The 64,584-nt window shown below is 37.5% G+C and overlaps 1 pseudogene; it reads left to right on the top strand.

Moving 5' to 3' along the window:
• Positions 1–7,011: 7,011 nt before the first annotated feature.
• On the top strand, positions 7,012–32,609 carry LOC145095951 (very-long-chain 3-oxoacyl-CoA reductase 1 pseudogene; annotated as a pseudogene).
• The last annotated feature ends 31,975 nt before the right edge of the window (positions 32,610–64,584 follow it).

Below are 64,584 nucleotides of genomic sequence, written 5' to 3' on the forward strand. Positions count from 1 at the left end.
CCAATGGGCTAACAACATGCCATGGATCTATCAGCAACTTAATAACACATAATAATAATCAACAAATAAGACCCAACTGGTCAGCTTGCACACACACTATGGCATAAGTAATAAAGTAAGAAAACTCCCCTCGCAGATAGCAGCTAAACAGCACTCACACAGTGCAGATCGGTACTACAAGACACCTAACAAAAATAAGGAAGTACCATGTTAGCCTACACCCTAAAACCCTTAAATTGACCAAAAGCCCTCCCTGGTCAAAGTCAACATCAGATGATCGTCACATCGCGGCCACCCATTGATCATGTTGATATAATGTTAAGACAAAACAGTTGCAAAGATATCCATCACCCCGTCGTGACAATCAACCCGTCACGACATGGGAATCGCTCTTGACAACTTAATGCTTTAAGCTCTTAATCCTTCAATCCAGTCACTTAAACTTTCCAGAAGTCTTTCTTCATCCCAAATCACCATAAAAATTATTGTTTTTTGGACATGCATTTCCTGAACACAAGCTAAGTCAAAATGAAGGAAAATTGAGATCAAATCTCATGCATGGAACTCACAACTCACTAACTTTCAAGCTTCGGGACAAGGGACTACAAATGAGTGACAAGAACTCAGAAGGTTGCTAACTTTATGATTTTCCAACATTCAAAATCTCCTTAGACATTGCGAAAAATGAGCAAAATGTAGATCTAGCATGCTTGAACTACAAAGGAAACAGTCCTAAAACAGCTCAAGATGATGATGGAGAGGCTTGCTAAATGCGATAATGCACCAAAACACATTTTCTTCTTCTTCAAGGCTAAAAATGGATATGGTTCCTTGGAGAGCAATAGGGAGGTGATGGAGGCTAAAAGTGTGCAAAACCATAGCTCTCACTTCCCAAAAATAGGGCACAAGTAGGGATGAACATATGAACCGGGGAACCGGCCGGAACCGGAACCGGTACCGGAACTGGCACCCGATGGAACCGGTCGGGCCGGGACCGATACTAAAATTTCATCAATTTTTGGAACCGGGACACTGTAAGAACCGGTCGTTGGAACCGGCCCAAAACTGGGAACCGGACCGGATAGACTTTAAAAAAAAACCCGTTGCTTTTTGTGGTTTGGACTTTGGAGTTCTAATTTGGACGTAAAAAAAGTGATTGTAAAACAAAAAACCCAATTTACATCTATTTTAATTGACAGATGAATAAAAAGTCTCAATCCTTGAATATTTCTTCTCTTTCGGACCATGCAAATATTGGACCATGCAAATATTGTTTGCAGGACGAGAAACAATAGTGTGTTTTTCCATAAAAGGAATAACACATACACTAAGAATCATAAAATAACCCATACTAACTTTATCTCAATAATACATTCGTTAAAGTAATACCAATATCACGTTTGGATGATTAGATCATTTAGAATCAAGAAAATAAAAACTAACCAATACATTCGAACACGTTTAGATCGTTAAAAAGTAAACTTTTGCTCGAATGCACTGCTTATAAATATCATATCCTAAATACACCAATATCATCGATAACACAATTTTCGAGGTTTCAAATTTGCAAGATTTTAATCCACATATTAGAACAGTTAATCTTCTTATGTACGTATGATTCGGATACTTAACAAAAACAAACAAAATACAATAATATGTATGTGTATATAATCAATGTATATGTATATAAAAAACCTAACAGTTTTGCATTCATGTTATTGATCTTCAAGATTATAATCACATTCACTAACCAGGCATAAAGCGAAACCGTAACCCCAAAATACGTTGCTATTTCTTGAAGATCGGTTCCAAAATCGAAAACCCGGCAAAAACCGGACCCGGAACCGGAACCAGTAGAACCGCCGGGCCGGTTCGATTCTTGATTTTGACCGAAGCCGGTTCTCGAGTCGGGCCGATTCCGGCCAGTTCGGTTCTTTTGCTCATGCCTAGGCACAAGTCTCGAAATAAGGGTTAAACACCCAGGTGGCCATCACATTGTGACACACAAAATGGATGCGTGTTTCACTCATCGATGGCCACGTAATAACCATCTCAAGATCCATATTTTTACGTCTTTAATAGCCCATGACATAAATGAACCATTTACCGAGAATAGATGTGAAAATTTTTACCTTATTTGAATGGTTAACTTATCAAAAAGAATACCTGTGCAAATTGGATGTTACAAATTAATTACGCAGGTGATTTACTAACGGATTTGCCATGGATTATGGTTTTTATTAAATAAATTAATTTTGTGGGTATTACATGAGTGATTTACCCACGAATTTTCAACATATTATATTTTTATATAAATTCTTTTTGTATGTGAAAGAAACATAAAATCAATATCTACGATAACCTTTTTTCAAAAAATAAATAAATAAATAAATAAATAAAATCCCGATACGGTCTTAAACCGGCTCATTGCACTTGGTATCCCTGTGTAATCTTTGTTTTTCTTTGTGTGTTAGACACAACAGCTTATCTAATAAGAAATCCTTGGAATGCCTCACATTGTTGGATATTTAACAAGAAATCATCTATATATGAAGAAACCCACAAGGAGGTTAGAGATTTAACCAAGATTAAACAAAAAAAAAAAAAAGAAAAAAAAAACTTGAAAAGCCTGTCAGTGTTGAGTTCTTAATTTCTAGAAATAATTTCTCGAATACACATAAACGATCTTGAGTTCTTGATTTAAGTAAAGGATCTCCCGAACCTACATGAACCTACATAAACGTTATTGACTTCTTGATTTATGAATACAATTTCTCGAACACGCATTAACATTATTGATTTCTTGATTTCTGGAAACATTATGCCGAAGATGTTGGCTGAAAAAGATGATTGAAGATGTCGTCAGAGGTGGAAAAGTCGCTAAAGGTGACAACATAGCCGATCCTAAGGATTCAAATGTCCGAGACAAGGTGAAAAAAAAGGCCCTTAGGCATTAACGTGTAACTAATTAATTACATAGATTAATAATTTTTTTTAAATGACGATAAACTTTTTAGCAATAAACATAGCAAAATCATAGTATTTTATTGAGTAATTACATATGGCAACGCTAACCAACTACGCGTGAACAAGTATTCAAGAATCATTCAACATGACAACATCCATTCATGATTCAACATTCAAGATTTCAAGTATTCAGGAATCATTGAGTGATTGAATCAATAATACGACCCGGGGTATTTTTTGGAAGAACATTCCAATTTTTAGTTTTTGAGTTAGTTTAGGATTCCAACAATGACAACATTCATTAATGATTTAACATTCAATATTTCAAGTATTCAAGAATCAAGAATCAAGAATCAGGATTTCAAGGAAAACTGATAATGATAATTGATAAAACATCAAAAGTGATAAAAACTAAATCTATCAATATAATGTAATTGATAATTATAATTGTCTTATTATCTAATTGATAAACTGTAAAGTTATATTTGATATAACCGTTTACTTGATTGAGTAATTGTCGACCTGATTAGACAATTAGTGATTACAGAATATAGATTAAAACCGACTGATGCCCTTGAATGTTGTTGTCGTTGTTGTTTAGCTATCTCGCTGAGGTTGAGTTGTCGATCTCCTTTGATGCTGCTATCATTGCTGACCTGTTGTGTCGCTTAGAGGAATAGAGGCTTAGAGCAAAAGGAGAATTAGTGAATAACGATTTACGAAATGGTTGTATCACATTGCCCATGCCGCCTTCTGCCTTAGGTGACCCATTAATGGACAATTTGTCTATTTTGCATTGACTTTACTTTGAGCCAAAACTGATATCGTATATTAGTATTAAAAAAAATTGAGCCCCAAAAGATGAAGGCCCTGTGCATGTGCACAGGTTGCACACCTCAACACCGGCACTGGGTGGTTGCCAAAGATGTTGTTAGAGGTGAACTTAGACATAAAAAATGATTTTATCTACAATAGTTGGTATCAATCATGCGTATTCAACAAAAAAAAGTTCTACAGGATAACAAATGCCCCAGAAAAGTTCTAAGGGCTAACAAATGCGCCAAATATGTACACATGGATTTTAAAATAATGGGAAGATGGAATACTCATAATCAAACCTATTCAAACATATAAACATCATTTTTCAGGAAAAACTTTTATTTGTAATGTGAAGTATAAACAAGGATGCAAAAGTATCTCTTCATAAGTTAAAAAGGATGAAAATGAAAATCATGAATTTTGAAGTCTTCTTAGCAATTAGACTTTGTTTGCAAAAATAAATTAGTTTATTGTAATTTATTGTTTGATAAAAGCATAAAGAATAAGTTATTTTAGTTTACCAACTAGCTTATAAAACTATAAAGTATCTTTTGAGAAGCTACTTTTAAAAAGCTTGATTTTTTTCAAAAATATTGCAAATTTGTAATTAATTGTGTGTATTATCTTCTATTTTAGTTATATCTAATTGTTCATTTATGTCATTTGATATTGCAATTTAGATTATAAGATAATTTTACCAAACACTACTAATTCATAAAATAAATTATTAGCTAACAACTAATTTTAAAATTAAATTCTAGCTTTTCATCTAATATTTCAATTACCTCTATCCAACATATTGATATGTACCAAAGCATTAGACAAGTGAGAGGGGCTAACCACCCTTCCCCCACACCTCTACTAATCCCATACAAGGATATTTTGTTAGAGGTTTTATATAAGTAACTTTTTTTTTTCTAATTGACTTTTTATCTTTTGTTGTTTTTTTTACTTTTGTTTTTTCTCTTATTTTGTTTTTTTTGTTGTTTTTAATTCTTGTTTAACTTATTTATTTATTTTCTTATTTATTTATTTATTTATTATTATTATTATTATTATTATTATTATTATTATAAATTCCATACAAAATTTTAACATTCGGACGATATTATAAATTCGAACGGGTATATAAAATCGGTTTTTTTTAATGTTAATATTATTATTGTTATTAATTATAAAAATTATTATTATTATTATTTTGTTCAAAATTTATAATAATAATAACAATAATAATATTAATATTAAAATATTAAAAATAGATTTTATATAGCCGTTAGAATTTATAATGTCATCCGAATGTAAAAATTTTATGCGAAATTTATAATAATAATAATAATAATAATAATAATAATAATAAAGAATTAAAAATAGCAAAAAAAACAAGATGGTAAAAGCAAAAAAAGAAAATAAAACAAAAGAGAAAAAGAATAATATCAAATCAAATGTTAAAATTTTGATTTGATTGATTTAAAGGGGTAAATATGGTTAAGAGGTATATTTAGACTAGAGAGAGTGGCCTGCGACCCATACTCGCCTCAGCTCGTTAAGGGTGTTAAGCCCACTCCTTACAAAAGTGTCAAGCTTCTTGCCACAAGAAAGTCGCCAACTTGCTAGCGATAGGAAAGAAAAAAAGGTTGGAATATGAAGGCCTCTCGTTGGTTTCTTTTTTTTTGTTTTTCTTCTTTTCTTTTCTTTTTCAATATAAAATTAATATAAGATTAGGGTGTTACCGTTCCCTACATTTTGTCTACCACTCTCTTCATCTTATATGGCTCAAAAAAATCTTATATGGCCTTTAAAACTCCTATGTGGCAACATGCTAAAGATGTTAGGCTAGAGGGAGTGGTAACACTCCTACCACCTTGCCGTGTCATTTTTTGAATGTCACCTCATTTTTTTTGTCTTAACATCTCTTTCTTGCCATTTCAAAGGAAATGGTAACACTCTAACACTCCAAAAAAAAATTTCCAAATTTAATTAAGTTATATTATTTTAATATCCAAAATATTACGTCAGTTCGTAGAGAGAGGAAGAAACGAGGCAAATCACACTTGTATAATGAAAACCGAAACATTAATTTATAGACGTAAATATTAAATAATATACGTTAGTAGACCTTATTGATTAAACCTTCAAATTTTAAACTTCAAACGTTACCTTCATAAAGAATATAAATTTTTTTGGTCCACTGTATTCATTCAAAAGAAGAACGTGACCCCACGCGCCACACAACAAAACAAAGTGCTCTCTCTCTCTCTCTCTCTCTCTCTCTCTCTCTCTCTCTCTCTCTTCTACTGGTCTGCTACAATAAATTCAATCAATTGCGCATCCGTTAAACGCCGGTGTAGTTTTTCGCGCCTCCATTAAACGTCTGTGGAGTTTTTAGTAGTAATCGAAGAAGAAGAATGAGTGCATCAGCAATGATTTCCAGGGGGGAGGGGGCTGTTTGGTTGCCTTGTTTGACAGGAAGGGAAAAGTAGAAAATGAGAAGCTGTACCAATCAGATTACAGCTCCATCCCCTCTCTCCTCTCGCTATGTATGTAGTGATTCCTCTTTGGCGACTTCCCTAATGAATGCTAAGGTGTGGTGTTTTGTGTCCACAGCGAGGCTAAGGAGCGATGGTAGCGACGGTCCCTCCGTTTAGTCTTATAGCACAACCCATTTTGTTACCTATAAAGTCATTAACATTCTTTTTACTATTCTTTTAAATGTTTACAACATCACCATCACTACACTCGGGTAGGCCATATTTCTTTTCCACACGACTTAAAAAACATGCCATAATTAATACAATCTTGACCATAAGTAGCTTACATATGTAGATAGCTGACATGATATAGTCTACTAATTTTTTGTCATTCAACTTTCGGAATTCCATTATTTATGTATTTGAGAAGTCCATTATTTATTTAAGTTATACTGAGGCTTTTTATGAAAACGAATATTACGAAGCACCAATATTTTTACTATGATACAAATATGCAATCACCATTTATATAAAAAGAGAACGATACGTTACAACTACTATGAAATTTAGCAACTCTTTTGCTTTGATTAAAAATCCTTACCTAACAACACATGACCATGCATGAATATAAAGATACCTAGCGTAAACTCCACCAACTGTACTATGTACCAATGTGGACGATGAACTCAACTTTGTTTCTTGCTATTTAATCCACCGAACGACATATTGTGTTTCTTAAATCGAATCGATCTTTTTCATGGAGTTCTCTATGATGCAAAACCTAGAATCTCAACCTTTATGGCTCCTTCTTCTACTCACTATTGCTTTTCTTTCTCTAACAAAAACATCCCTCAAACTTTTGAATTGGGTGTTTGTTCATTTCCTCAGACCCGCAAAAGACCTCAAAAAATACGGGTCATGGGCATTGGTTACGGGTCCTACAGATGGTATTGGTAAAGCGTTTGCTTTCCAACTAGCTAGCACAGGACTAAATTTGGTTCTTGTGGGTCGAAACATTGATAAACTAAATGATGTTTCAAGTTCAATTCGAGATAAATTCAAACAAACCCAAATCAAGATTGCCGTGGTTGATTTTTGTGCTGATTTAGCTCATGGAATTGAGAAGATTAAGGAAACAATTGATGGTTTAGAAGTTGGAGTTTTGATCAATAATGTTGGGGTTTCTTATCCATATGCTAGATTTTTTCATGAAGTCGATGATAAATTGTTGTGTGATGTGATTAAGGTTAATGTTGAAGGGACCACAAAAGTTACGCGGGTTGTGTTGTCGGGAATGATCGAAAGAGAAAAAGGCGCTATTGTTAATATTGGGTCGGGTGTTGCGGTTGTTATACCTTCTGATCCTCTTTATACACTCTATGCCGCTACTAAAGCGTAAGATCTTCTCCAACTTTAGCTACATTTTTTAAATAAAGATGGTAGAGTATCTAGTATTTTAGTCGTACGAAAATCAAAACTGATATTATATGTGACATCTAAGTCTAACTTTCTTGCACTTGGAACATTAATTATGATTTATGTCACCATGTTGGTAGTCAGACCAGTTATAGGGGAAGGGGCAGAGGGTGTTGTGACACCAGATATGCACTTGCATAACCTAATTTTCACCTATATCCTAACTTACAAAAAATATATATATAATAATAACAAAATAAAAAAAAAAATAAAAAAATTTTTTTTATATATTAAATATTAATATTACGTACATTGATCCAAGTATTATCACTTAACTAAGCATTGAATAAAGAAATTTTTAGACGTTGAGTAATACTTGAAATAGAGGAAAAATATTTTTTCAATATGTTTTTCCTTTAAAGACGATAGAAAGCCAAACATGATTTTTAAAGGTTATATTTGGCATATCATAGTATTTTCTTTCTTAAGATTTTTTAGTTTTTATGTCTGACAAAACAAAAAAATAGTTTATAAATGTAAACAAACAAGTAAAAAACATATAACATCTAGGGTTTCATATTATTATCAAAGGGAAATACATATATACAATGAAAGAGAAAAACAGAATATATATATATATAGACTATCTAATTAAGGTTCCCTCGATAAAATATCCATATCATAAAACACAATACAAGATAAAGCCCAAAATCTTATTAGGCTAACATCCCCCCTCAAACTCACAATGCAACAACAATAGGCATTGAGAGTTTGTCAGACAGAAAATGGAATCGAGGAGCAGTCAACGAGTTCGTAAGAATATTAGCAATCTGCAAAGAGGAAGGAATATAAGGAAGGGAGATAGTGTCTTTCTGGAGATGAGGTCGTGCGAAATGACAATTAATCTCAATGTGCTTAGTGTGCTCATGAAACACTAAATTCTTGGCAATCATTATCGCACTCTTGTTGTCACAATACAAAGGGGTGGGCTGAGAGATGTAAACGCCCATATCTGCAAGAAGCCATCTTAACCAAACAATCTCACAATTGGCGATAGCTATGGCTCGATACTATGATTATGTAGAAGATCAAGACACTACATCTTTTTTTCCTTGCTTTTCCATGATATCAATGAATCTCCAAGAGAAACACAATACCCAATAGTAGACTTACGATCAGAAATATTATTATCCCAATTTGCATCACTATAGGTACGCAGCTCAAGAGAGCATGTAGATGGAAACACAAGAGTGCAGAATTAAGTACCACGTATATATCTCAAAATACGAAGAACAACTCCCCAATGAACAGTAGTAAGAGTAGTGACAAACTAGCTAACCACATGAACTGCATGAGCAATATCCAGTCTAGTGATAGTCAGGTAAACCAAACTCCCTACAATTGTATGATAAAGGCTTGGATATGATAATGGGACACCATCAGTTGGAGAGTACTTTGCATTACTCTCTATAGGCGTATCAATTGTCTGATTATCCGTGAGTCGTATGCGTTCAAACAAATCTGAAATATACTTCGTTTGAGATAAAAGATAACCCTTTGGAGACTGAGCAACTTCAATCCCCAAGAAATAACGTAGTAAACCCAAGTCTTTCATAGCAAAATGGTGAGTCAAATCATGCTAAAGACTCTATACCATCATGATCATCACCAGTAATAATCATGTCATTGACATATAAGAAAAGAATAATCCCACATACATTCATACATCGAACAAATAGAGTCGGGTCATGGTTACTTAGTTAAAAATCAAGCGAAGTAATCATTGTATAAATTTTCTCAAACCAAGCATGAGGGGCTTGTTTGAGGCCATATGGTGCCTTCCAAAGGCGACAAACTTCACCTGGTTGGTGAGCAATACCATAGGGAGGTGACATGTATACTTCCTCATGAAGATCACCATTCAAGAATGCATTCTTGACATCTATCTGTTTTAGAACCAACAATCTGATAAATCTTCCATTGGCGAATGCAAGAAACTGCAATCAAGGTACGAATAGTCGTCATTTTTGCAATAGGAGCAAATGTCTCCTTATAATCCATACCATACTTTTGCCCATACCCTTTTGCAACAAGTCTGGATTTATAATGCTCAATAGATCCATCAAGCTTTGTTTTGATTTTATATACCAAACGACAACCAATCGTGTGCTTTCCGAGCGGAAGCGGAACCAGATCCCATGTATGAGTTTGAGAAAGAGCTGCAAGTTCCTCAGCCAAAGGGGATCAGAAACGGCCTCGTTGTAGGATGTTGGCTCAGAGAGACGATGTACATTAGCAATAAAGGAGGCAACACACTGGTGAGTAAGAGGAATATACAAAGTCAGGAAACTTTATGGACTTCTTATTACGATAAGGACTTGATGGAGGGGGTCTTGATTATCTGCAGGTAGAGGATCAACGATAGGTGATGGATCAGCAACAGGTGATGGATCAGCAGCAGGTGGTGGATCAGTGACATGTGGTGAATCATCAATGTCAATGCTAAACGAATCAATTGTACAAAGCTCCTTTCAAGTTGCATCATCTGACGGATCAGGAATGCCAAAGAATGGAATATGCTCCAAAAAAGTGACATTATGAGAGACATAATTTCTGATTTGATGGATCATAGAACTGATAACCTTTCAGACCAATACCATATCCTAGAAAAATACAAAGAGCTGATTTTGAAGATAACTTATCTCTTTCTACACGAGGCTTCAAAACAAAACATGTACACCTAAACATTCGTAATGAAGAATAATCTGGAAGTTGTCCAAACAACATTTCATAATGAGACTTCCCCGAAGTGTACGCAGTAGGAATGCGATTAACAACATAAGTGGCGGTATGAACAGCTTCTCCCCAAAACATATTGGGAATTTGAGCAGAAAGTAGTAAGGATCTTACAGTTTCTAGGAGATGTCAATGCTTTCTTTCTGCAACATCATTTTGTTGAGGAGTGCCTATACAAGATGATTGATGTACTATGCCATCAGATGCCAATAACTTTTTGAAATCATTGGAGGTAAATTCTCCTCCCAAATCACACCAAAAAAAATTATGACATCAGAGTGTTGAGTCTTGATAAGAACTCTGAATTCATTATATATAGTGAAAAAATCAGACCTGCACTTCATAAAATACACCCACGTATAATGAGTGTAATCATCAATGAATGAAACATAATAGTTAGCTCCCGATTTAGTGGTCATCGGAGATGGACCACACACATCAGAATGCACGATATCCAAGGGAGCAACAGAACGAGTGACACTTTTATTAAACAGTAAAGCAGAAAATTTTCCTAGTTTACAACCATAACAATAAGAAATATCATCACTTTTCAAAGAACCTAACACACCAGTGGAAACCAAAAACTGTAAACGAGACGTTGAAACATATCCCAAACGAGAATGTTGAAGTTAAAACACAAACGACAAAGGGTTTAAATTAAAACACAACAAATCGACACTAGATCCAACAACATTAGCAACATATAGTTGCTGCAAAACATAGAGCTCCCCAAGTCTACGACCTATTCCAATCACCCTCCGAGACCGAATGTCCTGTACACAACATAATGAATCAGAAAAGAAGACCCAACAACTAGATTTACAAAATTGACTGACCGATGCAAGATTCAAAGAAAGTGTGGGAATGTAATAGACATCCGTTTAAAGATATGCAAAGGAGTGACAATAAAACGAACACCCTCTACTGACATGGGTGTAGCACTAGCAGACATAACAGAGACAGGTGTACGAGAAGATAATGATGCAAAAGATGAAAATTTGGTGACATGTGATGAGATGCACCAGAATCCAATATCCATAGTGATGAAGGAATACTTGACATATTGGATGAAGACAGACCTGAATGAGACATGGAAGCTGACATGGCAGTTGGATTGGCAACAATGAACTATTTGAACTGCTAAATAATATGCGGATCCAAGGTTGATGGTGGTGTACAATTTGTTTCATTCTCAACTGAATGTGTAGCAACAGCATACTGTGGTGGCCTAGAAGATGGAAACGATGGACGTGACTGTCCAGAAGACCTGTTCTATTGTGAAGGCTGAGACCGGGTATGTGATATCATTTGTTGTTGCTGTTAATTTCCCTTCCTTGTCAGCAAAGGAAAATTTACCTTCCAACGGTTCTTCTTCTTACAAAAAGCGCACTCATCAAATGCAACTTTGGGACGATTTTTGTCTGAAGACTGAGGTCGTTGTGGAGCAGCAAAGACAGCAGGAGTGGCTGTCTTGGGACCTTTGTCAGCATGGCACTTGATACGAGTTTCTTCAGCAATCAACTCATGAACAACCGAATCAACTGTGGGAAGAGGTGTGCGATGCAAGATTCATCCACACAGGCCTTCAAAATCTTAACGTAATGCCATCAATAACTAAAACAAATGTTGCTCTTCCTTTCTATCAATAAAAGGCTTAAAAGCCTTCAAAACATCAGGTTCTGTAAGAGCCAACTCATCCCACAAATCTGACATAGTTGCATTAAATTCCTAAACATTGAGATTATTCTGTTCGAGGACTCAAATATCAAACTCTAACTAATACTGCTTTGCAAAGTTAGACTGAGTATACAACCTAGCTAAGTGATCCCAAAACTCCTTCGTTGTGTCATACTTCGCCAACTGAGTACCAATAGACTGGATAACTGTAACATCCCAAAAATTTCAACAAATTTAAACTTTTCAGAACAACCCGTTTACTAATAAAAGTGTTTACAAAGCCACGGTTCCCTAAACATGATTTAAAATCAGATTCTCCCAAGATCTAATCACTATTAAAACCAAGGATGTGTACGGTCACGCCTTCCCCTTGCCACAACCGTCTGAAGCACCAGAAACAATAAACTGAAAGTGTAAAGACAAAGCTTAGTGAGTTCCCCCAAAGTACCACCACACACACACAACAAAAAATAGCATACATATAGAGCCTTTAGCCTAACTGGACCACCATACAGCCTACAGACTATCTGGACCGCTCTCATAACCTTCAGCATGACTGGACCACCTCATCGGGCCTTCAGCCTATCTGTACTGTTCTCCAGGCCTTCGGCCTGACTGGGCTGCCTCACAGGCCTACAATCTATCCGGACCACCCTGGGTACGTTGGCCTTCAACATAAAGCAGCACCGCTTCAACCCAACCACACATAACATGTCGACATATACATAACAAACAAACATATAACCAGTCAACAGACAAACATGAAGACATACAAATCACTATCGCATGCTAACATCCCATATACCAAGATACCGATATAACAGATCACTACAACGTAACAACATCCGATATAGCAGGATACAGATCTAACATATCACTATAGCATAACAACATCCTATATACCAGCATATCGATCTAACAGATCACTACAACATAGCAACATACGGTAAACCGGGATATCAATCCAAAGGGTCTGCCTTGGTGCCTTCGACCCATAAGTAAACATTGAGAAAAACTCACCATGCAAACCGGATAAAAGTTGATGAGGTCCCGACTCCGAATCCCACCTCTCAAACCAACACCTAATCCAACCAAAAGACCAAATACAATCAAACTCCCCAAAATACCCTCAAAGTCCAACTTGATCAAACTTGGTGAAAGTCAAAGTTAAATAGTCAAGGTCCAAAAGTCAATATCTCTTCCCAGCGGAGTACGCCCTGCATACCATGACAGTACGCTCAATGCACTATGATGTTAACCAAAAGCGTGGCATTGACCGTGTGCGTGTACTGTACCACAAGGTATGCCCATCGTATGCAACTTAGTCCCAAAACTTCATTAATAGCTTATTCCATTAAGTTCTTACATCCAAAACTCAGATCCAAGCCCAAAATTATTTCCTAAGTCATAAAGTTTCCATCTTTATGACTTTGCATGGCTATAAAGTGCTTATTGTCCAAAACCCTAAGTTCTTAACCCAAGAAGACATCACAACTCTTGCATGAAAGGGATGGAAAGTACAACATCACATTCTATAATTCATAATAGCTTTATAATGGATAAAGTTTCCAACTTTATCTATTAGAATGGTCCCAGCAAACAAGATCTAGTCTTTAGGTCTCAAAGGAACCCAAAAGTTAATATTTTTCAACTTGATCCATTAAGTACAAGTCTCCAACTTTCAGATCTGAATCAAAATGATGTTTAGAGGGACAAAGTTTCCAAATTTATCCATAACAATGTCAAAAACTTTTAAGATCTTAAATTTATGCACTAAAATGACCAAAAGCTCATAACATCCTAAACTAGTTAGATCTAACAAACGCATCTTCAAGGTTCAAACTTTATACCTCTAGAAGATAGATCAAGGTGAACAAAGTCCAGATCTACAAGCTCCAATGCAACCAAAACTTCTCCAAGAAGTTTCTTCCTTCTTCAAGGTGCACCATGCATACTCCAAATCATTAAAAAAACACCTTTTTTTAGCACAAAAAGCACAACTAAGGCTACGGTTTCATGGAAGGAGTGTTGGAGGGGTGGAGGCTGAGAATGGAGTGGGTTTGGGGGAGTTAAGTAGCTTAAATAGGGCTCAACCCGTGAAAATAGAGTTTGGGCACTGATTGCGTATGCCCAACATACTTCTGGTATGCCTAGCATACTAAGGGTGCCTCAATACGCCCAACATACGCTCCTCTTCACGCACAGCGTACTCAACATAACCGAAAATTCACCAAACTTCAAACGAGCATAACTTCTTCGTTCTAACTCCGATTTTGACGTTATTTATATCCACGGAAAGGTAACGAGAAGCTCTACAAATCTATAAAATCATACCTGCCTTAAAACTTTCCGAACCAAAAATCCAAAATTCATAAAAGCCCGAACCGATACTTTATCGAAATACCCCTTGGTGCCAAAACACAGAACGAACTCCCAGGTCATCCAAATTACATTACCCACACCAAAATGGGTCTACATATCCTTTCCTCAAAGGCCCTAAGCCTGATGATACTCGATCTTTGGGTCGCCACCCCCACATAGGAAATGATTTGGAGCAGGGCGTTGCAACTTTCTCCCACTTAAATTAGATTTCTTCCTTGAAATCACTACTTACCACCCTCCTGAGGACCAACGTTCCGAACTAAACCTTCTAGTGCTAAAAAAAACAATGAATCCATAATTGTCGATCCAAAACGTTACTTCTATAATTCTGAAGCCCCATCACTTACCTGACCTCTGCACAGGTAGAACCATTCCGAAACACAATCACAAGGGTCTCCTCCTACCATAAAAACTAAAACACCCTTTTAACCCTGACCCTTCCAACCGATAACCAAACATCTAGATTCCTAAATCTATAACATGCTGAGATACAAATTTTGCACTTATACACTAACGATTCCTGATGCAAATCTCAACCAAGAGCCAACTCGGCACATCACCCATAACCTGAGATCCAAGGATTTACACTTACATTTCACCTGAACCCTTCCGATTCACGTCAACAATTCCCTAAAACGAGATATAAAATCCCCAAACCACCCCTGAGACCGCGATTCTTACACCTAGTCCAACCACCAAGTTCCTAAGACTCCAACAGATAAGTCTATTTTAGCCCAAGCACCACCCTATGCCACTCCCTAGCCACATACTCATCCTAGTAAAACCATAATCCAATTCCTTTAACTAACCGGCCTTTACCAGCTCTCACCTGCATTGCCATAATCATACGGGCCTTGCCCACGAGTCTCACCCAACGAGAGCTACACAGGCCCAACTCGTCTCGGATGCCAATAGTCCTATTACCATAACAAATATATGCTCTCCGACCCTATTGTCTGTGTCGCCCAAAGCACATCTTGATCCTCCTTTATACTCACGACAACCCCAACGATGGTCTACCTCAATCTGGTGAGTGTTATGATCCCATCGCAGACTTACAACACTTCCATACTATCTGCCAATCCAGTGAATGCTATGGCCACCCCTCAGTTTAATGACACAACTATCCCTCCATGGTCACCGCCTATGTTCTTACCACACACAATTCCATTCACATAACACGTTGCTATCAATGAAAAATATAACAAAATCATGGTCGCACACGACCCGATAGTAGGACAAACGGTCGTATTCTTGATCTAATTCAAAGGCCATAATCCAAAAGAACCATGCATATATTTCGAACCAAGTGCTCCAATGTTATCTTTTCCAATTGCATACATCCCTCTTGGCAATACATACAATGAATTACCCCCAATGCACATCCATATAGAACCCATAACATCATCCAAAAAAAGGAGAGATATAATAGAGTTCTATCAAATGACAAACCTCAATCAATAATAGAAGATATCCCCACGAATGACCAGAACAAGAACCCATACCTTGGTTGTGACTGAATAGATTCCACCAATGCACAACCAGCTCATGAAGACTTCCAAGGTGATCCTGAATGCTACCAAAGCCTGAGCCGATTATGAACCAAAATTCCACACCATATTCATTAAGGGTAAACATACCCAAAGACTAAAGGAACATAGAACATACTGAACTTGATGATAGGTTGACACATCCATTGAACTTTAATTGTCACCACTTGAAGCTTTCGGATAATCTTCGTTGAATGACGAACGAAACCATCAATGATCGAGAACGCATTGAAATTAGGTCTAATGAACCAAAACCCATGTGGATTTGAACATAACCAACTTGGAAACTGATTCCCTGATCAGCCTCTGAACAAGCTAGACTATAATTAGAAATCCATGCAACGAGCTGACAAATTCCCTCCACACCCAATACTCAACTTGAGTGGTCCTTGTAGCTCCTCATCCATTCTTTGGCACCCCCACAAGAAACCAATAACTATAATGAGCTCCTTAACCAACCACTTCCTGCTGAGGGACAACTCATGTGTCTCCTGAACACATACATATGATCACCACCAACTATATACCCCTGCCTTCACAAAATACTGAACCGAGATCCTACATATTTGCACTGGATATCCCTAAGAACTATTCTCTCAATACTCCGAACATGAACAGATCGATGATCCTCCAAGTTGAATACCCAGTTCTCCCTCACTTAGGGTATGAACTACCACCAATTGGTGTTTAAACCAAACCATAACTCAATCGGATTAACCAGGTACAATCATCCCTGATCTTAGAATGAATAACACACGTAGGATGATCTTCAATATAAGGATCACACAAATCTCAAGAGAATTCATGAATTCCAACTGAAGATCTCTGAAATTTCCCCAATCATGGCCATATTAACATTAAGGATTCCTTGTAATAGGATAAGACAACACCGACTTACGATCCAAAACTTGCCCTCCTAGCCCGCAATCCCGACCACCAATCCGGTACCTGGCCTGCCTATATCCCAAGAACACAGACCCTTCATCACATGGCAAAGCATCCATAACAGATCACAAAGAATCCATAACACATCAATCCACCCACGCACTCCTACGCTGACATACAGTCACCAAACACCGCGACCAACAGACCCCATGTTGGGTTTACATACTAACTCTAAAAATCGCAAGCCTGCTCAGTCCTTCTCCGAACTCAGAGAACTTAAAAGGAATCACCCCTGCCATATTTGGCGGCATCCCAAACCATCAATTAACCACTCAACTTCCAGTTGTAATCACCCAACCGATCATAACAATCGTTTCCTTTTTGAGTCCCCCGACTCAATGCACGACATAGAGCAACACCCTCAAGACTAACAAACTCATACAGGTCTGCGCCATTCAACGCAACCCGATATCGCCACTGGGGACCAAAACAATTTCCAAACCCATCCTCATGTATGTGCAACCCTACCACAAGATCGACAAATACATAACTGCTATCATGAATCATGTTATCAAACCATGCCATCTTCTCTAAACAGCCCTTAGGATCCTCGAAAATCTTTTTGATTCGTGTATGGATCCTATGCTTCTAGTAGCATGGGCCCAATACTACCTTCCACACCTATCTATACTTTCCTCAAGAATTATATCGGGTCTTCTAAGACCTGCTCATAATAATACTCCTAATGCCTACTCAACAGTGAAAAACCGTTCTAAGATACCTCTTAGGCTCCCCTAGGATTCCCCCCACCTCACCTGCCATCAACTGCTGAAGAACCCCTACTAATGCTAGCTAACAACTTCATGAATACAACTACATTCAACAAAGCTTAAATAATATTCGACTAAACGCTACAACGGTTGCACTCAGACAAGAGTTGCGCAATAGGTTCAAGTAATGCATTCTAACATTATTTAACCTTCATAGCATGTAATTTAATGTATTCATTTGATGTTTAACTCGCATCAATATGGGTCCCACAAAGCACAAAGCAAGCAACATTCTAGCAGAGAAGCCGACTAGCACTAAGACACAATAAAATCAGACAGATCCTCATACAAAATTCTCGATCTCTATCTCCCAGCATCTCGGATACACCTTCATCCTGTCCTTCGACTCTCGATAGTGGCTAATCATTTCTCATGATGACCAGCTATGAACTGCACCTGATCATGAAACTTCCACCAACCCTGCAACCACTCGTGCATGCTAATCATACATAACGTTGGATCCCATAGATAGTCGAATACTTGACTCTACTCTAAGCCCTTAATCAGACAAGAATAGGAAGTAAAGCTAAATCAAACATTCCCATGCTATAGAATCTTTGTTATGTATAACTATGATGCACACACTCAGTGACCATAGTAATGATGTCAATTTCATATAAGAAAGAAACCTAGTCCAGACATCATATAATCAGGAAATTCTATCATGCAAGTCCTGAAGATCCTTACCCTATCACTAGCATATTGTTCTAACATATCACAATATCAAATAAGAGTGTGGTAATTTGGGGTCTACTTACTAGCTCGGGCTGATCGTATATATCACATCCTTTACTGATAATTTTGAAAATCATTTTTTTAAAACCTTTTTATTTCCTTAGTTTGAGACTGGATTCACATGAGTGTTCCTTAAATTCAGTCAAACCAAGGCTCTAATACTAACTTGTAACATCCAAAAAATTTCAACAAATTTAAACTTTTCAAAATCACCCATTTACTAATATAAGTGTTTACAAAGCCATTGTTCCCAAAACAGGATTTAAAATCAAAGTCTCCCAAGATCCAATCAGTAGTAAAACAAAGAATGTGTATTGTCACCCATTCGCCTTGCCATAACCGTCTAAAGCACCTGAAACAATAAATCGAAACTGTAAGAACAAAGCTTAGTGAGTTCCCCCAAAGTACCACCACATACGCATAACAAACAATCGCATGCATACATAGCCTTCAGCCTGACTGGACCGCCGCATCGACCTACACACTATCTGGACCACTCTCAGAATCTTCAACATGACTTGAATGCTACACCGGGCCTTCAGCCTATCCGGACCGTTATCCCGGCCTTTGGCTTGACTGGAGTGCCTTATAGGCCTATAGTCTATCTGGACCACCCCGGGTATGTTGGCCTTCAACACAAAGCAGGACCGCCTCAATCCAACCACACATAACATGTCGACATATACATAGCAAATAAACATATAACAGTCAACATACAAACAGGAAGAACTACAGATCACTACTGCATGCTAACATCCCATATACCAGGTTACTGATCTAATAGATCACTATAGCATAAGAACATCCTATATAACAGGATACAGGTCTAACACATCACTAGAACATAACAACATCCTATATACCAGGATATAGATCTAACAGATTACTACAACATAGCAACATATGATAAACCAGGATATCAATCGAAAGGGTCATCCTTGGTGCCTTCGACCCATAAGTACAGTGAGGAATACTCACCTTGCAAACCGAACAAAAGCTGATGAGGTCCTGACTCCAAATCCCAGCTGTCAAACCAACACCTACTCCAACCAAAAGACCAAACACAATCAAACTCCTTAAAATACCCTCCAGGTCTAACTTGATCATACTTGGCTAAAGTCAAAGTGAAATAGTCAAGGTCCAAAAGTCAAATATCACTTCCCAGCGAAGTACACCCTACGTACTAAGATAGTACGCCCAACGTACTCTGATGTTGACCAAAAGCGTGGTGCTAACCACATATGCGTAGCGTACCACCAGGTATGCCCAACGTACAAAGCCCAATTCTAGAACTCCATTAGAAGCTTATTCCATTAAGTTCTTACATCCAAAACTCAGATCCAATGCCTAAAATGATGCCGTAATTCATAAAGTTTCAAACTTTATAACTTTCCATGGCTATAAATTGATGGGTTTTGAGCATTCTAACACTTCCTAAGTGTACATGCAACCCTAATAAACCTTGGATCTATGTTTGTCTAAGATACATGCAAATAATTATTTTTCCAAGGTTCATATCCTAACTAGCATGGCATGGGGAACTTGAATCAAATAAATCTAGTAGAAATACTTACCTTGTAGTTGTAGTTGATTCCTTGGAGTTTTAGAGCCTAGAACCAATAGTGTGGATGCCTCAAATGGAAATCACAAATCACCACAAACTTGGAACTTTGAGAGAATAGTCACTACTATCTTGAAATCGACCCTCACCTCAACAAGTGTCAACTAGTGTGATTTCAAGAACCAAAGCCTCCTTTATATAGTGTGGTGGATTAGGGTTACATCCATGTAAACCCTAATACCCATGTCTCTTCATTTCCATGAGATCTATGGGTTAAAGCTCCATGGAGTATCCATGGACTTTTCCATGCAAGCCTAGCCCATTCCAAATAAGCCTTAACCCACACTATATAAATATAGAAGCCCATATTTAATTAGTAATATCTTTGATCTCTAAATTAATCCTAGATTAATTATAGATCAATACTAATTAAATAATATGATCTTATATTAATATATTAGAACTTATAATATATTAATAAATCATAACTTGTACTATTCTCAACAGATTATCCATAAATTGTTCGGGTGAAGTGCAACCCAAATGGACCATGCCGGGTCGGGTCAAGTACATACCAAATATAGTTATGGACTTAGACACTATATCCAACAGTCTCTCACTTGGATAAGTCTAATAACTATAGTTGCAAGTATGACTTCAGGAACCGATCAGCGATCGTAGCTCTTTAAACTCTGTTGAACTAGAACGTGCCATTTTAGATAAGTGATCATATAATCCTCTGTTCTAGATATCAGTCGGACAAATACATGGAACATGGTCTTACTTACTGCCCAACATTTGTTTCTCGATTTCCGATTTGTTTGACATAGAACTTAACTGAACACATCAATTTAGTTCTGATCGAGCCCGGTACATAGGTCAAAACAAAATCATCGAGGGGTCCAGATATCAGCTTCTAATCCAAGAAGGAACAGATAAACTTCGACTCATATGTTTGTTCTACCACTCATTGAATTATACACAAAGGCACGTTTTATAACATCGAGTTACCAATGCGTTTTTGTACAATCAATGCATAACCAACTCGTAAGTAACAAATCATATCTCTAGGTTTGAAGACTTATATGATATTACCGTCTCACGATCGCTCGAGATAAAATTCCATGAAGTGATTCCAGTGAGCGTGGGTTGAGTCCAATGCTCAGAACTTATGAGCACTCATGATTGTTGTAGCCATGTCCAACACCTTAGACCTCTGCAACCAATCATGACAGTCTTGATTCATACCTACTTCCGACATATGACCGACTGTGGAGGTTTGAATAATATGATATACAATCATAATTATTCTGGAAGTCAAAACATGCAAACGAAATATAGTAAACGATCGACAAGAGATAGCAACACTTTACTCATAAATAAAACACCTTTTATTCATCATCTAATGTCAATTACACTTTACAAATTTCATAATTTATCTAACTACTAAAACTTATATCATCCTTCAACCCAATGCTCCGAGCATGCTGGAGATGCTTCCCCTACTCAGTCCCTTCGTGAGGGGATCTGTTGGGTTCTCATCCGATGATACCCTCTTTGCCACGAGGATTCCTTCTTTTATTCGATGTCTGATGAAGTGATATTTTCTGTAATGTGCCTGGATCTCCCATGATCTCTTGGTTCCTTGGCTAAGGCAACCACACTATTGCTGTCACAGAAAATCTCCATTGGCTCTTTTATAGCTGGTACAACTCCAAGGTCTCCGATGAAGTTCTTTAGCCATATAGCCTCCTTTTCTGCCTCGCTTGCTGCTATATACTCTGATTCACAAGTGGAATTAGCCATTGTCTCCTGCTTGGAACTCTTCCAAGTGATAGCTCCTCCGTTTAAGGTAAAGACCCAGCCCGACTGAGAGCGGAAATTATCCTTATCAGTTTGGAAGCTAGCATCACTATACCCTACAACTCTCAAGTCATCACTCCCACCAAGGGTAAGGACCCAGTCCTTATTCCTTCGCAGGTACTTGAGGATATTCTTTACCGCAGTCCAGTATGCCTTGCCAGGGTTCCCCTGATACCTGCTAACCATGCTCAAAGCAAAGACTACATCAGGTCGAGTACACGTCATAGCATACATGATCGATCCTACAGTTGAAGCATAAGGTAGTCGACTCATTTTTGCTATCTCAGCCTCAGTACTAGGGCTTTGTGTCTTACTCAATCTGGCGTTACTCTGAATGGATAACTCACCTTTCTTGGAATTATGCATGTTGAATCTTTTCAACACTTTTTCCACATAGGTGCTTTGACTAAGTCCAATTAGTCTTTTACTCCTGTTTCTCAAAATCCTTATCCCTAGGATATATGTAGCTTCACCAAGGTCCTTCATAGCGAAACACTTCCCAAGCCAGTACTTTACTTCCTGCAGGGTTAGGATGTCATTTCCTATGAGTAGTATGTCATCTACATACAGTACCAAAAAGCTGACTATGCTCCCACTAGCCTTGACATAGACACAAGATTCATCTTCACTCCTTGAAAAGCAAAATTCCTTGACTTTCTCATCAAAGCAAAGATTCCATCTGCAAGGTGCCTGTTTCAATCCATAAATGGATTTCTCGAGTTTACACACTCTATTGGGGTACTCTATACTAACAAAACCCTCTGGCTGAACCATGTAAACATCTTCAGCCAACTTTCCATTAAGAAAAGCGGTTTTGACATCCATTTGCCATATTTCATAGTCATGAAATGCAGCAATGGCTAACAGAACCCTAATAGACTTTATCTTGGACACTGGTGAAAAAGTTTCATCATAATCAACTCCCGGAGTTTGAGAATAACCTTTTGCAACCAGTCGTGCCTTATAAGTGTGTATATTACCATCCATGTCGGTCTTCTTCTTGAAGATCCATTTGCACCCAACTACCTTACGATCATGTACATTGTCAACCAAGTTCCAAACTTGATTGTCATACATGGACTGTATCTCGCTATCCATAGCCTCTTTCCATTTAGCAGCCTCAGGGCCTGCCATGGCTTCCGTGTAGCTGTTAGGCTCATCCAGACCTACTAGTGTCTCATCACTAATAAGTTTCTCACCTTCTGCAGTAATATGGAAACCATAGTAATGCTCAGGTGCATTCCTAACTCTTGTGGAACGCCTCAGAGGTACAGATTCGTTAATTGGCTCAACAGGAGTTTCCTCCTCAAGTTGAGGGCTAGGGTTTGAAGTTCCTTCACCGCTTGACTCTTGAATTTCTTCAAGATCAATTTGCCTCCCACTGTCTCCTTGGCTTATAAACTCTCTCTATCGAAAGGCTCCTCTTCTTGCTACAAAGACCACATTATCACTAGGTCTGTAGAAGAGGTAACCAAAGGATCTTGGTGGGTAGCCGATGAAAATACACCTCTCGCTTCGGGGTTCTAGCTTGTCATGAGTCTCGCGCCTCACAAAAGCCTCGAAACCCCAAATCTTGATGTGGTCTAGGTTGGGTACTTTACCAGTCCACATCTCGTGAGGAGTTTTGGCAACTTTCTTTGTAGGGACTAGATTAAGAATATGAGCGGCAGTCTCTAAGGCATACCCCCAGAATGAGATTGGTAGCGAAGCTCAACTCATCATGGAACGAACCATATCCAACAAGGTTCGATTACGCCTCTCAGCTACACCATTCAACTGCGGTGTCCTGGGAGGTGTCAATTGTGAGACAATCTCACATTCGCTAAGATAGTCGAGGAACTCTGAACTAAGATACTCACCACCTCGATCGGATCGAAGCATCTTAATGTTCCTGCCCAATTGATTCTCGACTTCCTGTTTAAATTCTTTAAACCTTTCGAAAGTCTCTAACTTATGCTTGATCAAGTAGACATATCCATATCTACTGTAATCATCAGTGAAAGTCAAATAATAACGATTAGCATCCCTTGTGGCATGTTTGAAAGGTCCACACACATCCGTGTGTACAAGGTCCAACAAACCTTCACCCCTCTCACAAGAGCCTGTGAAGGGTGACTTTGTCATTTTTCCAAGTAAGCATGATTCGCAACTATCATCTGACTTTAGGTCAAACGAATCCAAGACTCCGTCCTTTTGGAGTTGGCTATGCGTTTCTTGCTTATATGTCCAAGACAACAATGCCATAATGATGTTTTATCCAAGTTATTATTATTAACAGAATCAATACACAATACATTATTTCCTAAGTTATCAACCACAGATACTATTTCATACACGCCATCACAAGGTAATGCTTTAAAATAAAGAACATTATTAAAGAAAGCATTAATCGAACCAACTTCATTATCAAATGAAAAGGTGAAACCTTGTTTATACAATGCATGAAAGGAAATAATATTTCTTGCCATTTCTGGCGAATAACAACACTTATTCAAATCTAAACTAAACCCACTACTTAGCGATAAAGTATAAACTCCAATCTTGGTGACAGGTGAAGCTTTCCTGTTTCCCATGATCAAGTTTATTCTTCCTTGCTCCACATTCTCACTTCTTCTTAGTCCCTGTAAATCAGAACAGATATGAATACCACAACCGGTATCAAGGACCCAAGAATTAGAATGGGGTGAGTTATTAGATAAGATAGTGTAAATACCTGCATGGTTGGGTTTAACTTTCCCATCCTTCACATCTTGCTGGTACTTTGGGCAGTTCCGCTTCGAATGTGCCTTTTCATGGCAATAGAAGCATTCAGCCTCTTTTGGGCCAGAAGAAGGAGTGATGAAACCTTTCTTGGTTCCGCTTGAAGAAGAGCCATCAAGGGTCCTAACCTTGGTACCCTTCGAAGAAATCTTTCTCTTCTTCCCTTGTCCTTTCCCGATTGCCAAGACAGTGGCGGAGTTGGTAGGAGTAGGAGTAACAATCGCCTTACCCTTAAGACCACTTTCCGTTGTCTTTAAGAGTCCTTGAAGTTTGCTGAGTGTGACCTCTTCCTTGTTCATGTGGTATGTCATGCGGAATTGATCATAACATGAAGGTAAGGAGTGCAAAATGATATCTATTGCAAGCTCCTCAGGGAAGTTCACATTTAGCTTCAGCAAACGGTCCACAAATCTTTGCATTTTCTGCATGTGGCCCGTGATGGGTTCACCATCCTTCATGCGAGTTGTTATCATGGAGGAGATGATTTCATACCTCTCTTGACGAGCACTTTGATGGTATCTTTCCATCAAGTCTTGGTGCATCTCATAGGGGTAGAAATCTTCATAGGATTTTTGGAGATCCGCGGTCATAGTGGCCATCATGATGCATGCCACTTTGGTGGCATCCCTTTCATGTGCCCTAAACTCAGCGATCTCTTGAGGAGTAGCAACTGTCTCGTCAATCTCCTTAAGCTTCTTATCGAGGACATATTCCTTGTCCTCGTAGCGAGTAATCATTCTGATGTTTCTGATCCATTCATTAAAGTTGGATCCATCAAAAGTGACTTTCCCACACAAGTTCATAAGAGAAAAGGAGCCATTAGGATTAGAGCCAGAAGCAGCGTTGTTTGCAGACATCTAGTAAGAGAAGAAAGAAAGAATTAGTTTAGATATAGAGATAGTCCTTAATAAAACACCCAAATGTAATATTAAGGCTAGGACCCAATCACAATATATTATACTTAGAAGAGGTATGCCGTAATCTAAGTAATAACATATTTGAAAGGTAGGTGAATGACGATTCACCAATTTCCACCAAAGTCGAAATATTAAAATATTTAATTTGGTTCTTAGAAACTCCTAGATTCTTTTGAGATTCAATGAACTTTTCAAAGGCATGTTTCAATCTCGAGTGTGCCCTCCAAGTTTTGTGACTAGGATGCCGAGGATCACAAAACGAGGTGTGAAGTAACCATGCAAATTACTTGGTACCCTTAATAAATTACCCCTCAATCGATGTGCCGGTTAACCACACACGCTCCATCGATACTATGATAAATATTAAGTCACCCTTTACCTACCTTGTTAAGTCCAAGTTAGTGTGCCAGTTAACCACACACGCTCCACTAACGACTTAGACAAAGTGTAAAGTGTAATTTCATGGATTAGCACCTTATTCACATTTTTCCTAAAGTAACTAAGATTGGGAATTTAATAAAAACATTTAGTTACTTTATAATATTCATCATACTTTTAATGAGAATTTGTAAGTCCTTGTCTTACCCGTTAGGCTAACGACCCTCCACCAGTCAAGCAAGCGGTAGGTGAGAGTGGACACCCATTAAGTTGCCATTTTATAGGTAACAACCTTATACCCACCTTATAGACCGGCTTCATGAATGAGGCGTACTAGCGGTAAGACGACTTTAATCTTATACATATATATATATATATATATATATATATATATATATATATATATATATATATATTATTAACTTATAATATTATAAGTATAAGGGTTGAATTTTAACTTTTAAAATTCTAAGGGTTGAAACTAAAGTTTTTAATATGACTTTACTTGTTCCAAGACTTGAGGGCAAGTTTTGTAAACTTTCAAAACTTTTCATTTCTTGTAACTTATGAGTTTAATAGAGTAATAAAAATGAAGACTCTTCATTTTTCTAACTCTTGTGTTCTTTTAATGGTTTTTAATTCAAGTGACTTTTGGTTTTCCATAACTTGAGGACAAGTTATGGACTCCATTAAAACACATTATGATCAAGAATTTAACTACCACATAGGTTACAAATAATTCATATGATCATCTAAACATCATAAGATCAAGAACATGAATATGAACACCTTCATGAATCAAAAATTACACATAAAACTTTGTAATTTTGATAACAAGTTGTTGTAAATGGATTAGCAAAGACATTACACCATCTAAAACAAGTTTTTCAAATACCAAAATAGTTTAGGGTAATGTTTCTAGTCCATTTCCAGCAACTAAAGTCGAAAATCTGCACTCTGTGGCTTCTACTCACCGAGTGCATGAACCTACTCGGCGAGTAGGTTGAAGATACACATGAACTCGGCAAGTCCCCCCCATGGACTCGGCGAGTTCATCAGGCAGACAACAAGTTTTTCGACTTTTTCAACTATTTTGCATCAAGTATCAAACAAACAAGCCTAGGCTCTGATTCCACTGATGGGTTTTGAGCATTCTAACACTTCCTAAGTGTACATGCAACCCTAATAAACCTTGGATCTATGTTTGTCTAAGATACATGCAAATAATTATTTTTCCAAGGTTCATATCCTAACTAGCATGGCATGGGGAACTTGAATCAAATAAAGCTAGTAGAAATACTTACCTTGTAGTTGTAGTTGATTCCTTGGAGTTTTAGAGCCTAGAACCAATAGTGTGGATGCCTCAAATGGAAATCAAAAATCACCACAAACTTGGAACTTTGAGAGAATAGTCACTACTATCTTGAAATCGGCCCTCACCTCAACAAGTGTCAACTAGTGTGATTTCAAGAACCAAAGCCTCCTTTATATAGTGTGGTGGATTAGGGTTACATCCATGTAAACCCTAATACCCATGTCTCTTCATTTCCATGAGATCCATGGGTTAAAGCTCCATGGAGTATCCATGGACTTTTCCATGCAAGCCTAGCCCATTCCAAATAAGCCTTAACCCACACTATATAAATATAGAAGCCCATATTTAATTAGTAATATCTTTGATCTCTAAATTAATCCTAGATTAATTATAGATCAATACTAATTAAATAATATGATCTTATATTAATATATTAGAACTTATAATATATTAATAAATCATAACTTGTACTATTCTCAACAGATTATCCATAAATTGTTCGGGTGAAGTGCAACCCAAATGGACCATGCCGGGTCGGGTCAAGTACATACCAAATATAGTTATGGACTTAGACACTATATCCAACATAAATTGCTTAATGTCGAAAACCCTATGTTCTTAACCCAAGAAGACATCACAACTCTTGCATAAAAGGGATGGAAAGGACAATATCAGATTTTATAATTCATAATAGATTTATAATGGATAAAGTTTCCAACTTTATCTTTTATAATGGTCCCAACAAACAAGATCTAGTCTTTAAGTCTCAAAGGGACCCAAAAGTTCATATTTTTCAACTTAATCCATTAAGTACAAGTCTCCAACTTTCAGATCTGAATCAAATTGATGTTTAGGTGGATAAAGTTTCCAGCCTTATCCATAACAAGGTCACAAACTTTCAAGATCTAAACTTTATGCACTAAAATGAACAAAAGCTCATAACATCCAAAACTAGTTAGATCTACCAAACGCGTATTCAAGATTCAAACTTTATACCTCTAGAAGATAGATAAAGGTGAAAAAGTCCAGATCTACAAGCTCCAGTGCAACCAAAACTTCTCTAAGAAGTTCCTTCTTCTCCAAAGTACACCATACATACTCCAAATCACTCAAAAACACCTTTTTTATCACAAAAGGCTTAAGTAGGTTTAGGGTTTCATGGAAGGGGTGTTGGAGGGGTGGAGGATGAGAATGGAGTAGGATTGGGGGAGTTAAGGAGCTTAAATAGGGCTCAAACCACGGAAATAGGGTTTGGGCACTGATTACCTATGCCCAGCGTACTCAAGGTGCCTCAATATGCCCAGTTTATGCTCCTTTGTACGCCCAACATACTCAGCATAACCCCGAACTGACCAAACTTCAAGCGAGCATAACTTCTTCATTCTAAATCCGATTATGACGTTCTTTATATCCACAGAAAGGTAACGAGAAGCTCTACACTTCTATCAACTCATCCTTGCCTTCAAAAAATTTTGAATAAAAATCCAGAATTCATAAAATCCCGAACTGTCACTTTATCGGAATACCCATTGGCGCCAAAACAAAGAACGGACTCCCGAATCATCCAAATTACATTACCCACACCCAAATGGGTCTAAATTTCTTTTCCTTAAAGACCCTAAGCCTGTTGATAGTCTGTATTTGGGTCACCACCCCCATATAGGAAACGATTCGAAATATGGCGTTCAAATAACAAAGTTATTAATCCAAGTAATGATCTTGGAATTATCAGTCTCCCATGAATCCACTAAGGTTGCATAATTATCAGCCTTCTTGTTTGTTGGTTTTTTCCTGTCACCTGTAACAATCCCCTACATAGTCTTGCATCGCAAGAAATTGTTCATAACATAACTCCAATAGGCATAGTTCTTGCCATCGAGTTGGATACTAATGGACTGAAGAGAATCATCTCTCGAGGCCATATTTCCAATATCAATCAAACGAGAATAACCAAAACAACAGGAAATACGAATAGCATCAGCAACAATCGAGATCTCAAAATCAACAAGACCAACAGACAAAACGAAACCCTCGAATTCCTTGAAACAAACAAATCAAATCCAACTGAATACAAAAGCAAGCAAGAAAACCATACCCAAAATTGCAAACAATACGTGAATAGTTGCTGATTAATAGTAACTTCGTAAATACTAACTTCGATGAATAGTACCTTCGATGAACAATACCTTCAATGAATAATAACTTCAATGAATAGTATCAGTAAACAATAACTTCGATGAACAATGTCGATGAATAGTATCGTGCCTGCTACAACTCGCCCCCAAAACGGAAGTACAGATGATCAACCAAGCTATGATACCATCTAAACAAATAAGTGAAAAACATATAACGGCTAGGATTTCACATTATTATCAAATAGAAGTACAAATACAATGAAAGTGAAAGACATAATATATAGACTAGGTAATTAGGGATTACTCGCTAAAAGGCCCAATCATAAAAGCCAAGATAAAGACCAAAATCTTATTAGGCTAACAATAAGTTCACTTAAAAGCTAGTTTCAAAAATCTATTCAGACTAACATTGCAACAAATTTATTAAGCTTTTTCAAAATTCTACTAAATATAACCTTTTATGAATTATAAAAAAAAACTCAATCTTTTACATACATTTTTGTATCATTTTACATATTCCACCTACCTTATGAGTTAGTTTCACCACACATCATTTTTTTTTATCAGTTAAGAGCTAATTTTTCAGTTAACATCAAGTCTTTCGGTTAGTTCGCAAAACATATCTTAAATTTCGATTGCGTTATCTTGTTTTATGTAATTGCTTATAGTGGAGCCTGTGCATTTTTATGCTTGATCATTGTATTTTTTTTCATAGAGTAAGAGTAGTATTATAACAAATTTTAACCCTTTGTTTTCTTTACTTAAAAAATTCCAAAAAAATTATAGTTGTTAATACCCATATTGGTATTCTACTCCTGCGCTCTTATGTATCTACCTATAAAAAAACATGTTTTGCACATTGTATAATGTGTTTTCATTTTTCCCAAAAGAAGCCAAAAAGACAAAACGTGCGAATCTTGGATCTAAATTTGAAATAGAAATGAACACCCACTTTTAATGCTAACTAGGGAAGAACCCCGCGTTGCGGGGTTGGAAACGCCAAGGAAGCAGAAGAAATAGGAAGATTTCATCGAGTAACTTTATAAAGGACTATAATATTTAAATATGAAAATGCAACAAATAACAATCTACTTTGGTGTGCCACTACCAAGTGAATAAGCAAGAATCTGAAAAAATAAATACAAAACGGCTCATAACAGAACAAACAAAATAGCTTTAATGTATACAACCATTTAATGAAGGTTTGTCATATGTCAAACTCATTTGTAATTTTAGTGGAGTGATATAGCTCTCTAATTGAATTGTTAATTATGTAATTATAACACCATTAATAACCCATACTTGAATAGTTAGATCATTTAGCATTTTAAAGAAATTAGAAACTGAGAATCCAGAATAGTAAATAGAACATGTGTCATATCCAACCCAAGTATGTTTAACACCACTGTCCAGCTGCACAAAAATCTCTCTAAATCTTTGAACAACGAATTATCGCTTCTTTTCAGTTGTGCTTCTTTTCAGTTGTATGATCAAACACACACCACCATAGCCTGCAATCAATTTACTTGTTACATGGATGGTAAAAAATTAATAAATTAAAATGTAAAACATGGATTTGAATTATTTACAACTTCAGGTTAAAAACAGAGTAAATTAGCTTTAAAAATATTAGATGTAACAATATCTGATCTCAAAACGCACTTCACTCTATGTTTCCAGTTGTTCCATTGTCAAAGTACAGGGAACCTGATAACGTATGATGTTGAAAAGTCATTCCTATTTCCTAATAATAATAAAAAAATAGTTATACCTGAAAAGGGTGTGAATATCAGCTGTTGTAAGGGAGCCTCTTCCATTAGAATCTAAACGTCGGAAAAGATATGTAATTCCCTCTGGAGTGTCTTTGTTTTCAAGGGCTAGAACAAAGTCAAGAAAACTCTCAAAGTCCATCTCCCGAGCATTTACTCTTCCCGTTTTACCCCTACGCACATGCTCACCAAAAGCTATTCAAATATATATATATATATATATATATATATATATATATATATATATCACAAGTCGTTTTAAAAAATATATAAATTATCAGATTAAAAAAATAAAGATAAAATAAGAAAGTACTAATTCTTACTTACCCCTCTCGATAAAAATATATGTGAGTGTCCCATCTGCATATTCTCGAAGCTCTTGCTTGCTCAATGTTCCGTTCATATCTTTATCAAGTGCAAGGAACATGTCTGTAGTAGTGTACATGAAAATATGATGAGGGTAGTTTCGTCTTTTTATATAGAATCAAATTGTATCCTCTTCCTCCCTTTAGGATAGATGAAATCCATCAAACATGAAGATAAACTTTGCCTACTTGGTCGATAACTAATTGAATGAATAATTACTATATATCAAACCAAAATGTTAAATAACATACAACCAATGCTATATAAAAATATTAAGCATCATACTGACAACTATTAAACATTATTCAAAACTTATTTAAAAAAATGTTACATCATATAATTTCTTTGAAGGCGAAACCAATCCCAACCCAGTTGATCTTTAATGAGATCATGCCTAATTCGTGAACACAATAATCGGACCATAAAAGGACTAATTAGGGTTACGATGAGTGGAAGTGTTATTCATCTTTAATTGAGATGATTTCTTGGTTTTGTTTTATATTTCAGATACATCGATCAATTTTCAAGATGTCTATATGCCGAATACAAGAACAGTGGCATCGATGTGCAATGTCAGGTATGCTAATCTTTTAAAACTAAACAAAATTCCATTTGGTTTAACACTATGTTAGCATACACAATGTTTGACAACCACAACCGATATACATGTCATTGGACAATTCACAAACCCAATTGATCCTTGATGACCTATTGACATAGTAACATCAGTTGTCTTGTGCATAAAATCTAAAATAGGTGCCTTTATATGTGGCCACGAAGATGTCAGCACTTAGAAGGTCATCATTTTTTGTTGCATCAACCGACAGTTATGCTCAAGCAGCCATACGTTGTATTGGTTATGAACCACAATGCACGCCTTATTGGCCGCACTCAATATTGTGGGCTCTTGCAAGATTGCTACCAGAGTATGTCATCGAAGCATGGTGGTTGGGTGTGTGTCTTGCGATTCGCAAAAGAGGAAAGCTCAAAGAATGTAGGAAGAAGAATGTATCGAATTAAGATGTGTGATTATGGCATATATAATATTCATATTCAATATGTTCTTATTTGGTTTGCCTTGAGAGAATATGATTAAAGATTTAGAATTAAGAGAACATAAACCTTGAACTTAATGTTCTTTATCGTTCTTTTTATGTCTAGACAGATTCGACTAGAGGGACTCCTAAGGCCAGAGAGAGTGGTTGTAGTTTGGGAGTGCGGTTTCGCCACATAAGTAGTGACAGGGGCGGATCCAAGATTTTTTAATAAAGGGGCTTACGTAGTAATAACATATTAAAATATATATTTGGTCTTTAAATGATATAAAAAAGTCTTTAAATTTAAAAAAAAAAATGACAAATAAAAAGATCACCTAAATAAAACTTATAATGTTTTTTTTTTTTTTTTTCTGGATTTCACTTTGGATCATACATTCTTAAAATAAGGAGTAAATCTAAAAAAAAACTATAATATAAATATAGATATCCAACTATATTTGTAGCAGTTTAGTAATAAAAATATATGAGATGTAAATTAATATATATATATATATATATATATATATATATATATATATTAATTTACATCTCATATATTTTTATTACTAAACTGCTACAAATATAGTTTTTATATATATATATATATATATATATATATATATATATATAAAGTATTTACATTGTTGTAATGGAAATGTATGTGCTTTACGAGTTACAAGAAAACATAAAATGTTTAAATGGCAAACTATTACTATAGAGGCAATGTAAAAGGACTAATTATGTAAATTTGATTTTTTTAGATACACAATTAAAACCCAAGGGACTAACTAAAGGGCTTAGTCAACAGGCAACTATGGTGGACAAATAGACGAGGATTATGGGGGGCTGAGCACAGGGCAACCCCGGTACTCCCTCCGTCACTAGGCAGTGAACACTGTCCCCTAGATGCGGTTTAGACCACAGTGTGCTAAAAGATGGTCGCCTTTGGTTATTGGTAGAGAGAATTGACCGTTTTGTGATTGGTTGGGGAGAAAATTAAAATTTTTATTTAAATTAATTTTTTTTAAATAAAATATGGTACCACTCATTGGGTGTGGCAAGGAACCATACTCCTGTGATAAAAAATGATATGACGCTTATGTATCAATCAAAGGAATGTGATTTATGTGGCATCACTCCCTCCAGCCTAACAGCAAACTAGTATAAACGTCCCGGACGCTGGAGATGGTGGTAATATGTTACAATGATACAACAACTAACGGTTTTGTTATTAAACTGCTTATAAGAGTTGCTTCTACTGCATAATGCAAAAATACTCATTTAATACAAAGGGGGTGTTTGGCTTAGCTTTTGAAAGGCCAAAAGTTCATTTAGGAAAAGTTGCAAAAAGTTAGTTTTATCTGACTTTTTCAAAAAGTTCATTCTTTATATCCAGAAATAGCTTTTACAAGATCTGTTGCTTTTACCAAACATCTTTTAACTTTTTATCTTTTCCTAAAAGCTAAAAGATGTTTTAAAAGATAAAACAAACACTCCTAATATTAAGATTAGTACTAATGGTTTGTTGGATGATAATAATAACTTTTCGTCATTTCACGCTTACTATTATCATTTTAATAAACAAATATATAACTAATTACATTTAGCTAAATTTCATTACAAATTAATTCTATTGACGTAAACTGTAATTAACAAGAATGAGCGGTCCTAAAAACATTTTGAAAGAAAAATACAATGTAGTTGATCGAAAAATATGTCGTTTAATGTGCAAATTACATTAATAGCTAAATCGATGGTAGAGATTATATTTTTTTTTGAACCGGCAAAATTGATATATATTAATGAGAAAAGTCCCACTAGCAAGAAGTTAGTAGAGAATTGTTTTACATAAAATCAGCAAAATAAAGGAGAAAAATTACATACTCGCCAATCTAAACTACCATTTTCTCCCCTATGTTTAATCCACACATATGACATTGATTTAACATCAGCCACAATCCTCTCCGCCTTCATGACAATTTTTTTAAAAATCCTCTCATTCCGGGCTATCCATAAACACCATATGGTTCCATATAAGATTGTGATTAATTTACATCTCTCCGCTAGTCCGCACCAGTGAAAAATTAATCGAAAAACTTCCCTTGCCAATGAACATGTTGCAAGGATATGATCACCTGTTTCTTCTGCCGAATTATATGTAATGTGACAATGCGGTTGAAAGCATGAAATTAATAATTCTAGAATGGTAAATAGTAAACTCCATATTTGACACTATTCGTAGATAGTTAGGACACTTGTATCATTGTCAGTCGCGGCCCTGGGTTGTGCAAGTGGTGTGGTTGTATGAGACATCCGATTTTAAGGAGCCTCCGAATTTAGGGATAATAAATAGTAATGGTGTTGATATTTTTATAAAATATATTTTTATTTGTTATTATTAAAGAAAATCAGTAGTTAGCTGTATACCTAATGTAATATTTGGTTGCAATCTTGAGTAAATTTAATTATGAAAAAAAATCATCAAAAATCAAAAAATTAAAATCTTATAATAAATTCTAGACAAAATTAAAAAAGTTGTCCCTATGGTATGTATCTTTTCCGAGGTTTAGTCCGAACATCGATTTTTTTTGGATCCATGGTTATTTTGAGCTAGTTTCGTTGTGGATTTGGTCCTTCTATGAACTGAAATGATTGTAATACCCTTGGGGTATTTATTTTTCATTTTTCTTTTAATTTTTTTTTTAAATCTAATTGTTATTTATTTATTTTAATAATCTACCCTAATAAATGAAAATGACTTTGACACATGTCTTTCTCTCATAAAATTAATCACATGCCATTTTGTCATAATTTGAGATATATTTATTTTCCACTTGTCATTACTTTAATTTTCATTTTCAATATATCATTAATTTTGTTTCCATAAATTAAACATATCATTAATTTCAAATTTTAAATTTTAAATTTTAAATTTCAAATAAATTTACAGTTTAAACATTTATGTTTAACATTTTGTTATAATTAACCCGTTTACTACACAATAAACACATAATTTCAATTTATTTATTTTTTGCATGTTTTTTCTCATAATTATCACTTATTTCAATTTCAAATTCAAATAAAATTTCTATTTAATCGTCTGTACTTAACATTTGGTTTTAATCAACCCGTATGATATACGGGTCTCACAACTAGTTATATTAATAATTAAAAAAAGAGGACCCACCTCTCTCTCTCTCTCTCTTAAATGGAGAAATAACACCACCGCCACCATCAAAACCCTTTCTTCCACTCATCTCTCATCAGAAACCAATTTCCACCCGTTATATTCCACCGGAGGTACAATTGTTCATACCCACCAAATTTCTATTGGTAAAAAACACCAATTCCCACCAACATCCTCGTGTCCCTCCCTTCTCTCTCATCCAATCTATTTATGGAGATAAATCGCATAGAACAATGGCACATAAATCACCGGTAATAGGAGAATGGTGGTTTGATTTCGGGTAACTGCATCGAGAAATTAATCACTTTGGTAACCAGGGTAAAGAACATGGAAGAAGATGGATAATCCCATCATAATCATTGACCATCGATCACATGCTTCTACTCTAGGGTATCTTCTCCACTTTTAGGGTTTTCAGACACCCAAATTTTATCATCCTCAATCCAAAGGTCGTTGGAAGAAGTTGGATAATCCCCTCTCTTTTCTTAGCAGAATCTCCAAAGGTCGTTGGTTTAGCCGCTTCATTGAATAGGTATTCACTTTATCTTTTTCAAAAGGTACTAATTTGTTCCCAATTGAATGGAACTGGAAGGTTTGATGTTGGCAATGGATTCTATTAACCATGATAGGTATTTGAATTTGCAACATTCTAATTTGAATCCAACTGTTCTCCATCAAGACATAGTAATGGTTGGTAATGGACATAGAGATTCTTCTTCCTCTTCCGTAGTTGTAGTGCAGATGAGGGACAATCAAATCAACATGATTCATTTGAGTCTTGCACCCCATCTGGTTCTATTGAAAGTGAGTTGGTCTCCAAACGGCGGCCTAAGGACCATGTAATATGTTGTTTACTGAATTTTCCCTTTAATCATTTTTATTTCCTTTTGCATTTTATGTTCTTATAAGATTATTTGCTATCAGAAAATATGTATGCCTACTTCTTGATCGTGAAGGTGGCTTGAACACAGTGATGATGGTGATCTTGTGAACGCAATATGAAGATGGTAATGAGTTAGAATAAATAAATAACAATTAGACTTTAAAATGAAGAAAAATGAAAAATAAATACCCCAAGGGTATTACAATCATTTCAGTTTTACTGAGTGACCAAATCCACAATAAAGCTAGCTCAGAAGGACCACGAAGCCAAAAAGCCGAGGTTTTGACTAAACCTCAGAAAAAATGCATACCACAGAGACCATTTTTGCAGTTTCGTCTTAATTCTATAATTTATCAACAATTTAAGGAAAGTATTTGTATGAAAAATACATATATGTTTCTAATATAAGGTCAAGAAAACATTATAATATTAATAAAACTCACCAAAAGATTAAACCCTAAAAAACCTAATAACGGTGTCTGTAGGTCATCGGTGTTGTTCGTCTCTCATGTCAGAAATGTAGTTTTCCTATCTTAAATGTTGATATATTGATGGGTTGTTGGTAGTTATATTTTCCTCTTCTAAGTCCTCTAACTGACTGTCCAACTACATGTTAGTATCTCTTATCTCTTTAAATTTCCTAAATCTCAACCGTGCTTAACTTCTTTCTCTCCCGGGCTAAATGTTCTTTTTTATTTGAATGATTCATTTATGCATTCATAATGAAGTACAGAAAGTTAAAAAAAAAAAAAAGAATGTTCTTGGTATGTCCTTTTCTATAATATAGTGTCTTGTGAATTGTGTTTATCACTCTATCACTATGCATATAGCTTTAACTTTTCAATGTTTTGGTATAGAGAGGTCATAGAGGATAATGTCTTGTGAATTGCATTTTTCACTCTATCATTATGCCTTATTGCTTTAGCTTTAGAATGTTTGCTATACATGGGTCAAAGTAGAGCATTGACAAATTTTAGGGTGATAGGGAGGGAGGGTAGTAACAGGCTTCCTAGTTTTTGGTTTCTAATATTAATATTATATAGTTTAATACTTATAAAGCTTAGAAAACAAGATTTTTGTTTGATGCTCTATGTGTTTTAAACATATACTTTTTGATAAATATAACAAATATATATTGTTAAGTTATTAACATTGATATTTTTGTTACAAAAGATGTCTCTAAATAGAAAATTTTAAAATGGGTTGTTCTAAACTTAAAAGAAAACAAAAAGAATAAAAATTTAGTCATAGTCAAATAGGATATATCAATCGATTTATCGCCAAACAAATGTTGAAATATCATCGTAATGAAGAATCAGTTGTGGAATAACATAAAGAAGAAGAAGTCAAATTGCTTGTGCCAAAAAACATGGATGAAGTTGTGGAAAAACCTATAGAATAAGTTCATGATGTTATGGTAGAACGTAGAGAAGATGAAATTGAAATGTAAGGAGTCGTTTGTTTTTTTTAAAAGCTCTGCAGCACCACTTTTGTCTGCGCCCCGCGGACAAGGCACAAACCTTTTCCCCACAGACTGTTTTTTTTCGAAGGGCTAAGATCTAAAAACATCTGTGCGTGGTCTTCACCACACAGACATGGACTACCCACTTCTCACATCTGCGGGCTTTTAACCTAAAAAAACGCCGCTACTTCTATTATTCCAGACGACGCCTTGAAAGAACTCATCTTCACCATTGACGCCTCAACCCTCGCTCCACCACCGATCTCCCTGCCTCACTCCAGCAGTGCTCTCCACCAACCAGGACTCTGACCAGGATGCCGACGCCGACCAGAACGCCGCCAAGAACATTGGACAACGATGCGCTAGTTCTTCCTCTTGGCTGTCAGACTTCACATCTTTTGAAGGTATGCACTGTTTCCTTTTTTTTTCAAATCTCACATGAAATTGGTGTTTTCTTTTGCTGAAAAGTCTATAATCTAATCAAATTTGTTGATTATTTTTGCTGAAAATTGTTGTTTTTATCTTAAATTTGGTGTTAGATGTTGCTGAGAATGCTTGTTTTTCTCAAATTTGTTGATTTCTTTTCCTTTCTTGCATAAGTTTCTTGTTGAATGTTGCTGAAAATCTATAACATTGATGAAATCAAGTTTATTTCTTGATTAAAATATGAAAAATTGTGTTGGAAATATGAAATATTGTTGTGAATGTTGTGATTTTTGTTGAAAATATTTTTTATTATTTCAAATTGTTGTTTAATATGCTGAAAATTGTTGTTGAAAATTATGAATGTTGTTTATTTTTGCTTAAAAGTCTATAATCTAGTCAAGTTTGTTGATTCTTGTTGCTGAAAATGGTTTTTTTTTCTTAAATTTGATGTTAGATGTTGCTCAAAATCTTGTGAATTGTTGTTTAATATTGCTATGAAAATTGTTGTTGAAATCAAGTTTTTTTCTTCATTAAAATATGAAAAATTGTACTGGAAATATGAAATATTGTTGTGAATGTTGTGATTTTTGTTGAAAATACTTTTTTATAGAAAATACTTTTACAATACCTTATAAAATCTTATTTGTCTATGATATAATGGTTATTAGAAATGACAAAAATACAACAATGGACCAATGAGCATTTAAAATTCTTATTGGATACTTGTATTGAAGAAGTAGAGAATGTTTGTAGAAGAGGATTGAGTTTGCAGAAAGATTCATGGATAAGGTTTGGAAGAGTTCTTAAGGAAAAATTTGGTGTTGATTTGTGTCACACCCCGGAACCAGATGGCGGAAACGTCCGAGGGCTCGTGTGACTTAAATTGAATATCATTACAATGAATATACATGAATCATAACATAAACATCACCATGCATCAATATATTACAACTGATATTGTTTACATCCAGTACATTGTTTTAAATATTACACATTCAAAACATAAATTGTTTGAGAGTTTTCAAAAACATAACATCCTAACATTACTTGATATTACCCTTCCCCTTACCTGTTACCTGAGAATACAAGTTATTTTGGAAAACGTCAACATATGAAATGTTGGTGAGTTCATAAGCAATGTTGTGATAAAAATGATTTGTGTAGTCTGTAAAACCCAGAAAATCCGATATTTTCTGAAAAAGGCAATAGTTTGTCAAAGTGTGAAGATCCATAAGTTGATGCATGAATGATTTCCTTGAAAAACCCGATGTTTTCCGATAACGCAAGATATAATTGTTTACGAATTACTATACCGCTACAATGAATGATTATTGTTTACTTTTCCTTGATTACTCGGGTGGTGTTGGATTAATTAAGGGTTGTGAGTCGTTATAATCATGCATTAATAATGACTAGATATAACTACAGTTTACGAACGATCCTTAGAGGCGTCGCCCATTATCACTCACTTAATCCAAACAACCTTGATTACTATTGATTAATAACCTAAATCTGTTTACTTTGATTACTCATAAGCCTAGCAAACGAGGAGAAGAGGAATATGAAGTCTTGCTACTTCCGTGAGTTATTTTAGGCCATCGGGGATGCGAAAGACATGTTGGCCCATATCGCATTTGATTTCTTTGACCTTACTGACAATACTAATGGATCACTAGGGCCCAATAGCACTTAAAAGCCATTGAAGGTCCCTTTATATGGAATTGGGTCATGGAAGGCCCAATAACATATAATCATTATCCCCTTTGGCCCAAAGATCATGTTAATGGACTTCAAGGTCCAATAAGCATGATTTGAAACTTTCAGCCCAAGGTTTTTGAAATGTTTACTTGTCTTAGGCATTGTATAATTGTTGGAGGGTTTGATTGAACGATTTGTTATTTTTTGTATCGACTCGAGACCGAACGATTTGTTTTTTGTTTTTGTATCGACTCGAGACTAAACGATTTGTTTATAACGATAATTGGAGTTATACGTGTATTTGTCTTTCGATTTTTTTGTAAGCCGTAGATTAGTATTTTAGACTCAATATTCTATATATAAAATAATTGGTTTAAAAACAGTGGTTTGACCTTTTCAGCCCCTTTCTTCTTATAAAATAACAATTTTAGTCCTTTATATAAAAGAAAAGTCATTTTAAGCCCTTAAAACATTTTCTTGACACTTTTGCATCATAGACTTGTTTAAATGATATTTTTAACTCAAGACTTATTCTTTGGTAGTTTCAGCCCTTCCAGAATAGTATATTTGTCGGCTAAAACTCAAAATTTTGCAATTTTTACAATTTTTACAATTTTAACCCAAAATCCAAAAACTTTACATTTTTTATCCTTTTTGGTAAAGAAAAGCATTTTAACCCTTGAAATAGTTTTATCACACTTTTTATCCCCTGTTTTAAAGAAATTACCATTTCAGCCCTTTTAATTTCATAATTTTCGCAACTTTAGGCTTGTTGGGCCGAAAAGCCCAAAAATTAGCCAATTAAGCTAATGTCTACATTTTTGGTCCTTTGAAGAGCATTACTGTCACAAAAGCATTTATTTTAACTGTTTTGACTCTTTTGACCCTCAAGAAAACCGTGAATACCAACTTTTCACCCAACTTTTGTTTATTTGACAATTTAAGCCCAAAAATGAGTTTTATGTTGAAATGTTTTTATAATAACCTTAGAGATTAATATTTTGACTTGTTTAGTGTAATATAACTTGGATTATGTTTGATTTCCTTCTTATATCATAGATCTCAAGATTTCTCCCCCTTTTGGTTACATATTTTCCAGAAAAACACATAAAATCACACATTCATGCATAAAATCATACATAGCATACACATACACATAGATCTACACATTTTACTTGTATTCTCTCCCATAAGACTTGTAAAAAATGAAAAGAGAGGGGTATGAAGCTCACCTTGAGTTTGATGTTTTTGATCGAGAAGGAAGAAATGAAGAAAACTTGATCCTAGCAAGCCTTCTTGGAAGATCTCGAACTTAAGGAGTTTTCTAGGAGTATGATCACCAAAAACTTGTTTAGAATGAGTGATCTTACATGAGAGAGGAGTTTTATAACTTAGACATGTGAAAAATTACCAGAGGATGATGATTATCTTGTGAAATCCTCTTGAAACACAAGCAAAATTTCGAGATTTTTGGATGAAGAAGAATGGATGAGTCTTGAGTGATTTTGAGAGAGTTTTGTTGTGATGTGTGTGTATTTGGGATGCTCTCGGCCGACAAGAAGAAAGAGAGAAGAAGAGAAGTGAGTGATATGATGGTTGCTTGGAGATTTGAGTTAGTGCATGGAGAACCAAATGTAATATGGAGGTGGCAATGGAAAGTCAACTCCTCCCTCCTTTGTGTAGTTGGGCCGAGAAGAGGAGAAAGGAAGAAAGAAAATTGGGCCTTGTATGCTTAAGCCCATATTATGATTCAATTAGATAATTTTTGGCCCAAAATAAATCAAGGGATGATTTTTATGATCCATTCGGGCTAATTAGATTTGTTATGCCCCAATAAGGCCCATCTAAGGTAAACTAGTTCATTTTAGGCTTATAAGGCCCAAAATATTAAGTTTCATGTATATGGGTCCAATTAGAGCCCATTTAAGAGTTATAAGCCCCAAAAAAACAAATTGGAAACTTTTTGGTCCAATAGGCCCAATAGGAAATTCCTAGTCCAAAATGGACTTAAACCGGGATTTCTAGGGTTTCCAAATCTTTGTTGATTAGTTGTAGTGCTTGTATAAAGTGTTTGATGGAAGTTTTGTTGTTATTGAATAAGCATCATATGTGCTTTCACATTTTTGGTTTACAAATGTTATCATTGTGTGTTGTTACAAGCTTCGAAATTCCTAGTTGTGACATCATCCCCCCGTTAGAGGGAATTTCGTCCCGAAATTCTTTCTAAAGGTAGGTTCAAGAATGCGAGAATATGTGAGGGTACTTCTGCTTCATTTGGTCTTCGCATTCCCATGTGAATTCTGGCCTACGCTTCGTGTTCCACCGTATCTTCACAATCGGAATGCGACTTTGCTTAGTACGCTTCACCTCCCTGTCCATGATTTCGACTGGTTCCTCGACGAACTAGAGATTCTCGTTGATTTCTATTTCTTCAAGGGGAATGACGATGGTTTCATCGGAGAAGAACTTTTTCAAGTTTGAAACATGAAATACAAGGTGTACACTGTTGAGCTCGGCGGGCAGCTGCAGTCTATACGCTACTGTACCGATTCGGGAAAGAATATCGAAAGGTCCAATGTATCGTGGATTTAGCTTTCCCCATTTTCCAAACCCCTTTCCAGGGAGAGACTTTTAACAACACCCGATCTCCAACTTGAAACTCCAAGGACTTTCTCCGTTTATCAGCGTAGCTCTTCTGTCGGTCGCGTGATGCTTGTAGTCGAGCCCTGATTTGAACTATTTTCTCCGTTGTTTCGCGTATGATTTCCGATCCCATTAACGCATCGCCTGGTGTCTTCCCTCTTGCTAGTTGGGTGTCACCTACCTCAGCCCAACATAACGGTACGTCCATACAACGCCTCGAAAGGAGCAACTCTGATGCTCGTGTGGTAACTGTTGTTGTATGAGAATTCGATTAAGGGTAAGTGGGTATCCCACGACTTCCCAAAGTCTATCACACACGCGTGAAGCATGTCTTCAAGTGTCTCAATGGTTCGTTCACTCTGACCATCCGTTTGTGGATGATAAGCAATGCTCATGTCGAGATGTGTTCCTAGTGCTTTTTGAAGTGATTGCCAAAAACGTGTGGTGAATCTACTATCTCTATCTGAGATGATAGACATTGGCACTCCGTGGAGTCTCACAATTTCCTTGATGTATAACCTCGTCAACCTCTCCATCTTGTAGGATTCCTTTATTGGCAGGAAATGAGCGGATTTCGTCAATCTGTTGACTATTACCCATATCGTGTCCAATCCATCTGTTGACTTGGGTAATTTGGTCATAAAGTCCATAGTAATCCTTTCTCATTTCTGCTTGGGAATTATTGGTTGCTGTAATAATCCTAAGGGCTTCTGATATTCCACCTTTACTTTAGCGCAAGTAAGGCATTTGCTAACATAGGTGGCAATCTCTGCCTTCATGTTGGGCCACCAATAGTGTCGCTTAACATCCAAGTACATCTTGTCTGAACCTGGATGGATGGAGTATCGCATCTTGTGGGCTTCATTCATGACTACTTCTCTGAATCCCCCAAGTTTAGGGACCCAAATGCGGTTCATGAAGTAATATGTTCCGTCTTTCTTCACTTCAAAGTTCTTCTCCATTCCACGCAATGCTTCGCTTGTTTTGTTTTCTACCTTCATCACATCGAATTGGGCTGTTCTGATTTGCAAGGTCAGGTGGGATTGGATGGTTATCGAGAGAGTTTTCACATGACGATTCGAGTATTCTTTCCGACTCAAGGCATCAGCTACCACATTAGCCTTTCCTGGGTGGTACTTGGTTTCACATTCATAATCGTTTAGTAGCTCAACCCATCTTCGTTGCCTGATGTTCAACTCTTTTTGATTTAGGATGTGTTGGAGGCTCTTGTAGTCCGTGAAAATGGTGCACTTTGTACCATAAAGTTAGTGCCTCCAGATTTTCAAGGCGAAGACCACAGCTCCCAATTCCAGATCGTGGGTAGTAAAATTCACTTCATGTGTATTTAGTTGTCGGGATGCATAAGCTATAACCTTCCCACGCTGCATGAGTACACAGCCTAAACCCTGATTCGACGCGTCATAGTAAACTACGAAGTCTTCTATTCCCTCTGGTAGCGATAGTACAGGTGCACTGCAGAGTGTTTGCTTCAGAGTTCGGAATACAACTTCTTGCTTATCTGTCCATTCGAAGAGTACGCCTTTTTGTGTAAGCATGGTGACTGGCTTGGCTGTCTTAGAGAAGTTCTAGATGAACCTTCTGTAATAGCCTGCGAGACCTAAAAATTGGCGAACTTATGTGGGTGTTGTTGGGACTGCCCATCCTTCGATGGCTTTGACCTTGGAAGGATCCATGTGTATCCCTTCTTGACTAACAACATGACCCAAAAATTTCACACTACGGAGCCAGAACTCACACTTAGAGAGTTTTGTGTATAGCTTCTGGGTTCGCAAGGTTTCCAGGATTTGTCGGAGATGTTGGCCATGCTCTTCTTCGCTTCGAGAGGAAACTAGAATGTTGTCAATGAAAACGATGACAAAGTTGTTAAGGAATGGTTGGCAGATTCGATTCATTAGGTCCATGAATGTGGCAAGGGCATTCGTTAGACCGAAGGGAATTACGACAAATTCATAATGTCCATAATGAGTTCGGAAAGCGGTTTTGGGGATATCCTCTTTCCGGACCTTGAGTTGATGGTACCCAGATCGCAGATCTATCTTAGAGAAGTAGCTTGCGCCTTGAAGTTGGTCAAATAGATCGTCGATTCGCGGGAGTGGATAGCGATTTTTGACAGTGAGCTTATTTAGTTCCCTGTAGTCAATGCACATCCTAAAAGATCCATCATTCTTATTAACAAAGAGAACTGGAGATCCCCATGGTGAGAAACTGGTTCGGATGAATCCTTTGTCCAAAAGTTCACTGAGTTGACTGGACAATTCTTGCATCTCCGCAGGAGCCAATCTGTAAGGCGATTTGGTGATGGGAATAGCTCCTGGCACAAGGTCAATTCGAAACTCGACTTGTCTTTCTGGGGGTATCCCCGGAAGATCTTTAGGAAAGACATCTGGGAACTCACAAGCTACTGGAATGTCTTGAATGTTGACCTCTTCCTTGGATTTATCCACTATATGAGCCAGAAACGTCAAGTCCTTTTTTCGCAGATACTTCTGTGCCTTAACGCATGAGATAAGACGAAGGTTTGTGCTAGGTTTGTCTCTGTAAATAACTAGGGTTTTGTCATTTGGAAGGTGAAGGCGAACGGCCTTCTCGTGACACATAATCTCAACATGGTGGGGGCTTAACCAATCCATGCCGATAATCACATCAAAACTCCTAATGGAAACATGCATTAAGTTTATTCGAAAGACGTGTTGGTTTTAGGCTAGGGTACATCCGAAATAGATTTCCCCAATGGATTCTGTTTTCCCATTGGCCATTTCCACCGTAAAGGTTTCATTGAGCTTCTGGGGTTGTTGTTTTAACAAGTGCTTAAATTTATTGCTCACAAAACTTCGTTCTGCTCTGGTATCTGTTAGGTCCAACTTAGTGTTGCGTCTATTCGGCTTGTTAGCTAGTCCAATGTTTATCTCCGGTATGGGCCTGTCCATCCGTGAGTTTTGTAGGGTTTAGTATAAATAGATACTTGCATGCATCCTAGAACAGAATGATTAGAAACGATTAGAGAAGTATTGTTCAGCATATTCATCGTTCTTATTTTGTAACCCTAGAATCCTCTACAGTGGAAGTTCTTAGTCAAGCTCTGCTGAGGATTGAGTAATCTAATCATTCGACACATTCTGATTCATGCTTGTGTTTCGTTTTTACTATCTTTACGTTCATTACTTAGCTGTTACAAAGATCTAATTGATCAAAGAGTTATTTTTATAACTCAATAATTGGTATCAGAGCAGGAGGCTGTGTAATTCATATACATCTTTTCTGTGAAAAAGTTTGCGATTAGGGTTATTCCGCATTAACTAATATTTATTGAGCCGTCATTCCATAATTGACGTAACTCAGCATTTATTAGTTTTGCCCTAGTATTACATATTACAAGTCTGATCTTTCAAACAGGTTAAACGATCAAGCATGGACGGGTCACAATCTAATCCTATCAACATCTCAAACAGCATTGGATCAACGACGAAGATTCCTATTCTTTACACCCAGGATTACGAAGTCTGGGCGCATCATTTTGAAGATTATGTCATCGAATCTGAAGACAATGGATACCTTATTTGGGAAGCAATCGTATCTAGACCATTTGCTCACTCAGGAACATCAAAAATCATTAAAACTCAGAAAGAGTATAATGATCTGTTAAAGGACGTTAAGGATGTTGCTCAAGACGAAAAGGAAAAGTTTCAGTGCAACATTAAAGCATTAAGACTGATTCGATTCACTCTTCAATCAGATACATTTAGGCTGGTGAGTTCATGCAGCACCGCTAAAGAAATCTGGGATAGGCTGCGAGAGCTATATTCCACAGATGAAGATTTAGAGCATTCTATTCAGACCTTGCTTTTGTCTGAGTTTGGTGAATTTAAACAGAATTCTGATGAAACTGTTACTCAGACGTTTGATCGCTTCAATCATCTTCTTAGCAAGATGATCAAACACGATATAGAAAGGAAGCTAATTGAACAAAAAGTAACCTTTTTGAATGGCCTTAGATCCGAGTGGAGAGAGGTTGTGTCCACTGTTAAAGCTCATGAGCAATTTAAATCTTATTCATTGGCAAAGCTGGTGGGGATTCTGAAATCCCAAGAAAAGATTGTCTTGCAAGAGAAAAATATGGTCTCAAGTTTGGGGTCCTTGGCACTCCTGTCTAAAAGCAAAAGTGTGGTAGAAGATGAAGATCTCAACTTAGAAGACTATGATCTTACTTCTGAAGACTATGCAATGATGGTGTCGAATCCAAAGAGGTTCATTAAGAAAATGTTCCCTACCAATAAGAACCGAAATTGGCAGGGAAGCTACAGTTCTGAAAAGGTTAAGGAGGAACCGAAGACAGAAGAACCAAAGAAAGAGGTGAAAGTTGAAGGAGATTTTGGTGTGAACTGCTACTACTGTGGAGGAAAGAACCACTAAGCCAAAGATTGTGTCCTAAAGAAAATGACAGAGAAGGACGAGGAAAAAGATGAAGAGGCTGTGTTGATGAAAAAGCTGGAAGAGATCAAGAGAAAGAAAGCTGCTACTAACCCTTCGATGAATGTTTTAATTGTGCAGGGTTCGGCAGCGGATGATGAGTTCGGTGGCGTGCAGGTCTGGTCAACCAACTCAGAGGATGATGAAGTTAGGAAGCCATCTCATGGAAAGGCGTATGTTGCAAGAGGTGATGAAAGCAGTGGGAAGTGTTTGATGGTGACAGATGTATCTCAAATGAGGGGATACAATACAGACGGTGGGAAAGAGGACACCAAGGAGTGAGAGGACTTATGCTTCACAGCAAAACCTCTCAGTGTGCAGATCAATGAGCTTGATGAATTGATCAAGAAGGTACAATCCGTTTTTGTTTCATTCAAAGTCCCACAAAATTCATATGAAAAAGAATTAAAAAGCTTAAATTCAAGAATCTCAAATCTAGATAGCAGTTTAACTCAAACACGGGTCACCAATTCTAACCTAACTGACCAAATAAGCAGGGTGTCATCCAAGAGTGAGGAACGGAGGATGTGGATAGAGCTGAAGGAGTCAGAGCTGATTAAATCTAAGGACGAAAACATTTATTTACAAAGAGACAATTTAAAACTTCTGAAACAGAGAAATGTTTTTTGTTTAATTGCTAAACGTCTTTATGCTAACATCACTCAACTTCATCTGAACTGTGGAATAGGGCAGAAAAGACATCATATGATTTTGCCCTTCCTTGAGTTTAAGGAGGATGAAATCGATGCTGAAGCATATAATTGTGAAAGTGTAGTTTCGTTTGATGATGTGAATCCGACTTATATGTATGGACTGGACAAAATTGAATCTTTCATAAAGTCCAAGGACCATAAGGACATGCTGAAAAACCTTTTGGATGAAAACGATAAAATGAAACTGAGGACCGAAACCATACAAAAATTTGACTCATTGAATGCCAACTTGAGCTCAGAAAATAAAATTGATGTTGAAAACGCGTCTGAGCTTAATGAGGATGATGATATGAGCGTAATTTCTATAGAGGATGAAGTTGACTGCTCTGAGTTTGTCAAGAGCGAACCCGAAAACCACAAAAATCTTATTTCTGAAAATTCTGTGGAGTTTGCTCGTTTGTCCCAAAATAAGTCCTCGATTCTCGAAGAAAAGGCCGTTGTGTACCAAAAGGTGAGAACAACACCAAATCAGGTGTATAAGGTCACAGGAGTAATCGAACATCAGACAGCCGAACTCACCGACATAGTAAACGAAGATAATGCAGATGGCTGTGATGAGTTTTTCTGGTATGCTCCTATAGATAATGCTGACGAAACCGTTGGTCTGTCAGAGCGAACGTCCTGGAAAACCAAAGGCAGATATGTGCCAGAGCCACTAAACAAGCTTGACAACTTCGATGTGCCAAGTACTAGTGGTACAAAAGAAGTTCCTATAGAAGAAGTCACTCCTACATGCGAAACATCATCTGTTAAAAGTGAACCGGCTGACAGGAAGCAAAAGCAAAAAAGCCAACATCCAGCGACAGCCAAAGCAAGTGAAGGATCAAAAGCAGCAAAGGAATCTGAGATACAAAAAGAATCTCTCAGAGCGAAAACAGTTTTGGCGATCTCAAAACGCCCATTTCTCTTATCATGACAAAAATTCAAAGTCAGAGAAAAGTACTGTCAGGCCGCAAGAAAGTAATAACAACCTAAAGGACAGGTTCGGTTCTAAAAGGAATAACAACCAAAGGGAAAGGTTCGGTTCAGAGAACACCAGCTACCGAAAGCATAGGTTCGGTTCCGAGAGCAAAAGCTGTCAAGGTTCAAGGTTCAGTCCCACTAATGACCAAAACCTAAAGGGTCACTTAGAACCTCAAGTCAAGAAAACTTCTCAGTCTAAATTCTCTCGTTCTAATTCTTCTCAACCCCATTCTAAATCCAATTCTGTTCAAACCCAAAATCCAAAATCTTCAACAGATTTGAAAGGAAAATCGAAGGTTTCCTCAGTCAAGAATTATCAAAAGCATTCCAAGGCCCAAATGCCTGAACCTGAATCCAAACCGACTGTAACAAATAACAAAATTAAAATTTTCACTATTAAGAAGAAAGATGAAACAACTTTAATAAAAAGAACATATCTTGTTGACATTTCTCTTACTATTCCTGTTCCTGTGAAAGGCTCACGCGGACCCAAGAAACTTTGGGTTCCTAAATCTTCTTGATTTTTGCAGGTTATCAGTGACGAGCAGTTCGACGAAGAATGGTATATTGACAGTGGCTGCTCACGTCACATGACAGGAAGGAAGGAAGAGCTGAGGGAATATCGATCTCTTCCAAACGGCGGGAATGTCAACTTTGGGAACAACTCATATGGCACGATAAAAGGTTATGGGATGATAACAAATGGAGACTTCATGATTAGAAAGGTTGCATACGTTGAAGGACTACATCATAACCTCATCAGTGTATCTCAACTTGTGGAAGGTACCGGTCTTAAAGTTTCATTTGACGATGAGGGTTCGGAAATAATTGAGAAGAAAAAAAAGAGTGATTCTCAAATCAGAGCGCAAAGGCGAAATGTTTCCTCTCAATCTCAAACCTATCAAAGGAAATCCAGCTATCTGTCTGTTATCCAAAGCACATTCTGACGAAAGCTGGCTGTGGCACCGAAGGCTCTCCCATCTCAACTTCAAGGATATCAACAAACTTGTCACCGGAGGTCATGTTCGGGGTCTTCCATTGCTCAAGTTTGATCGAGAACATTTATGTGTTCCGTGTGAATTAGGGAAATAGAGTCGTCAAAGTCACCCATCCATTATAAACACTAAATTCGTTGAACCACTTGAGTTAATTCACATTGATTTGTGTGGTCCATCATCTATCGAAAGCATTGGCGGTAGCAGGTATATTCTTGTTATTGTTGATGACTTTTCTCGTTTTACATGGGTGTTCTTTCTGAAGCACAAATCTGAGGCAACTCTCAAGCTAAAGATGTTTATCAAGCAGATTGAAGTGCAACTGAGGAAAGTCGTTTGCAACATCAGAAGCGACAATGGGCTGGAGTTCAAAAATAAAGAATTTGAAGACTTTTTGGCAGAAAAAGGAACCAGTCATAACTTCTCAGCCCCCTACACCCCTCAACAAAACGGGATTGTCGAAAGACGAAACCAATCTTTGTGTGAGGCAGCCCGAACCATGCTAAGTTTCGCTTCTCTACCTTTATATTTCTGGGCTGATGCTATTGCTGCAGCATGTTTTAAGCAGAACATGTCCTATCTCAATAAGCGTTTCACTCTCACTCCTTATGAGATCATTAACAACAGGAAGCCAAACGTTAAATTCTTCCATGTATTCGGCTCACGATGCTTTATCTTCAACTCTAAAGAATATCATAACAAGTTCGACGTTAAAGCAGATGAAGGGATTTTTCTGGGATACTCTATTACTTCAAAAGCATACAGGGTTTTAAACAAGCGTTCGATGAAGATTGAAGAAACGTATTATCTGACTTTCGATGGCAGCTACGTCAAGAAGCTGAAGGCCACTGAAGAAACAGTTGGAGAAATTTTCTCTCAAACAGGCCAAGTCACGGCCTCGATTGCAAATTTGTTTGAGCAGTTTGTGGAATTATTCGATGAACCGGAGAAGGCTACTCTCTCAGAAGCCAATGCAACAGACAACAAAGTTGACAATCTGAAGCAAATCGTCGAAGACGCTGCCAAACGAATGGATGAGGGAGTATCAGTTCCAAATGAACCTCCTCAGCACGGTGCTTCAGTTAAGGGGGAGAATCCATCTTCTTCAAAACAGCCGAGTTCACAAGTTGAAGGGGAGAACTCTTCTCTAGCTGCACCCGAAAGCTCTACTGCACCCGAAGGTACCGTAGCTCCCAAAAGCTCAACTGCACCCGCAAGTCCTGTAGCACCGGAAAGTAAAGATACACCTGAAAGCTCATCAGTCGAGGGGGAGAATGCCGATATGTTTTATGACGATGATAGTCAATCTGAATTAGAAGAAATGGTAAATGCTGAATTGGATCCATCCTATGATCCAAATTACCCTCCTCTTGTCAAATGGACCAGAGATCATCCTGTTTCACAGGTTGTGGGTAATGTCTCTGAAAAGGTCTTGACCCAATCTCAACTGAAGGCAAAGCAAAAATCTCTGTTCTCAAAAGTAGAGTTTTGCATGTTTAACTCTTTCATCTCAAAAGTTGAACCAAAGACAGTTAACACTGCTCTTTATCATTCTGATTGGGTTCAAGCTATGCAAGACGAACTTAATGAGTTCGAAAGAAATAAGGTTTGGCGCCTCATTCCAACTCCTAAAGATGCCTCAGTTGTTGGTCTCAAATGGGTCTTCAGAAATAAAATGGACAAGGAAGGCAATGTGATAAGAAACAAAGCTCGTCTAGTGGTGAAAGGATACTGCCAGGAGGAAGGAATCGATTATGAGGAAACTTTTGCTCCTGTAGCTAGGCTGGAATCTGTTCGAATATTCCTTGCCTACGCTGCACACAAGAGCTTTGAGGTCTACCAAATGGACGTAAAGTGCGCATTTCTAAATGGAGAACTTGAAGAAACGGTGTACGTGGAGCAACCTCCGGGATTCGTCAATGAAAAGTACCCCAATCACTACTATATTCTGGACAAAGCGGTTTATGGGCTGAAACAAGCACCTAGGGCCTGGTATGAAACGCTAACCAAGTTTTTAAAGATGTCCAAATTCAAACAAGGTTCGGTTGACCCAACCTTCTTTCGTAAGAAGGAAGGTAACCACCTTATGATTGTTCAAATCTATGTCGATGATATCATCTTTGGCTCAATGAATCCTAGCTTAACAGCTGAATTCAGAAAGCTGATGGAGACTAAATTTGAAATGAGCTCAATGGGTCCGATTAATTTTTTCCTTGGTTTAAATATTAGACAGGGACCCGAAGGCATCTTCATTAACCAGGAAGCATATACCAAGACTCTCCTTGCTAAATTCGGAATGATTGGAGACTCAAAGGTTAAAGTTCCAATGGTGTATAGCACCAAGCTCACTCCATCCTTGGATAAGCCAGCAGTCGATATTACACTATATCGCCAGATGATCGGTTCTTTAATGTACCTTACTGCTAGCAGGCCTGATATAATGTTTTGTTTTTGTTACTGTGCTAGATTTCAGGCGAATCCTCGTGAACCTCATATGCTTGCAGTGAAGAACATACTCCGGTATCTAAAACGAACTACCTCTCTCGGCCTATGGTATCCATCAAACTCAGGTTTCTTCGTTCAAGCCTACTCAGATGCAGACCTTGGAGGTTGTGGACTAGACAGGAAGAGCACCACTGGAGGCTGCCAATTCCTTGACGAGAAGTTGGTTAGCTGACAATCAAAGAAACAGACTTATGTATCTCTGTCTACAGCTGAAGCAGAATACATCGCAGCTGCCTCCTGCACATCTCAAGTGATTTGGATCCAAGCCAACTCCGGGACTATGGACTCAATATGAAAAAGATCCCACTATATTGCGACTCCGAGAGTGCAATTAGGATCTGTCATAACCCAGTGCAACACTCCAAGACTAAGCACATAGCACTGAGGTATCATTTTATTAAGGATCATGTGGAAGATGGGAACGTCGAAATTCATTTTGTTCGAACCACTGATCAACTGGTTGACATCTTCACCAAAGCTCTTCCTAAAGCTTCTTTCAACAAAATTCTACAAGGGCTAGGAATGATGGAATCGGAGTCAGTACCAAAAATTACCTCTCAAGATTAAAAGTAAGAAGCGAAATAGACCGAACGTTCGGGTTCGGGTCTCATGTATGCCGAAATGTACTGAACGCTCGGGTTCGGGTCTTGTTCTGGTGTACCGAAATGAACCGAACGCTCGGGTTTGGTTGTATCATCTGATCTTCGCTTATCACTCAAAGGTAGTTTCTTTGGTTGTAAATCTTTTGTATTATTTTTCCAAATTCATTTATCTTATTGCCAAAGTTCTTTTCTTTTTCAATCTTATTTTTTTTGGCAATCGAAATAGACCGAACGTTCGGGTTCGGTTCCAAAATTTTTCTCACCCGAAATAGACCGAACGCTCGGGTTCGGTTCCAACATTTTTTTTGTATTCATTTTTTTATGTCTTATTTTCCTTTTTATCAAAAATTCCATAAATATATTTTTTTTAATTTTATTTTTTAAAATTCAAAAACTCCAAAAATAATTTTTTTTATTTATTTTTCTCTTTCTTTATTTTATTTTAATTTTGGCTCTTATCTTTTTGTATGTCTCTTTGTGGGTAAATCATTTCACTAGCTAAGTGTCCCTAGAAGCATGCTGCTGTATGTGTCCAAAACCTCACCTGATTCTGAATAAAAGCCTTACTCACTTGGTACAAACAAACCTTGTCTTCCCAATTAGGCTCTCATATTTATTCTAATCATGAGCTACCTAACTCTCTTCTCACATGAGATAAGAGTTTTCTGCTTAGTCCTTATTTTTCACAGCAGAGGTACTTTGGTCTCTTTACACCATCTATATTACTTTTTCTCCATCTCATTCACTTCACAAACATAACTCTTGAGACTCTCAGACATTACCACTGAGGTTTATGGTTACACAATTTCTGTGTTCATGATCTTAGCTTCGTGTCACTACGTGCTAAGTGAAACCCACAATTCAATACCTACTATGCATTGACGGTGAACAATTAACTTGTTCTAGCTTTCACTAATGAATTGACGGACTTATCCATGGGGGTACAACATGAAATCTCTATTTTTCTTTTGAGTGATTCCTATGAAATTGTTAAATCCAATAACATTTCTTCCCTTGGGATCCAGTTTTAATTTTTTTTTTGAGAGTTCGCATACATTAGTTTACCTTTTCACGTAAATTATCTCCAACCTACTTGTTCAACAGCCTACATTGGTCTCACAAGTACTTCGTTCGATTTCTATCTTATATCAAGATCAAAAATTATGAATCGAAGTGAATGCCACCCTCATAAGCCTAATTAAAAGAAGCCTTTCAACACTTCTTAACAAGTGTCTGATCGTTATTCAACGGGTAACCACACAAACACTTTAAGGTCTCTCTTGACTTTGAAGGAACAGATTCGTGCCCGGGATCAATTGTTTCGTGTCTTTATTGACATCACCTAATCCCTCAAAACTGTTGCTTTATTTCTTTTTCTTTTACACACTCAGCACGAAAATCTTTTTGATTTTCCGAAATTCTGGTTTCATTAATTTCAAGACATTTTAATCGGATTGATTGTTATAAAAAGGTTGTGGTTGATATTGATCCACGTGGGCGATTTTATTTTAAAGATGCCGTTAAACTCTAAAGGGATAAGATGACAAAATGCTGACTCAGGCGGGAGTCCAATCGATTTGATTTCAAACGACGCAAGAAGGCAAAGCGTGCGAATTGGAACCGTTTCATCTCCAAACGGCGCCTGATGGGAAGGCGTGTAATTAGGGACTGACACTCTCTCTCCTGCGTAATCATCGGCAACACCAACTGTCACGCGTCAATCGCCTCCGAAAAACTCTTCGTTTTTCAATCGAAGATTTGGGAAAGATTCTTCTCTCTCCTTTACCCACAGTATAAAAGGCAATGTAAACCACCGTTTACCTCTTTACTGCACCTATATTTCTAGAGAGCAAGAAAATCGATCCAACCTCTACTGTTCATCATCTCTCCCATCTTCATCACAACAATGGCGGATTCTTCATCAGTTCACGCAACTTCTCACATCTTGCCTATTCGTCCCCAACAGAGTTTGATCATTGATCTTACTCCTCAGGCATACGACGCTTTCATGTTTCCCATCATCGAATGTCTGAAATACTCGCCAATCGCTCCTGCTCTTACCAGGGCTAAAGCTGTTCCCATGGAGTTCCTGTCACAAATTTTTGCCACAGGTCACTACGACAAGGTCGTCGACAGGATTTTCTTCGACGTCTTCGAGCACAAGGCATCGATTTCCAAGCAGAGGTTTTGTACGCTGTTAGGGTTTGAACCTGATTCGTCGAGGGTTAATCCTGAAACAATTCCAATGGGTCATCTTTTTAACATGTTCTACAACATGGGGTACACTGAGGTGCTCACAACGGTCACGGAATTCAAGAAATCGTGTCTGCCCCCTCAGTAGAATGGGATGTTTACTATGCTTTTCAAGGGCTTGTCTGAAAGAAGTGCTGGATCCGACGGGGCAAGTCGTTTGTTCCTATCCATCATGTACGGGATCTACAATGGTATCAACATAGACTATGGGTCGGTCCTATGGAAACAACTCATTCAGAGTCTTTCTTCCACTTCTCGACATTCAGAGATTTCATATGCCCGGTTCTAGACACTTGTCACTAAATGGGTGATGGACAAGTACCACGTCCCCATTGTCGCTGGTGCTCCAATGTCTTCGATTGGTACTTTCCATACCACGAAGATCATTGTCTTTGACGCATCAAAATTTCCCTTCAACGGTTCTATCCCTGAAACAACGTATGGTGATGTTCCTGCCGACAGCCAGATCATTAAAACGTACAAGGAGTTCCGACGATCTTGTCCGAGAGATCATACTCCGGAAATGCTGAAGTCGATTCATGATGCTGACAAGCCTGCCCCCAGAGGAAAGAAGGCTGATAAGGGAAAGCAGGTTGCAAAGGGAGCTAAAGGCCCATCTCCCAAGAAGAGGAAAACCACCAGAGCCGCCCAATCCCCTTCAATAAAGAAGCGAAAAACCCAACCAAGGCGAAAGCTAATCATCGCTTCGTCCTCAAGCGAATCTGAGGAAGAGGGTTCTGATTCTGATGGATCTCAATATGGTAACCCTCCACCACGTTCGCCTACACCAGAGATTCATATTTCCACTTCTCCTATTTCCTCTCCACCAGTTACAATTCCTTTTTCCATTCCCCCCATAACCTCCACCACTCAAATACCATCCACCTCCATCCCAGTACCACCACCTATATTTACCGAAGCAACAACCACCACCACTGCAGAAGTAAGAACCAACGTATCTGATACGGGGGTTCATACTGACGCACCTAAATCCACCTCAGCACCCGAACCCACACCAACAACCGAACACACCACCCAACCCGAACCTACTACTACTACTACCGCGCCTCAAGCTTCACCACCACCATCTTCTCCTGCTCATGCATCAAAGGGTGAAGAACCACTCCTTGGCGGGGAGGACATGACCTTTGATTCGGTCTATTACAGTCCGTTTCAAGTTCAAAGTGACGATGATGACAATGCTCCTGTCACAAAGAGGCATCTCAAGGAGCTACATGATAAAATCGATTCGCTCATCGCCTCATCTTCTACATCTCAGTCCTCCATATTTGAAGCTGCCTTTCAGAAAATTATTGATGCTTTTTCCAAAGCTCATCAAGTTTCTCTTGATTCCGCCACTGCAGCCATTGACGCCTCAACTAAAGCTTGTGAGGCAGCGGCCGAAAAAGTCGATAAACTATTCACTGATGCTTCTTCCTTGTTGAAATCTTTACAGGAAAACGCTGAAGCCACCACGACAAAGCTGGAACCCATTGTCAACCAACTGGCTAACTCAGTCGCATCAGAGCTGAAGTCGTTCGCTTCACTTCGTCAAAAAATTTCTGACGACAACTTAGCTTTCAAAACAACCATTGAGGAGCGTCTCTCCAAGCTTCAAGAAGACTTAGCTGCTAAGAACTCCCTCATGGATGCTCTTGCAAGGAAGACTACCGCTCTTAAGGTCAAGAGTATTCAACTCTCCAACTCTCAACAGGAGATTGAGTCTCTTCGATCTGAAAGAGAGATAATTTCTTTGTGTGTTTCGGATGTCCACTCAGCTTTATCCAACATCCTGGAAGCACATGACCCGATAATCAACTACTCTATCAGGCGAACTCTTGCAGAAAAGCTCGCTCCTGCCCTCTCCTTACTGAGCAAGATTGAAGGGCTCCTTGATTTCGTGTCCATTCCGAAACAAGGGGGGAAAAAGAGAAAGTGTCTCAACTACCTCCTACTTCAACAGCAACTCACACAACCGAACCTCCTCCAGTAGGCCAAGCCTCAGGTTCCGGTGTGAAAGACAAAGGCAAGAAAATTGCTGAGGAGTGTGACGATGATGATAAGGAGACAATTGCCGACCTTTTGAAGAGACAGGGTCGAGATAAAGATGCAGACATCAGTGCTCGTGTAGCTAGAAAGGCTGAAGAAGCCGAAAGAAGACAAAAAGAAGCTCACGACCTTCTCGAGAGCAGGAAAACTCTTTTTCCTCCTTGGACTCTTGAGAAGCTACTGAAAGAAGCCATCGAAACACCCAGCATCTTGTGGCTAGAACCGGTCATCTCTCTTGATCGTGATAATACTGTCAATTCTCAGTTCGACATGCCACTAACCCGAAAGGCGTTTGTATTCCTTGCCTTTGACAACGTTGATGAGTTCCCTCATCCTCATCCAAAGGTTGACAGGGACTTAGTTGATTTCTATCTGAGGGCCGCTCAACCACAGTACCAAACATGGAGCGCTCAGAAGATTATCAATGTTCGGGTTCTAAAGCCGTACAAGGAAGGAAACTTCACTAACGTTCGGTTTAAGGTGCTAAGGGGATCTGCTAAGATCGAACATGCCATCTCACTTGCTGATCTTCCCAACTTGAATCCACATGACTGGATCATCTTGCACAACATCCTTCTTACTAATGAAGCTGAATATGGTCCAATCATCGACCACATCAAGAGGATGCTTGTTTGTTACATTATGGAAGTCGCCAAGATGGATTAGGAGATAGCGACCGTATTCAAGAAAAAGCCTACCATATCTCCTGTTGGCTCTGCCAGTGATCTCAACATGATGCAGATGGGGAAGATAGACCCGAAGAGGAACTCTGTTATGTTTACCAGAAACGAAGGCCAGAAATGTCTTTTCGCCTTGGCAGACAAACATCTCTACACCACTGCCTGTTTGGAATACGTTTTAGGGATCATCCATCGATGCAAGCAGAACACAACGGATGATATAAAGTACTTTGATGATATGATTCAATGGTACATTCGCTTCAGACAGACTATCCTTGCACTTATCTCACGTCTGTTTGATACAATAAAGAAGGCTCCCGTTGCTGGTCCAAGCAAGAAGAAACAAAAGTCTCGCTCCAAATTGACGCAAAGGGGGAGATTGTTAGGTCCAACTTAGTGTTGCGTCTATTGGGCTTGTTAGCTAGTCCAATGTTTATCTCCGGTATGGGCCTGTCCATCCGTGAGTTTTGTAGGGTTTAGTATAAATAGATGCTTGCATGCATCCTAGAACGGAATGATTAGAAACGATTAGAGAAGTATTGTTCAGCATATTCATCGTTCTTATTTTGTAACCCTAGAATCCTCTACAGTGGAAGTTCTTAGTCGAGCTCTGCTGAGGATTGAGTAATCTAATCATTCGACACATTCTGATTCATGCTTGTGTTTCGTTTTTACTATCTTTACGTTCATTACTTACCTATTACAAAGATCTAATCGATCAAAGAGTTATTTTTATAACTCATCAGTATCAAATAGGATGCATGCGTAAGTGTGGTTTAGGAGAAACGTACCAGTGACAACAGCAGGATCCTGAACCGCTTCTCCCTGACCCATGGTCAGCACTCTTCCTATTCCTCCATTCCCGGGGTTGTTGTTGTTGGGTCATTTTCGACGGAAATTCACAGTCCTTCCACATCCATAGTAGGTGTGGCTCGGACCTACATCGTTGCCTCTGTTGTTGGTGTTGTTGTTGTTGTTGTTGTTGCAGTTGTTGCTATTGTTGTTTCCTTGCTGCTGATTTTGGGGAGGATAGGTCCTGCAATATTTTGTTGTGTGACCCTTTTGATTGTAGCTGGTGCATTGCATCTCTCTGCATTCTCCGTTATGATGGAGACTGCACTTGTTGCACTTTGGAAGAGTTCCAGAATACTGCCTAGGAGCACTTTGGTACATGAAAATTTGCTCGAAAGAGGATACATAAGTGGTGCAAGTTTGGCAGCGTAACGACTCTATGAGTAGTGTAATCACTTAAACATAGAGTCGATGGTACATAGCATAGATCATAGTAACATAATACTAGAGACAGATACAACTAGTCCTAGTCATGGTGGGATGCGACAGGGGGTGGTGCTGAGGAAGTGGACGCTCCCTGAAGACGAGCCACATGTCGTTCCACATCTCGGAGTCGAGCCTCCCGCCTCACCTGCCTCATGTGGAACTCTCGGATAACGTCTCGCGTTTCCTGTTCTGCACGCTCGACCCTAGTCGACATCTGGTGCATCTGATCGGCGGTGATTTGAGCTAGGTCGCCAGTGTTCCGCAATTGTCTCACCATGACCGGGAGTGCGCGATTTTCGGTCCTCCTTCCCTCAAGTCATAGAACTCGCGTGACATGCCGAACGGGGGTCGCTGTCCCTACTGTCTGCTCCACCTCCAAAGGTCGATACCTTAGGGGGGTGTAGGACCAGTGGGTCCCACCCGATAAGCGGGCACCCCAACCGAATAAGGGGGGTTGATGACTTCGGACTCTGGGTCTGAATCACCATCTTCGTCATCGCTAGGTTCCTCCTCGAGGCCTCCTTCATCCTCCTCTTCTTACTGGTCCACCACTGGCTCGACAGGTCCGCCCTCGACTTCCATCTCAGGTTCCCCTTTGGATTCCTACTCGGGGTCTTCCTCGGGTTCCTCTTCAAACTCCTCCCGGGGACCTCTTCAAGTTCCTCTTCGGGTTCTTCCAACCATTCATTATTCCACTAATTAGGGAAATAAGGATCTCCGGGGTGATGGAAACCAACCATGCTGTCTGCGAGGGTGTATAAATATGCTAATATTATTCCTAAGACGTTTTAATTATTGTATAAATTGAGTTGATGTTCTCCTCTTGGTGATGAAGGGGTATGTTTTTAGGTTTACCTACCATCGCAGTTTCCTCGAGGCATGTGATAGTTGTACCTCATAGGAAATGTAGTTGATCAGGCTACATTCACTCCTTAATACAACTATGAATAGTCCTGACTTAACCGAGATGCTAGCATTATCTTATTTGATTTGGTATTATGTTATTTTTCATGTGTCTTACGAGTAGGGGTGTTTTATCGTTGTGTTTTATTTGTTTTGTTTTGTTCAGAGTTGTTTTGTCCCTTTTTGGTTTATAGTTGCATATCAATGTGTGGTTAGATATGCTAGTTCACTATAAACAGAGCTCTGATACCAACCTGTCACACCCCCGAAACAGACGGCGGAAACGTCCGAGGGATCGTGTGACTTAAATTGAATATCATCACAATGAATATACATGAATCATAACATAAATATCACCATGCATCAATATATTACAACTGATATTGTTTACATCCAGTACATTGTTTTAAATATTACACATTCATAACATAAATTGTTTGAGAGTTTTCAAAAACATAACATCCTAACATTACTTGATATTACCCTTCCGCTTACCTGTTACCTGAGAATACAAGTTATTTTGGAAAACATCAACATATGAAATGTTGGTGAGTTCATAAGCAATGTTGTGATAAAAATGATTTGTGTAGTCTATAAAACCCAGAAAATCCGATATTTTCTGAAAAAGGCAATAGTTTGTCAAAGTGTGAAGATCCATAAGTTGATGCATGAATGATTTCAAAACGTGTATATAAAAGGGAGTTTTGTATTATAGTTATAGAAATTACAAGCGAGTGGTGTTGGTTTCCTTGAAAAAGTCGATGTTTTTCGATAACGCGAGATATAATTGTTTAAGAATTACTATACCGCTACAACGAATGATTATTGTTTACTCTTCCTTGATTACTCGGGTGGTGTTGGATTAATTAAGGGTTGTGTGTCGTTATAATCATGCATTAATAATGACTAGATATAACTACAGTTTACGAACGATCCTTAGAGGCGTCGCCAGTTATCACTCACTTAATCCAAACAGCCTTGATTACTATTGATTAACAACCTGAATCTGTTTACTTTGATTAATCATAAGCCTAGCAAACGAGGAGAAGAGGAGTACGAAGTCCTGCTACTTCCGTGAGTTATTTTAGGCTATTGGGGATGCAAAAGACACGTTGGCCCATCTCGCATTTGATTTCATTGACATTACTGGCAATACTAATGGATCACTAGGTCCCAATAGCACTTAAAATCCATTGAAGGTCCCTTTATATGGAATTGGGTCATAGAAGGCCCAATAACATATAATCATTATCCCCTTGGGCCCAAAGATCATGTTAATGGTCTTCAAGGTCCAACAAGCATGATTTCAGACTTTTAGCCCAAGGTTTTTGGAATGTTTACTTGTCTTAGGCATTTTATATTTGTTGGAGGGTTTGATTGAACGATTGGTTATTTTTTGTAACGACTCGAGACCGAGCGATTTGTTTATAACGATAATTGGAGGTATACGTGTATTTGTCTTTCGATTTTTTTTTATAAGCCGTAGATTAGTATTTTTGACTCAATATTCTATAAACAAAATAATTGGTTTAAAAATAGTGGTTTGACCTTTTCAGCCACTTTCTTCTTATAAAATAACAATTTTAGTCCTTTATATAAAAGAAAAGTCATTTTATGCCCTTAAAACATTTTCTTGACACTTTTGCATCATAGACTAGTTTAAATGATATTTTTAACTCAAGACTTATTCTTTGGCAATTTCAGCCCTTCCAGAATAGTATATTTTTCGGTTAAAACCCAAATTTTTGCAATTTTTACAATTTTGACCCAAAATCCAAAAACTTTACATTTTTTATCCATTTTGGTAAAGAAAAGCATTTTAACCCTTGAAATAGTTTTATCACACTTTTTATCCCCTGTTTTGAAGAAATTACCATTTCAACCCTTTTAACTTCATAATTTTCGCAACTTTGGGCTTGTTGGGCCGAAAAGCCCAAAAATTAGCCCATTAAGCTAATATTTACATTTTTGGTCCTTTGAAGAGCATTATTGTCACAAAAGCATTTATTTTAACTGTTTTGACTCTTTTGACCATCAAGAAAACCGTGAATACCAACTTTTCACCCAACTTTTGTTTATTTGACAATTTAAGCCCAAAAATGAGTTTTATGTTGAAATGTTTTTATAATAACCTTAGAGATTAATATTTTGACTTGTTTAGTGTAATATAACTTGGATTATGTTTGATTTCCTTCTTATATCATAGATCTAGAGATTTCTCCCCCTTTTGGTTACTTATTTTCCACAAAAACACATAAAATCACACATTCATGCATAAAATCATACATAGCATACACATACACATAGATCTACACATTTTACTTGTATTCTCCCCCATAACACTTGTAAAAAATGAAAAGAGAGGGGTATGAAGCTCACCTTGACTTTGTTGTTTTTGATCTAGAAGGAAGAAATGAAGAAAACTTGATCCTAGCAAGCCTTCTTGGAAGATCTCGAACTTAAGGAGTTTTCTAGGAGTATGATCACCAAAAACTTGTTTAGAATGAGTGATCTTACATGAGAGAGTTGTTTTATAACTTAGACATGTGAAAACTTACCAAAGGATGATGATTATCTTGTGAAATCCTCTTGAAACACAAGCAAAATTTCGAGATTTTTGGATGAAGAAGAATGGATGAGTCTTGAGTGATTTTGAGAGAGTTTTGTTGTGATGTGTGTGTATTTGGGATGCTCTCGGCCGAGTAGAAGAAAGAGAGAAGAAGAGAAGTGAGTGATATGATGGTTGCTTGGAGATTTGAGTTAGTGCATGGAGAACCAAAATGTAATAAGGAGGTGGTAATGGAAAGTCAACTCCTCCCTCCTTTGTGTAGTTGGGCCGAGAAGAGGAGAAAGGAAGAAAGAAAATTGGGCCTTGTATGCTTAAGGCCATATTATGATTCAATTAGATAATTTTTGGCCCAAAATAAATCAAGGGATGATTTTTATGATCCATTAGGGCTAATTAGATTTGTTATGGCCCAATAAGGCCCATCTAAGGTAAACTAGATCATTTTAGGCTTATAAGGCCCAAAATATTAAGTTTCATGTATATGGGTCCAATTAGAGCCCATTTAAGAGTTCCAAGCCCCAAAAAATTCAAATTGGAAACTTTTTGGTCCAATAGGCCCAATAAGAAATTCCTAGTCCAAAATGGACTTAAACCGGGATTTCTAGGGTTTCCAAATCTTTGTTCATTAGTTGTAGTGCTTGTATAAAGTGTTTGATGGAAGTTTTGTTGTTATTGAATAAGCATCATACGTGCTTTCACATTTTTGGTTTACAAATGTTATCACTATGTGTTGTTACAAGCATCCAAATTCCTAGTTGTGACAATTGAGTAAAAAACAAATGAAAAACGCATATGACAATCTGAAAGTCAAATACACATGATAAGTATATTTAAAAAACAAAACTAGTAATATATACAATTCTCAAACAAACACTTCTAACTTAATAGTCGAGGAGTGGGATGATTTTAAGAAGGTACATATACATTAATATATATATATATTAATGTATATGTACCTTCTTAAAATCATCCCACCCCTCGACTATTAAGTTATATATATATATATATATATATATATATATATATATATATATATATAATATGCATCCGAAGGCTGCTTCATTGAAAACAATTCCACTGCCTTTTCCAGATCTTTGTGCATGTCTTTTTGATGGAAATAGTGCTACTGGTAATTTTTGGAGTTACTCAACCCAATCTTCATCAGTAACTGGAACATCCTCCTGTAGTGCTCAACCACTTCAGATTACCGTCACCCCTTTTCTTGCAATAGATGATGATGGTGATGACACTTCCCATCATGCTAGTGAGTCACCACCTTCTTCGGTATCCCCAACAAAAGGGCTAAACCCTCAACTCCTACAGCTCCTAGTGCCCCACCGTCTTCTTCTTCTCCTGATGGAACTTCTATTACTGCTGACGATTGGAATGAAAAAGGCTCTACAAAGTTTGACTAAAGGGTATACAATTCCTCAATGTTTAGAGAAGTTAGAGGTGCTTCAGTTAGGCCCTATAGATCCTTTACGCTTTGTTGAATATCATATTTTTGGAGGGACCATGAACATGAGAGAGATGTGGATGCATTTTCCCGATGTTCTCGAGATATTACGAGGATGGCTTGAGATGACAGGTACAAGTTTAGGAGTTTTGAAGGACGGAAAGATTCTCCGTTGATTTTTCTTGTGTTGAAACTATTTTGTTAG

Source organism: Lactuca serriola, chromosome 3 (assembly GCF_051521515.1).
Source record: "Lactuca serriola cultivar US96UC23 chromosome 3, Lser_US96UC23_V15, whole genome shotgun sequence".
NCBI lineage: Eukaryota > Viridiplantae > Streptophyta > Magnoliopsida > Asterales > Asteraceae > Lactuca > Lactuca serriola.